The 72,089-nt window shown below is 46.4% G+C and overlaps 1 protein-coding gene across 2 annotated transcripts; it reads left to right on the top strand.

The window, feature by feature from the left end:
* The first annotated feature begins 16,891 nt into the window (after positions 1-16,891).
* On the top strand, positions 16,892-40,694 carry LOC125543876 (2-oxoglutarate and iron-dependent oxygenase domain-containing protein CP2-like). 2 transcript variants are annotated; one of them, XM_048707368.1, is made up of 9 exons: positions 16,892-17,370; positions 21,692-21,739; positions 34,982-35,158; positions 35,242-35,392; positions 35,506-35,592; positions 37,528-37,652; positions 37,992-38,110; positions 40,270-40,381; positions 40,476-40,694. In XM_048707368.1, the coding sequence occupies exons 1-9, from the start codon at positions 17,044-17,046 to the stop codon at positions 40,509-40,511; spliced, it is 1,182 nt and encodes a 393-aa protein (XP_048563325.1). In that variant the 5' UTR covers positions 16,892-17,043; the 3' UTR covers positions 40,512-40,694. The 2 variants fall into 2 exon arrangements, with proteins under 2 accessions (XP_048563325.1, XP_048563326.1); XM_048707369.1 differs by having other exon boundaries at positions 40,270-40,377.
* Positions 40,695-72,089: the final 31,395 nt, after the last annotated feature.

A 72,089-nucleotide genomic window follows, 5' to 3' on the forward strand; every position in this document is an offset into this window, starting at 1 on the left:
CTCGTCGTAAAGGGTTACGTCGATGCTAGCTTCGACACAGATCTGGATGACTCTAAGTCACAAACTGGATACGTGTATATTTTGAATGGTGGGGCAGTAAGCTGGTGCAGTTGCAAGCAGAGCGTCGTGGCGGGATCTACATGTGAAGCGGAGTACATGGCAGCCTCGGAGGCAGCACATGAAGCAATTTGGGTGAAGGAGTTCATCACCGACCTAGGAGTCATACCCAATGCGTCGGGGCCGATCAAACTCTTCTGTGACAACACTGGAGCTATTGCACTTGCCAAGGAGCCTAGGTTTCACAAGAAGACCAGGCACATCAAGCGTCGCTTCAACTCCATTCGTGAAAATGTTCAAGATGGAGACATGGATATTTGTAAAGTACATACGGACCTGAATGTAGCAGATCCGTTGACTAAACCTCTCCCTAGAGCAAAACATGATCAACACCAGAATTCCATGGGTGTTCGATTCATCACAATGTAACTAGATTATTGACTCTAGTGCAAGTGGGAGACTGTTGGAAATATGCCCTAGAGGCAATAATAAAAGGATTATTATTATATTTCCTTGTTCATGATAATTATCTTTTATTCATGCTATAATTGTGTTATCCGGAAATCGTAATACATGTGTGAATACATAGACACCAACATGCCCTAGTAAGCCTCTAGTTAACTAGCTCGTTGATCAACAGATAGTCATGGTTTCCTGGCTATGGACATGGGGATGTCATTGATAACGGGATCACATCATTAGGAGAATGATGTGATGGACATGACCCAATCCTAAACATAGCACAAGATCATACAGTTCGTTTGCTAGAGTTTTTACAATGTCAAGTATCTTTTCCTTAGACCATGAGATCGTGTAACTCCTGGATACCGTAGGAGTGCTCTGGGTATACCAAACGTCACAATGTAACTGGGTGACTATAAAGGTATACTACGGGTATCTTCGAAAGTGTCTGTTGGGTTGACACGGATCAAGACTGGGATTTGTCACTTCGTATGACGGAGAGGTATCTCTGGGCCCACTCGGTAATGCATCATCATAATGAGCTCAAAGTGACCAAGTGTCTGGTCACAGGATCATGCATTACGGTACGAGTAAAGTGACTTGCCGATAACGAGATTGAACGAGGTATTGGGATACCGAAGATCGAATCTCGGGCAAGTAACGTACCGATTGACAAAGGGAATTGTATACGGGGTTGCTTGAATCCTCGACATCGTGGTTCATCCGATGAGATCATCGAGGAGCATGTGGGAGCCAACATGGGTATCCAGATCCTGCTGTTGGTTATTGACCGGAGAGCCGTGTCGGTCATGTCTACATGTCTCCCGAACCCGTAGGGTCTACACACTTAAGGTTCGGTGACGCTAGGGTTGTAGAGATATGAATATGCAGTAACCCGAAAGTTGTTCGGAGTCCCGGATGAGATCCTGGACATCACGAGGAGTTCCGAAATGGTCCGTAGGTGAAGAATTATATATAGGAAATGCAGTTTCGGCCATCGGGAGAGTTTCGGGGTCATCGGTATTGTACCGGGACCACCGGAAGGGTCCCGGGGGTCCACCGGGTGGGGCCACCCATCCCGGAGGGCCCCATGGGCCAAAGTAGGGAGGGGAACCAGCCCATAGTGGGCTAGTGCGCCCCCTAGACCCACCCCATGCGCCTAGGGTTGAAACCCTAGGGGTGGGGGGGCGCCCCACCTGGCTTGGGGGGCACTCCACCCCTTGGCTGCCACCCCCCCTAGGAGATCCCATCTCCTAGGGCCGGCGCCCCCTCCCTAGGGGAGCCTATATAAAGGGGGGAGGGAGGGGGCAGCCACACCTTGAGTCTTGGCGCCTCCCTCTCCCCTGCTTCACCTCTCCCTCTCGTAGTACTACGGTGAAGCCCTGCTGCGGTGACGCCCTGCATCCACCACCACGCCGTCGTGCTGCTGGATCTTCATCAACCTCTCCTTCCCCCCTTACTGGATCAAGAAGGAGGAGACGTCATGCTGACCATACATGTGTTGAACACGGAGGTGTCGTCCGTTCAGCGCTAGGATCTCCGGTGATTTTGATCACGTCGAGTACGACTTCCTCATCCCCGTCCTTGAACGCTTCCGCGCGTGATCTACAAAGGTATGTAGATGCAATCCGATCACTCGTTGCTAGATGAACTCATAGATGGATCTTGGTGAAACCGTAGGAAAAGTTTTGTTTTCTGCAACGTTCCCCAACAAGAACAACCTACGGCAAACATTACTCCAACACCGTGTTCACTTCCCAGACTCCGCCGAGAAGAGACCATCACGGTAACACACACAGTTGATTCATTTTAATTAAGTTAAGGTTCTAGTTATCTACAACCGGACATTAACAAATTCCCATCTGCCCATAACCGTGGGCACGGCTTTCGAAAGTTCAAATCCCTGCAGGGGAGTCCCAACTTAGCCCATGACAAGCTCTCACGGTCAACGAAGGATATACCTTCTCCCGAGACATTCCGATCAGACTCGGTATCCCGGTTCTACAAGACATTTCGACAAAGACAAAACAAGTCCAGCAACACCGCCCGAATGTGCCGACAAATCCCGATAGGAGCTGCACATATCTCGTTCTCAGGGAACACTCAGATAGGTCAAGCTACGAGTAAAACCAACCCTTGAGTTTCCCCGAGGTGGCCCCACAGGCTGCCCAGTTCGGACCAACACTCAGAGGAGCACTGGCCCGGGGGGGTTTAAATAAGATGACCCTTGGGCTCCGGAAACCCAAGGGAAAAAAGAGGCTAGGTGGCAAATGGTAAAACCAAGGTTGGGCATTGCTGGAGGAGTTTTATTCAAGGCGAACTGTCAAGGGGTTCCCATTATTACCCAACCGCGTAAGGAACGCAAAATCCGGGAACATAACACCGATATGACGGAAACTAGGGCGGCAAGAGTGGAACAAAACACTAGGCAAGAGGCCGAGCCTTCCACCCTTTACCAAGTATATAGATGCATTAAGATAACAAGATAATATAATGATATCCCAACAAATAAACAATGTTCCAACAAGGAACGGTCTCCAGTCTTCACCTGCAACTAGCAACGCTATAAGAGGGGCTGAGCAAAGCGGTAACATAGCCAATCAACGGTTTGCTAGGACATGGTGGGTTAGAGGTTTGACATGGCAATTTGGGAGGCATGATAAGCAAGTGATAGGCATCGTAGCATAGGCATGGCAAAAGAGCGAACATCTAGCAAAGCAAAGATAGAAGTGATTTCGAGGGTATGATCATCTTGCCTGCAAAGTTGTCAGAGTTGACTGGATCCTTGAAAGCAAACTCAACGGGCTCCTCGTTAGCGAACTCGTCTCCCGGCTCTACCCAAACAAGACAAACAAGCACAAGGAACACAATCAACCACGTGCAAAGCTCAAACAACATGATGCAAACATGGTATGCTATGCGGGATGTGATATGTGATGCATATGCAAGATTTTACAAGGAAAGGAAGAACCTGGCCTCAACTTGGAAATCCAAGTGTGCCACTGGAAAGGTGAGGTGATTTCGGTTGAAATCGATATAAAGATCGCCGGAATCGGATGCACGGTTTGGAAATGGCAAGCAAAAGAAATATGGCACCGGTCTGTGATAAACAGCAAGTAGCCATCTAAATGCAACAAGATAAATATGCTACAGCACTCAAAAATGGCAACAAAATACATGGCAGGGATCCGCTCATGATGCTTGACAAAAGATGAACACTGAGCTACAGCCAATTCATCCATTAACAGGTTCAAACAAGCATGGCAAAAGTGCAAACGGTAAACAGATTTCAGACTTAGTGAAATTAACACAAGCCTGGAATTTCAGATCATGTAGCACACTTTGGAGCACGAAAACTACATGCTACAGTAACTTAACATGGCAAAGTAAAGCATGGCATGAAGCTACTCAAAGAGATTAACAAAAGTCCCTTAGTAACCTTGAGTCAAAAGGGATCACAAAATACAATTCCAAGCATGTGAACATGGCAAAAACATAATCAGATCTCAGACTTAGTGAAAAACTGGAGCATGCAAATATCTTAACGAGTAGGCATGTTCACGAGCTCGATGCACTCACTACAGAGCAAGGCATGACAAACAAAGCATACACCCATCACTAATACACATTGTATAAGCTAGACATGGCAAGAACAACAACATAGCATGCACGGATCAACTACAACATCCTCGGCAAAATCGCTAACAAGTAGACAATCTGCCCAGTTTCACGAAATAGCAAAAGTAGAGGTCCATTGACTCAATCTAGGGTGCTCCATAATTGCAAACAAAGACATGTATGGATAGAGCACCACAATATTAACAAAACATCCTTACTGATCATCCTCAAAAGAGGCACAGATCACTAGGAAACAACATGAACATATGGCATGTTGATAAGAACAGATCAAGGACTTAGTGGAATTTCTAAGTCCCTGAAATCAGCATTAACGAATGCACGACTTTGCAAGATTGTACTAGTCACCACACATATCACAAAAATACATGGATAGCACCTCTGGAAAGATGGCAAAGCATATAACAAAACTCATGTAGAGCTCAGGGGCATATCATGCACACATTAAACATGGCAAAAATGACAAATAGCTATTTGGTGCAGCAGATCTGACAATTAACTCAAATAGCACTCTTCCAACAGCATTTCGGGCATCAAGATGAGCTCAAATGAAAATTATGCAATGAGATGAAATGATGTACTCTCTGAGACGAACATTTTGATATGCTACACGCCCAAAACGGATCTACGGATGCAAAGTTATGGCACGATGAATAATGTTAAAATAAACTAGGACTTGGGGAAAAATGAAGTCAACCCTAGGGTTTTTTGAATCCAGATCTGAGATCCAGCGCGCTGATCGAGGTTTGTCGGTCGGAGCTTCGCCGGAGACGTCTCCGTGGAGGAGGTGGATACCGGGGCGGCGCGAATCCGGGCGAGGAGGCGACTCCGGCGGCGAGGAGGGCGCCGGGGCGGCGAGAGGAGGCGGCAGGACTTGAGGGCTCGCCGGCCGGACTTGAGAGACGGGGCGGCGCGGGACTCCGGCCACCGGAGTTGGAGAAGGAGGCGGCGGAGAATGGCGTCGGGCGAAACCGGGCGGCGGGGCGCGCGGCCGGGCGCGTGGGCCGGGGAGGGCCCCGCGCGGGCCTGGCAGGCCGGCGGCGGAGGGGCGGCGATGTGGGCGCACTGCCCACGTGGCGCTTCCCAATTGGCGGCGGCGGGTCGGGTGGACGTTGTCCGGCGCGGGCCGGACACGTCCGGTTACGCGGAGGAGAAATAGATCTAGGGTTTAGGGGGAGGAGAGACCCGTGAATTTCGAATGGGGTGATATTTATAGGCATCGAGGGAGCTAGGAGAGTCCAAATGAGGTGCAGTTTTCGGCCACGCGATCGTGATAGAACGCTCTAGATGATGGAGAGGGTTTAGGTGGGTTTTGGGCCAAATTGGAAGGGTGTTGGTCTGCAACACACACGAGGCCTTTTCCGTCCCTCGGTTAACCGTTGGAGTATCAAACGAAGTCCAAATGACACGAAACTTGACAGGCGGTCTATCGGTAGTGAACCAAGGCCGCATGACAAGTCTCGGTCCAATCCGGAAATGTTTAACCCCCCCACACAAAAAGAGGTAGAAAGGGACACCGGGTGACATAGGAGCGCCAGATTGCAAAACGGACAACGGGAAAAATGCTCGGATGCATGAGACGAACATGTATGCAAATGAAATGCACATGATGACATGATATGCAATGCATGACACACAAGAAATGACAAGACAACCACAGCGAATAACTGGAGGACACCTGGCACATCGGTCTCGGGGCGTTACACCTGCGCTCCAAGAAGGCCAGCGTCCTATCGTCCTCCTCTTGCATGTAGTAGTCCTTGTGGACGATTTGCGCATAGATGTGGGTGATTATGTCGATGGTGTCTTGCTACGCCAGGCGCTGTGCGGCGAGCGCGACCTCGAGGTGGACATTCTCCGGCGCGACGGCGGGCAGTCGAGGGCCACCAGTGCGTCGAAGAGGTTGTTACCATAGTGGCCGTTGAGGGTGGCGGGCATCGCAGAGCCTGGGCGCGTCGGCTGGAGGCTTACGTAAAAGTCGTCCGCAAGCTTCTTGACGACGGTGAACTTGTCGAGGAAACCGACGAGGACCTCGTCGAACAAGGAGACGAAGCTGTCGTCCAAGCGGCCCCTCGCCCTGGCGGCCTCAAGCAATACTACCTGAGACGTTCCTCGGTGCCGGGCCGTAGGCCGACGTCGTGGGCCATCTGGCACAGGCGGCTGATGCTCGCGCTCATCGCCTCCATGGGTCTAGCGTAGCTTCTAGTCAACTGATCTTACGATTCGAGTGATCACTCAGCCCTAGGTTAGCATGCATAGGTGCGTAGGATTTCGTACTACTCCTCGGCCCTCTACTGCACCTGCCTTTGACTGTATGATAGGTGGGCCAGTCACCCCCTGGGGCCACGTGTCATTCACCCAAAGGCAGTTCCTCACAGTGAATATCCGTTGGTCAAATTATTACGTGCTGCTCCTCACAGTGAAGTGACAAGACCCTGTGCCGGAGATGACACCTGAGTATAGGCGCCGTGTTCGGCATACCATAGTCAGCCTCACCGTCTGCAGTCACTATCATCATGGCTGTAGAGCTAACCTGCTTACAACTAGCCCTGTTCGACATAATTTCCCGTGCGTAGATGTCCGTGCATTGCACGGAACACCAAGATTGGGGGTGGACGGCTCCGGCAGCGGCCATCGTGCCAGATTTTTCCACGGCCTTCTACTCCTAGATGTGGTGGGGAGGAGATGAGGCTGATTGTGAGAGACAAGGAGTTGTTTGTAAATAGGGAACAAGTGTGGGGATCTTTTTTCAAAAAATGGAGAAGCTTGGTTTGTATGCGTCAGATCTAGATCCGGCGGCTATTGGTGAAAGATGGGAGGCACAACATCATCACCAACTCAAGACCTGTTTGATTTGCAGGATTTTGAAAACGCAGGAATAGGACACGGCAATATTACAAGTTTCAAACTGATATCACAAATGTTAGGAGTAATGCTGCACCTATGAAGAGGGAATTACTAGGAAGTTTACATAAGAACTTTCGTTACTTTAGGTGGATGCATCATTATCATACAAACTAAAATTCACCGCCCTGACAAGTCACTAATGGGCAAAAAAAAATTCGAGTCTCTGGCCACTTGATGTTTCAAAAACAAATTCAGCTTCTGCGGAGAAATGAGCACCACCGTGTACCCGCGCGGGTGTGGCTGGGCACGAAGAGTGAGTACGTGCACGGTGCACCTATTCTCTTCTTGTATACGTACACCACCTACGTGGGGTTGTTTGAGAGAGATACAAACCTAGAGAGATATAGTGTGTGGGTTCTTGAGAGTTTTTGTGTGTGGGGGGGGGGTCAATCGAAAAATTTAACATATGCAATGTGTGTGAAATAGAGTCCTGGATATAACATATATATAGAGGGGGCGATCCACGAGAAGAGAGTGGAGGTATCATCGGCTTGAGGTGTCCATAGAATCGAATAGAGGGGTGATGTGTGTGTGTGTGCGCGCGCGCGCGATCGATAAAGAGCGCCATCGAATTTATGTGTGCCCACGCCAAAGATATAGAGTGGCTAGCCTACTGGAACGTGAGATGGGACATGTGCAGTTTGTCTCTGTGGCATGGATACCTACCTGCAGCGCTCGACTATCGGTGTGTGGTGGGGGAAGAGGGAGGCCCAATTAATTATAGAGGTACAATGGCCGGTATATGTGTGGAGAAGGGGAGAGGCCTACCTCATGTATTAAGGAGATCGATCTGCCTCATGTATTAAGGGAGATCGATCGGCATCCATGCATATGTGCAGGAGATGAATAAGGTTGGGAGAGAGACAGAGCTAGAGTGTTGGAGGGGGTGGTGGTGGAGTTGCTTCAAACAAATGGTGGGATAGGATTGCTAGACAAACGGAGGGCACGCCCGCAATATCAATAAGAGAGGGCTGCTTGTTGTCTGTGCACGTGCGTGTGAGAGACAGGTCAGGAGGCATGCACAAATGATGAGGGGGGACGATGTGGCTGTGGTAAGCAGACGTAACTATATAGGAAGATCAATCGCCCTTTGTAAGAGAAAGGAGAGACATAACTTGTGAGGTACGTCGATCGATGGGGGTGTAGTTAAAGTCGATCTAGGTGTATGTTGGGAGATCGATCGGTATACATGCATGTGTGTGTTAGAAGCAAATGAGGCACGATGAGAAGGATAGAGAGAGAGAGGGATGCATGTAGGAGGTGGTACGAGAGGCATACTATATCGAGGGGGAGGAGTGTGCGAGTACGAGAACGATGAAAAGAGTGGTGGGAGTGAGGCATGGACGGTGACAAGAGAAGAGGGGAAGCTTGTGTTTGTGCTAGGCACACCTGGCTAGAGAGGCATATCGATCGATGTGTGCCGTAAAGAAGGAGCTGGGGGGCCTACACACACCGTGGGTGAACGACCTAAAGTGAAAAGACGAATTTGCGCGATGGAGCCAAAGAATGCTGAGGGAGGGTGAGAGGGATGCGGGCATGTGCATGCACAAGAGAAAGATAGCGCTAGCTACAAAGATAAGAGGGTTGTGTGGGTGTAAAATATGAATAGAGATCATATATACTTCATTATAAAAAGCGAATTCGGATATTTGAAGAATTTATCATAGTGTTTCAAACCGACGGATGTGTGAATATATATAACGGTGATACACATGGTGTGGTTATGAAAATGGTATACTACATTTAATATATTTTATCTTTACTCTTATAAAAAAATGGAGTTGTTGATGATGGTGTGCCTGCCATCCTGCATTATAGGCCGTCTGATTTATATCGGGCGGATAGCAAGGAAACTATGATGGTTGAAGTTGGCAACAATCAAGATTGTAAATTCTTATTGAAATAGAGAAACGAATTCAAATTTAGTTCGAATTGCAGCGGTAGTATAGATATTTGGAATGCACTAAAATGTTGGTATAAGTAGGTTACATGCATTATACAGCAAGCGAAAAAATTTAATCGGACATAACATGGATTCATACTCCCTCCTTCCATCTATATAGGGCGTAATGAGATTTTTAAGACCGCCTTTGACTATTGACAAGATTAATAGTACATGACATGCACAATGTGAAAAATATATAATTGAAAGAACCTTTCACGGACGAATTTAACGGTGTGCTTTGTGTAAGTTGCATGTCATATATCATTGCTCTAATATTTGGTCAAAGTTAGCATCGAAAAACGCATTAGGCCCTATATAGATGGAAGGAGAGAGTAGCTTTGAATAGCATTTGTATAGTAAAACGGGGCAAGACTCTCTCTTTGTGTGGTGTGAATAGTTTTATTTTTTTGTTTTCTTTTTGATTGAGGGAAGTGCGAATTGATTTGCTACGTACAAGTACAATATTACTACACATTAGGCTTCTCCCTAAAATTTAACCCGCGTCTTGTTATATCCTGAAAATTCAGATATCGTGCTCCCAAAACTGGCATCTTCACAACCCGCGCCTTGCTATCCCGAAATTACAACACGCGCGAAAACTCCCTCCAGCTGCCAAATCCCGACACACAAAATCCCCCTTCTAACCCTGAGCCAAAAGGGCCGTTAGTTCAAATCGATGGGGGGGTACTTTTGTAACACACCCTACATTTTGGACAAGCGCATTCCTAAGTCATGCTTCACCCCCTCCCATCGCCCTCTTTTCGCCATTCGAAATCCCAGGCCGCCATAACCTCTCCGCTCCAGCCGCGAAACCCCACCCTCCTCCGTCCGCCACGTCACTGCTGCCTAGTCAGAGCCTCTTCCCCGACGAGGTAGTCCACCCCAACAGCTCGACGTCCCTCGTCCACCTCCCCGGATAAGGATCCGTCGTCCATCTCACTGTCCCGCCGGTTCAGCCGCTCCGTTCTCCACCTCCAAGAAGCTGCTCTGACGATCGCCTCGTCTATCGCGGCTGCTCCATCCCCACAGCGTCGCCTTAACCTGCTCCACCGGAACCGCATCATCCTCACCGACTCCTCGGACGAAGCCGTGGCCTACTCGGCGCCACCAAAGAGGTTGTACACTCATCGCATCGCACCTTCTCCTTAACTCGACCTCCCGGCGTCGACGGTGCTCCATCCCGCACCCCCATGGAGCGGCTACCTTGAAGCCGGCGCCGCGGGCGACATCTCCACGGTGGCTCTCCCCCAGTGCGAGGCCCCTTCGGCGGCGGCGGCCATACCAGTCGGATCTGCTGCTGCCGCTCCGGCTCTCGCTCGATCGCTCGCTCGCCCAGCTGCTGCTGCTGCTCACCCCCTCGCTCGTGCTGCTGCTCTGCTCCGATTAAGCCACACTTCAGTCGACCGAATCAACTTTTGGGTCAGTCGATTTTCAAGGGTCGGGGGGGGGGGGCTCGCCGGAGTTAAGGAAGAACTACCCGCAGCGGGGACGGGGGCTCGCCGGAGAGGTACCCCACTATCTATCTTAGGGTTCAGGGTGGGGGCGGGGGGCCTAGAGGGCTGGCCGGGGCGGTGGTGGCGAGTTGTTTCGGGGCGGCGAGGCAGCGCTAGGGCCGGCGGTTTGGCCGGTGGTGGCTGGCGGCTCAAGGGGGTGCAGATTGAAGATGAACTGTAGGCCCTCCCTAAACTACATGTCAAGTGCCTCTCTGCTACCATTGCGTTCAATTTCGACAGTAGCATTCAGATTCCACAGTAAATTTCAGTTTCGACAGTTAAGTTCAGAGTCAACAGTTTTTTACCTCATCTGTTGTACTCAGGTGGTTTTTCGTGATGTTAATTTTACATCCATTTTACATCATCTATTGGAGATGCTATTAGAATCTCACTTGAGATTGACGATGTCTGTCTTGTGCTGCTTCAACCTTGATGTCTTACGGCTCACCGGAGCTACTCCAACGATAGAACGATCCATCACAACAAAGCAGTGCCCTGGACGCCGTCTACGGATTCCTCAGATCTTCCTCCACACCTCCGACAACCACCTCTGCCTCAACTGCTTCAGCGACCAACCCAATGATGCTGAGGTCGACACGGCTACGGCAAAGAGGTTGTACACTTGTTGCATCACTTATTACTATACATTCACGTCGATCCATTAGGGCTATTTTGGTTCAACGGAAAAACATCGATCCACTGGTTGTTACCATCACTCTAAATTTCTGCATGCTCTCCTTACATAATCTCACCATATTTTTTTCGTATGCATGTCAGATATTGTACACAGTCATGCTGAACATGTAGAGAAGAAGAGAAGAGTTTTGCGCGGCAATACAATGTCATGCAGACATCGCTCCATGGTGGGTTCAATGGCAAACCCTCCCCACCCCTCTCTAGATTGTAATCCATAGGAAGATATCTGTTCTGAGGCGGATTCGGACGCTGCTGACCACTCCTATTTACCCCCAAGGTGTTTGCTCTACCTTGGCATGATGATGTTAGTCATATCATGCATATGTTGCCTTGCAGTGCCTACTTTTGACATCATATATGTCATCTGCTTAGACATGTTCTGTAATGCCACCTGTTTAGTTTCTATATCATATATGGGAATTATGCAGTCTCATGTCTTTTAGCCAGCCATAATATATGTGAAATGTGCAATGCCATCCTGTTTAACTAGGCATCATATATTTGAATGATATCTTGCCCATCCTTTTCTTCATTACATTTCCATTTGTCGATAATGTTTGTACATTAAACTACTCTTCTTGTGAATCAGCCATTTGGGTGGGAGATGGAAAAATCTGGAGTGAAAACAAGGCCTTCAGAGCAGACAGTGCTACCTGTCGAAGCAGATCTCTTGTTGGGTCCCGATAGCTCCTCAGAGATGGATTCAGAGACAGATGACCAGTCCTATTCCCCCACTGAGGTGTATGCTCTAACTTGGCACGGTTATACTGCTCATATCATGCATACGGTGTCTTGCATTGCATAGTTTAGACATCATATACACAATATTCGACACCATGTTCTTAGTTTAGACATCATATCGAATGCCCTCTGTTTAGCATATAAATCACATATGTGAATTAAATGATGCGATCTTGATTACTTAGATAACATGTAGGTGAATTATGTCATGCGATCCTATTTAGTTATTCATCATATCTTTGAATTATGTTATGCTATGCTATCCAGTTTAGATAGACATCATATGTGTGAAATTATGTCATGTTATCCGTTTTAGTTAAACAATATACATGTCAACTATTTCATGTCCTCTTTTTTCCACACTATCTATTGCATATGTCTCTCATACAATGTCTGTATATTCAACTATGTTTCCTGTTTATCAGCCATTTGAATTGGAGCGGGTGATGCCAGTATCTAGCGGACTAAAAACACGGTCTTCAAATAAAATAGTGCTACCTCTTGGTGCAGATAACACCCCGGTTGTACATGCACAAGAACTAGCCCTACCACACATAACCCAAACTCTCGCAGATTGTACCCCTACTATGATGGATAGAGAACCAGCTTCACCCAATCTAACCCCAACCCTAGCCGATAGTAACCCAGTTCCTGTTGACACAACACCATCTCCACCACAGAGCTCCCAAACAAGAGCAGTTAGTAAGGCAGCTCCAATGCCCAAAGGGCCAGTACTATCACGGCAAACCCCAACTCCACCAGTTAGTACGCCTATTCCTGTGGAGGAAGCACAACCAGCTAGTCGTAGTTTAGCATCTATCGCATTTGATGTTGTTAAATCGTATGTATGTATCTTCCCATCTTGGAAATATTATACTGAAGATGAAGGAAAATGCCAGTTGCAGGTGTTTGTCCAGGAGTTATGTGTAAGTAATGTTATTCATGGCAATTACTTTGCTTCGTCCCATACATCCTACCTCCATGATGGTTATAATACAACAAATTTTCCTATTTTTCTCTATAGAGAAGGACTGATTTGGAAACTCAGGATGAGGTAACCTGTGCTAATACTTCTGCTATCTTCAAGAATGCTTGGTGGCAGTATCAGAATTACCTGAAGAAAACGTACTTCACCGGCAAAGAAACTCATCAAATTCCCTTACGTTCTCCTGAGACACATTTACTGGACGATGACTGGGAACGCCTTGTTCTGTACTGGTCCCAAACCAAGAATGTGGTAAGGTCTAGGAGCTCATTTTTTATTTTTAAGTATTATATTCTTGCGTCTTACTGTACTCTGTTCAGGTAGAACAAGTGCCTAAACCTGAAGAACAAATGTTCTAATTTAAGATTCCATTGCTACAATAGGACATGGATATATGTTTGTTTGATGCTTTTATTATGTACTAGTACTTGGCAATAGAAGACTTGGTAGTTTAATCCTGTCCACCTTACTAATGAACTGGTTCACCGAAATGAGTTTCATATACTAGTACATGCTAAACTTGTTATGTGTCTGCTTGTTTCTTCTTTTAGAATGCTGACAGAATATTGGGGAAGAGTGCCTTATTAAGCAACGGTAAAGGAAGTAATGCAGATAAGGCTTAAGATAGTGACACATCCTGTCTTGGTTTAGTGTTGGAGTTACTGGCCACTACCGCTTGCACAAGCTATTCAAACTCACTGTTTGAATCAGTTCGGTTTCTTAAGTCTCAACTACAAGCTAAAAGACATCGTTCAGCTGTGCTGCGACAAGAAGCAGAAGGACTGCGGAAGTCCCTGAAGCATTCAGATGCATACTTTCTGCTGCAACAGCAAGCGTTGGAGGATTTTAGCGCCAAATAGGACAAAGCTAATCAGCTTGCTAAGCTTATTGCCAGCATGGTGGATACCCAGGATAACGTTTCTTGAGCTCTTCTGAAGTTGTTTAAGTTATGCTCTTGTTTTGCTGCCGCGTTTATTTGCACTGGTGGCCAATTTTGACGGCCAGTGTATATGATATGCTGCTTTGTTTCCTATATTTGCACTGGTGGCGAACTTTGATGCCCAGTGGATGTAATATGTGTAATATCCGTGATAGCCTAGGTTAGTTACTTGCTTATTTATTTCCTTGTTGTCTTGTTTATTTGTTTGCTTGTAGTCATTGCAGTTCTTTTTTCGCGGTTAACTAGTGGCTGCAATAACCTATTTTTTAAAACTAGGCCACAATAACCATGGGCTAATATTTACTGTAGTGACACTGGGCCTCCTACGGGCCGTAGAAACAATGGGCCTTGTACGGGCCGTAGAAACAGTAGGCCTTGTACGGGCCGTAGAAACAATGGGCCTTCTACGGGCCGTATCATCAATGCGCCTTATACGGGCTGTATGATCGATTGGCCAGACATGGGCCAATAACAGGCCGCATTATGGCCATAAACATGCTAGAGTTGGAATCGTCCGTTCATGGGCCGACCATAAACGGGCCATCGTTAATAGGTCGTATTTGATGATGCTATGAAAACGGTCCAATGTATTAACGAACCACAAACGGGCCGACTGTAACCACGGGCTGAATTTGGCTCACAAGCAGAAAATGACAGTAACGGGCCGTAAGTAAACGAATGCTGGAAATGAGCCCAAGAATAAATGGGCTCTGAGAAGGCCGAAAGATAACATGGGCTGGAAACGGCCCTAACGGGCCGTTAATGGGTATAAAGTGATACACTGTTCATTACGGGCCAGTTTCACCACGAGCCGTTAATGGGTGTAAAGTGATACACTGTTCATTACGGGCCAGTTTCACCACGGGCCGTTAATAGGCCAAGAGTTACATAGGGCCTCATATGGGCCGAAAGACGTCATGGGCCATACATGGGCCATAAATGAAAACGGGCTGGAATCATATTGGATGGCCCAGATGACGCTACTAGGCCTAATTCGGATAGGGCGTAACGGGCCTTGGGTTAGCGGGCTGTAAATGGGCTATATGCGAACATGCCGTTAACAGCTTTACATGGGCCGACCCGCCACCTTTTGACCAAGTCAAACGGGCCGGCCTTTTCACAGGAATGGGCCTCTGTTGGGCCGTGCCACGTGTCGACATACCATAGGCGCCTATCTGACCCACTGACGAGCTGACACGTGTTTCGTCCGGCCAATAAGAATTTTACACGTGGAAATTTCCCATTGGTCGGGGCTGTTAACAGGTTATCAGATCCAAAACCCGACCCGATAGCTTAACGGCGTTCCGTTACGGTGGATGCCACGTGTCGGTCACCCTTGACGAAAGCATTTCTGTGACGCGCGATTTATCGCCATGGAAGTGGACACTTCCGTGATGATAATTTTGGTAATGTCATGGAACACTTCTACGACAGCACAGGTATGACTATCTTGATTCTGTCATAAATTTGTCATGGATGTACATGCATGACAAAAAACGCGACCTACTATGACAAACACGTATCATCACGGAAGTGTATTTTTTTTAGTGTAAATCCGATCTTCCAACCAATCCACTAAATCAAAAAACTCGTTCATATCCAAGAAGTAGAAGGGAAGGTGAGCCCCCACCTCAGGCGTAGGTAATGTTGCAGGAGGATGCTGACAATGGCAAGTGTGGAACTGTGGATCATCATGAGCCTGATTTGACGCCGAGATGTGGGGCTTGGCCCATCCGAGCCCCTCATGGTGGCTGCCACGGGGCCTGGATCAACAACAGTCCGCGTCTTTGGTGGCGAGGGCCCATGAAGGCTTGGTTGTCGATGGCGCAGTATTGAGAGCAAGAAACACGATCTTCTTCCTTTGATGCCATTAGCACCATCGGCACCATCAGTGAGGTGTTTTTTTTGCTATTCTTTGTAGCGGCTGATGCAATGGTAGTTCCGTCACATTGTCATGGCTTGATTGAGGGAAGATGAAGGAAACCATAGGAGGACGACACATGACTTCTGGCAGAAGGAAATCCATCGAATAATCAGAATTTCTTTACGTGAGCGGTACCAAGCAGATGAAAAGAGAGGACAATAGTGAAAGATTCATGGCCTGGATTTGTGGCGACGTGCTAAAGCAGGATGTCAACAACTACGAGCCTCGCCATCGGCCTTGTCTTTCTGCTGTGTATGTGGTGGATTGGCATGCTTGGGGGGTTGTCAACGAGGAGGCTACTGCAGCGGGGAGGCTGCCGGAGTGGCGTGAGATAGGATCCCAACCGTCGAGCCTGGCTGTACAGAGGGGAAAAGGGAATTTGATGAGTTCAGTTGAATCGAGTGAAAGAGACATCTGTCCTGTACGCTGGTCTCGTTGTGGTCGGTCCCTCTGTTGGTAACCGATCGCTGAGGTGGTTGTTCTTTGCGCTACTGAATTTTGGTTGGTCCCACCTATAAGCCGGTTGTAGAAAGATGATGTGGCTGACTTGCTGATGTGCATAGGTTGCATGCCAATAGAAATAAGATAGCGGAGACGAACTATTTAGGTATTATAGATTATACTCCCTATGTAGTCTATACTGAAATTTCCAGAATGACTTATACTCCCTCCGGTCCTTTTTAGTTCGCATATAAAATTTGTCTGAAGTCAAGTCTCGTAAAGTTTGACCAACTTCATAGAAAAAATATCAACATTCACAATGTGAAATCAATACCAGTTTATGCATCAGGACTTAAAGTTTCATATTGTATAACTTTAGCATGATAGATGTTAATATTTTTTTTCATATAAATATGGTCAAACTTCTTCATATAAATATAGTCAAATTTTGAGAAGTTTGACTTCAGACAATTCTTATATGTAGAGTAAAAAGGACCGGAGGGAGTACTTATGAACGGAGGGAATAGATGACTAATTTAAACAATTGAGGTTTGAATAAAAAACCCTGTTTCATTTCATCACGTGAAAAACCAAAATTAGTTTTCTATTTTTCGGGCACAAGACAGGCTGTACTTTTTCCGAGGCGTGGAGCCGGGCAGAGGACTCTACCCAAACTGCTGCTCTTTCTCCCCGGCCCTTGGGACTTGGGAGTGCGTGAGAGTGAGGGACTCAGCAAAACCCTAATTTTCACCCCAATTCGCCCCTTCCAAACCCTAACCCTAATACGCTCGATGTTGTAATCCCGCCGCGTTTGCCATGGCTCTAGAGGGGCCCGCGGAGCGACGGGACGAGGGCCAGCAGGGAGGGATGGCGAACGGGAATGGCGTGGCTCCGCCGCCGTCGCGCATGGCCGGCCGGCCGTTGGGGGCGGCTGCGTACTCTGACAGGCGGCTGCGCCTCAATCCGAACACGGAGCACAAGCCGCAGGACTACACCGACGTGCGCGGCGAGTACGCGCCAGCCGTGTACAGCGCCCTGGAGCGGCACCTCCCGCCTAGCCTCCTCGATGCCGACCGTGATGTCAAGCTACACTTCATGCGGGACATACTCGCGCGCTATTGGCCCCATGGCGAGCGAAACAAGGTCGAGCTCTCGATCCCTCTTTAGCTACTGATTTATGTGTATATGGGACATATGGACATACTCTTTGGTAGCGGTCGACAGTATCATTCGGCAGTGGGGCCTTGTGGAGGAGAGTTGGCCATGAGAGGAAGTCCGGGGTAATATTGGCACCACTGGTCGCTGGATGCGGTGGGCGAACTAAGGGTATCTCCAACACGGATCCTCGAAACGCCTGCATACATCCGGACTGAGCTGCCCGGACGCACTTTGCCATCCAACGCGGATCCGTATTTGTCCGTCCGCAAACCGGAAGCAAACCAGGGGCTTTGCGGGAGTCCAGACATTTGGCGGAAGCATTGCTAAAGAAGGTGATTAGTTAGCATGTAATCTACTCGTACGCATTAGAAAGTGACCATTACTCCACTCGAATCAACATTAGGCATATTCCTTTTTAAGTTAAGTGTCGGACATTTGAGGTATAGGGTTGGATGGCAGGCTCCCGTATCGTGTCCGTGGAAGCATCCGGACGCGGTCTGCAGACGGATAGTGTGTCCGTTTTGGGGGATAGTGTTCGAGGTGCCCTAACTGCTGCAACTTGCAGAGCAGAAAGCTAGCAGATGCGATGGAAGATAGCAGTCCCGCCAATGGCATCTTTGGGTGATGGGGCAGGTGGTACTTGGTGAGGAGAGAAGATTTGCGGTTGGTAGGAGTGTCAACTGATGAATTGGATGCATATTTGTCAAGGGGCACTCATGAATTTGAATAGGATGTTATAGCAAGTACAATAATACATATCTATTCAATTTGGTTGTATTCTATTCCTCTGTGAATAAATATAAGATGTTTTAGATCACCAAAGTAGTGATCTAAAATGTTTTATGCATATTTACAGAGGGAGTACTATTTAGATACCCCTATAACTTAGGTGATGACACGCAACACGCTCCTTATAGCTCACCTTGTTAGTACAATTTATTTCTATCACCTAAAGGAATATGACATAACATTGAGCTAAAAGATACCATCCAGATATGTATATTGCTTTATCAAATTTGAAGATGGACATGAATAGTTTTAAAAAGACAATTTAGATTAGGAATGTTCAGATCTTGCATCGTACTATATTTCCATTCATAATTTTATGCAATTTCAAACACAACTATAAATCTGGAAAAAATCATTAATCGGATGGGAAAATAACATCCATATTTGTATTCTCTCAAAAGGGTAGTTGAATATTACAGGTATTTTGTATCCATTTGGCAGCCCTATGAGTGGCTACTAACATGGAAGCAGTCTAGTGGCTAGAAAATTACATGACTTGTTTTGTAGAAAGGTTATATGTGATCCAGACAATCCTTTGTTTCCTTTTGCATGTTAAATTAAATTTTGCAAAATGTTTGTTTAGCTATTGGTTTTGCTTGATTTTAAGGGAGTGATAGTCTGTCATCTACCAGTGGCAACTGAATGTGATAAGGCTGTCTCTTATCTGAGTAACAGTCTCTCATCTACCAGTGGCAACTGAATTTGTTTAATGAGAGTTATTGCAAACGCCATTCTCATAAGCCATTAATTCTGGTGCACATATAATTTACATGCATCCATGAATAACTTGTGGTAATTTTTGTTTGAGTTGTGTAATCGAGTGCTTTATACTTTATTTATTGTTCCATCTGTCATAAATAAGTCACGATCATATGTGGATCTAGTATGACTACTGTTCAGTTTTTACCAGTCGATTGATACTCTTCAATGAGTCAACTACATGCATGTGAAGACATAATATTTTTCTCTCGAATGCATCTACCACATTCAAGCTTTTTAAGCTGAGTAATCTAGCTGTGTGGTGATGTGGTTTTATAACTGATTGATCAAACCTTATGAGAAATTATGTTCATGATATCAACAAGCTTTGGTAGATTTAAGATTATATACTGGTAAGCTCTTTTTAAAAGCAACATCACTAGGATTTATTGGGGTTAGTTTGACATGCTAACATTGTTTTGTCCCACACACATAATTAGCTACATTGTTTTTTCCAGGACATTTTAGCTACAACCGGGTGTAGTCCCCCTACCTATTTGCTTGCCATGTGACCTATATTCTTCCACCCAAACGGGTTAGAGGATAGGTGGAAAATCCAATAGATTTAGCACACATGCAACTGATATCTTATTTATTCTTTCAGAAAAAAAACTAAACAACCTGCCGGGTATCATATATAGGGCATGCTAGTGCGACAAGCTTATACTCTCTAAAAGTTCCAGTATATATACTCCACACTTCCGAATACTAAGGTTGTACTATATTATCTAAGCTCTCTGCAGAATCCTAATATCCTCCATACTTTAACTCAATTACCCAATCATGTCTACATACTCCATATTCTCCAGAACATATCTTGGTATATACTCCATACTTCAATTCTCCAAACACAATGGGAGTATATGTATTGTCGTCTGGGCCCAGAAAGCAAATTTTCAATGCTATTTCTTAACCTGGCCTGTGTTGGCCCGCCCAGAGAAGTGACTGTAGCTTCGCCACTGCACAGGTACAGCCTGATTCAACAAGAGCGATATAGAAAATCAATCTACATGTCATATAGATGCCTCTAAATGGAAGACCATGGTGCATACCTTTTTTCTGTTTATGTCGTTTTGATCTGGTTGGAAGAGAGGAGTTGTTTGGATTGCATGCGTCATCTAGATCCAATCTTCTTTAAATACTACATATAAGATAAGAGACAACCTAACCGGTTAGTTGAGCCAAGAAAATCAGAAGCTCAACAAACCACCAAAGAGGGTGCAAATAAATCGACCTTTTCTCCACCCATGGCCCGTTAAGGTAAGCTCTGATCTTGGTGCAATTGGATGGTGGCGGAAGTGAAGGTAACTACACCTGCTAGTAGTATATATTTTCCTTATATATATATATATACTCCCTCCGTTCCAAAATAAGTGAAGGTAACTTTAGTACAAAGTTGTACTAAACTTGAGACACTAATTTTGGGGCAGAGGGCGTATATATTATTCCTAAACAATGTATATTATGATGCGTGTGATATATACTTATCTAGCATAGCAATAAGCACAAGTACAAAAGAGAAGTAATTCAAGTTTTTACTACAGTTTTTAATTTTAGTTATCACGGACATACTACTATTTTCCTTCACTTGTAAGTTGTAACATCAGTTTTTTTTTTAAATCTAGGTTTTCTTAGATTTAGCGATTTGATTAGGTTGGGTACTTGGGAATATTTCTTTTGGGAATGAAACGTAATTCCGAGAAGGGGAGCCTTGGTGCAGCGGTAAAGCTGTTACCTTGTGACCATGCTGGAAACAACCTCTTGCAGAAATGAAGGGAAAGGCTGCGTACTATAGACCCAAAGTAGTCGGACCCTTCCCCGGACCCTGCGCAAGCGGGAGGTACGTGCATCGGGCTGCCCTTTAATGAAACATCATTCTGAACACTTGGGTAGTAGGAGTAGAAGTTGCAGGTAAAAATAACATCCTTTTAACTTGTGATATTACTTGCACCTGCAATATCGTATTGGACTGGCAAGTGGCAACACAGCTAGCCATACAGCGACGGTTTTGTTTGCCAGGTCCAATATTTAATCAACTAAGCTGTAGAAATGTGGGGCTATATTTATTACTTAGCCGCAGTAGGATTTGTTAGTACATATTTAGGCAATTTAGATGGAGTTGTTGCATAGAGATACTAGATTAGAACAACAATATTGCATCCTTCATACTCGAGCTCAGTTTTCATTACAAAGTCTGATTGTTACACTGGAAGTGAGCTTTGTTCTTTGTAATTGGTGTTGATTCCTTTGTTGCATGTTTAAACCTTCATCAGTGTATATTCACAACTGGATTATGAAAATGTCAAAGCAAAACAGTGTAGGGAGTGTTTGGTTCCATTGCTTAGTTGGACAATAGCTCGGCTAGCTCATCTAGCAGCTTTCACTTTGATAACCTTGCTTGGTCAAGTCATTTGGTTCTTTTACTTTACCAGCCTTATCGTGAAAACTATTGTCAGGAATGGGTCATAGACTTTTCCGCGAGAAGTTCGCCGTTGGAAGCGAGCCGATTTGGCTCTCCTGAGCAAGCAAGGTTTTCCTAGCCCACCTAAGTCAGCTGGCCCACAAAAGCTAAGATATTTAAATAGTCCCAAACACTTAACCTTGCCCGGCAAGGCTATAAGTACTCTTGCCAAGGATCTAAACGCTCCCAATGTAGTTGAATTTAGCTTTGGCTTGCTTCCAGCATTTCAACCTTGCTTCTTGTTGTGTCTTGTTACTTAAGTGAGCTTACTCATATGATGTATTATTTTTGGTGTAGGTTCATAGGCACAAAGAATACAGGCAGAAGATAGTCCACCTCTATAAGGTTTGCAATTTAGCATCGACTTACATTCTAAATATTTTGAGATGGATAACTGCCAATTTTATTCTCGCATGCACATATATTTGCAATTAGAAATATCCAACATGCATATTAGTATACCATTTGGTTTACAATTTTTGTTTTTTCAATGAATTGTGCGACAACAAATGTGTATGGCGCAATGTGTTTGTCTTGCACAACCTGCCGTATGTTAGAATCGACACGTGTTTTGCAAAGTTTGTTGTTTGTTCTGTGGGCTGGATTGGATAGAAGCCTGTCTAGTGCATAGGGTGTTTGAATTTTCATAGTTAAAAAGTTACAATCCATCATGTGAATTCCATACTTATAAATGTTCTTATCGAGCATGCCATACATGTGGAGATCCTTTTAGTTAGGCACATGAATATGGAAGTAAAGATGAGTTGAATTACATGCAACTTAGTCATAGATGTAAGTATTTTAGTGTAAGCATTAAGTTGACAATATTATTTATCTCAGCACAATATCTCGACAAGGCGTAGCTATTAGAACCCCCATGCATGTAGATGGGCACAAACACTTTCTAATTGTAGTTAAGGCCTCAATTTGCTAACTAAGTAGAAGAGAACTATCGAACGTGGAGTATCTGCTCCTGAGCTCAAAAGCTCCTTGATGAACAGTAAAATTGAAAAAAATAGTAAAAATTCAAAAAATTATGAGTTTTTTTGGTAAACTTCGACAAATGTTTTGTATGCTTGCAAAATTTCAGCACGAAATGACATTCGTGGAAGTCGTGGAAAAAAATTGATGCTCCAATAAATGCTAGTTTTGAGAACATTTTGCAGTGCTGATTTTGTTTTTCATAGATAATGTTGTGTCGAGTGTTAGAACAAGTGACAGCGACACTGATGACTTCTCGATTAAAATAGGACTGCACCAGGGGTCAGCTTTGAGCCCTTAACTTTTTTGCTTCGGTGATGGATGATGTCACAAGGGATATACAAGGAGATATCCCATGGTGTATGCTCTTTGCGGATGATGTGGTGCTAGTCTACAATAGTCGGACGGAGGTCAATAGGAAGTTAGAGACAAACATTGGAATCGAAAGGTTTAGGCTTAGTAGAACTAAAACCAAGTACATGAGGTGCGGTTTCAGTACTACTAGGCACGAGGAGGAGGTTAGCCTTGATGGCAAGTGGTGCCTCATGACACCTTTCGATATTTGGGGTCAATGCTGTAGAAGGATGGGGTATTGAAGATGTGAACCATCAAATCAAAGCCGGATGGATGAAGTGGCGGCAAGCTTCTGGTATTCTCTGTGACAAGAGAGTGCCACAAAAGCTAAAAGGCAAGTTCTATAGGACGGCGGTTCGACCCGCAATGTTGTATGGCGCCGAGTGTTGGCCGACTAGGTGTGGCGGAGATGCGTTTGTTGAGATGGATGTGTGGCCACACGAGGAAGGACCTAGTTCGGAATGATGATATCAGAGATAGAGTTGGGGTAGCACCGATTGAAGAGAAGCTTGTCCAACATTGTTTGAGATGGTTTGGGCATATTTGGCGCACAAAAGCTCTAGTGCACAACGGACGGCTAACGCGTGCTGATAATTCAAGAGAGGTCGGGGTAGACCCAACTTGACATAGGAGGAGTCCGTAAAGAGAGATATGAAGGATTGGAATATCACCAAAGAACTAGCCATGGACAGGGGTGCGTGGAAGCTTGCTATCCATGTGTCAGAACCATGAGTTGGTCGCGAGATCTTATGGGTTTTTCACCTCTAGCCTACCCCAACTTGTTTTGGACTAAAGGCTTTGTTGTTGTCGACTTCACGAATTTCATTCCATGCTGAAATTTGGTAAGCATGCAGAACATTTGTCAAAGTTTACCACAAAAAAATTTCAGATTTGTTTTACTATTTTTTGGATTTTACTGTTGATCAGGGTGCATTTGAGCTCGGGAGAACAGAACTTTCGAGAACTACCCAGTTAATTTGAGGAAAATTGTCTGAAAACCGAGATTGCAACATGGCCAAAGATAGGGCAACCTTGGCCCACCTGGCCACCAATGCAGAGTTGACATACACTACGAAGGAACCAACCGGTTGAGGCTGTCCGCATTCATTGCCATTACCTATCACTCTTGATTTGGCCATTTTGACTTTGCGATGGACAACCATCAACACACCAATCATCATGGGAAACTATCAATGTTTCGGGGAGAAGTCCTTCGGAACGAACAATGCATAATTATGGCTCCCCCAACACAAGTATCATCATAGGCATGTACTACCTCCGTCCAGGTTTAAAAGACCCCGAAGCCAAATCATCATACCAAGACACGCCGTACCCGAGATTCCTCAAAACTCGCTCTTGGTCCAACCAACCAGAGCGCTTCGCTTCCCATTAATTCCCCGCTTGCTAACCTCCCACCCTTAACAACAGTGCGTACCTCACCGCTGCATGGAAGGTTACCCATGCATTGACTGCCTTTTGACCGTGGCTGCTTGATGTGGCTTGAAAGTAGGAATGGCCGCTGCATGTCTCGGTTGGAATTAACTGCCCAAGGCATGGAACAATGCGAACGAGCGAGACTAACATAAGCGGCCTAGTAATTACGAACGGGGCTTTGTGGCTTTCGGGCCCAATAAACCCGGACGGAGGTAGTAATAAACATGGAACATGGCAATAATAAATATCTCCACCAATCTTGCAAGCATACATAGAAGAAATATAAGGATGGGTCATGTATAATGCAAAGCATGGGTCACAAGTGCATGTCCGTATGATATAGGAATGACCATGACATGCAAAATGAATATGGTAAGCTGGGCACGAAGTGTGAAATGAACAATACCCCGTAACCATGTGAGTGCCATGTAGAATAAGGTCCCGAAGTCGTGTTGCCAAAAGGAATGGAGGATAAATACTCCGTGGTAGAGCACATCTTGGTTGCTCTCAAGAGCTCGTTTCGTCTCTCGTGTGCTTGCGAGGTTGACGAATAAGCGTGGGTGCCTACACAACATTGAAAAAGAAACAATGTGTGCGTGTGATATATGTACGCATCATCTATCATGGTGTGTATGTGTATGTTGGGTGTTAGCACAAGATATGCAATGCTCAAATAAGTTTGATGCATGATATAGAAATACGACATCCATCATGAAATGATTGTTGTTATGCATAAGCACAATGGGGATTCAAAGTGTAGCAACCATAGTGCATCAATATCAACTCGGGTATTCGTATTCATGATAAGCATATCGTGCACACAATGATGGGAATCATGGAACACATAAGATCAGTCAAATTCTCCTAACATGTATGAGGAAACTATGGGGGCTTCTTCATGAGTAAGTGTAAGCATGTTGCAAGCAAGACAAGTAAGCAAACACGTGGAGAAATTGGATTGACATATAAAGTAATGCATGTTCAAAGTGAAGTGGTCATGGCATGGCATATGACAAATAGTATTTGTAGGATGCAAAGCATGCAGTATGTTCACACTTCAGAAGTCAGGCAAATGGCATTAACCACAAATTTGTCATCCATGCCATATTTGCAAATTAAATTGCATTTTATGGGATAGGCATAGTTACGACGATAAGATGTCAATGATGTAAGTCACAATCTTATCCATAGCATATGACAAAGCAAGAGGATTATCAAATATGATGTGACCTAATGAATTCTCATAAGATATCCTATGCAACATTGGATAGCAACTAATAGACTCCACATGAAATTATCATACTGATCATAAATGGATAACAAGTCATCACATGAGAAAGTCAAACTAGCATGAGGCATGACAATAGGGAGACCATCATAATGCGAGCAATCAATATCATGATAGTCCACTAGTGGGACAAGAGCATCACCATTACCTGTAGTGTTACCTTTGAAGGTCCACTCATGTGGTGTATGTGTGGTGGAAAGGGCCATCTTGTGGTCATCTACATCATCTTGATGGAACCATGTGTGTGTGTGTGTTGGGGGGGGGGGGTCTTCTTTCACCATGGCCATTGTCTTGTCCAAAGGAGGAGCGAAGTTGTTGAGGATCAGGGCGTCATCGTCCACGAGACCTAGCATTAGAAGACACAATAAAGGTAGAGGCTAAGTTGTTAGAATGATGGATGACCTCACTTGACCTATCAACTACTTCACTCTCTCAATATGGTGGCTCACTCCCTCCCTCAAGGTTGGTGCACTCAGTCAAATATAGTGGAGTCACACATCTAACTAATGTGATGGTGGTAGCTCTCACATGGAAACTGGAGCATCTAATCAAACATAGGGTAGTAGTGAACTCTATCGCTCTCTCAAAGTGGAATGCACTCAATCTCACATATGGTGGAATGGCTCTCATCCTCACATGGGATTTGGTCCATCTTGTAGAACTTGGAGCTTGGAGTAGCATCGGTTCACACGTCTCCATAGTCATCATACACCGTCGTGGTTGAAGGGAAATTCTGATGCTCAACCATCTCATCACCTTCACCATAGATGAAGGCCATGTGGTGGGGCTCATCATCATTTGCCTCCATGACCGAAGGGAATATCCCATGGGCGGCCAGCTGGGCACTTCCGAAGATGGAATGGTCACCCTTGTAGTTGGTGGTCGACGTGCTGTAGTCGTCGGAGCTTCTTGTAGGTGATTATGTCGATGTCGGTGTGATCTTGAAGAAGATGGTAGCTCAGAAGCATGCGCACTTGAGCATCGTCATGAAGATGATGTTGAAGATGTGGACGACTTGCATTTGTTGAGCATGTTTTTGATGAGCTCAATGTGTGCGTCCATCTTGGCGCCGATGTAGTCCCACATGGCATCGAAGTGGTTCTTGTTGGTGTAGATTGGAGGTGATGTGCCTTCCCTATCCATATTAACACTCTAGCTAGGTATGAATGAAAGAAATGAACAATACCAAAGTTACCTCTTTTCGATGTTGTATATGGATCAAGGGATCTCACAATTGACAATATGAAATGAGTGCACTTGGTAATGGACCTTGTCCAATCTCACGCTTACACAATAGGCTTATAGTGGAGCTTGGTAGGGATTAGTGGCACGAAATCAAGCAATTTGAAGTCCAAGATATGTAAAAGTTGGAAGAAAACCACAATGAACTCAAAATGCTATGCAAGTTTTCACAAAAGATATAGAGGCAAAAGGAAACTCACACGCCAAGATAATGGGGCTTGTGTAGCCAAAGAAATGAGCATACAAGTTTTACCTAACAAAGATTAAGCTCGTGTTGGACAAACACAAGGAGACGATAGCTTGGTTGTGTGATAGAACTTGGCACCAATCCTACAAGACAAGTGTAATGTTTTCCTATCAAATGTATCCTTAGTACAAGTATCTTTGTCGCACAACTCCTTTGCTTATAAGCTCTTTTGTGACTCTTGCTCTTTTTTTTTTGCCCCTTTTCTTCCTTCCACCACTTCCATTGGGCCTTCACCAAATATGCACGACAAGTATCACAATATGATGCATGAGAGTCACTAAGGTGCTCAAGTTCACCAGGCCCGACAACACTTGGATAGCTAGTCTCAATGGGTGTAAAGGTATGCTCAACTAATGGTGGGGCTATCAAGGGTAATGGCAGGGGAAGATAAGTGTGTGTTAAGATGGATACCTTTGTCAGCGCAATACCTTCATCAAGGTTTGAGGTTAACCGACCTTGCTTCCATTGTTGGTGTCGAAAGTATGGATGGTTGAAGTCGTTGGTGAGCTTGTTGGTTCCTTTACTCGATGGAGAGGTACCAGCTTTCCTTGGTGAGGATCCCCAAGGTCGAAAACGACGAAGATGCACGATTTTGAGTCATCATGGTCGAAGGCCTAGGTGAAGATGCCAATCTGCCAACAATTGGTTCGAAGCAAATGATGTGGAAGCCTAAATGATGACCTTGGGCACATGGATAGCTTCAAAACGAGCCCAAGAACGCTCAAATCAAAGTCCAGAATCAACACTGGCAAGTCAAGTGTGACCGCACAATGCCACACTGGCAAGAACCACAACCAGTAGTGCAAAGAGAGTCAAGCTGGGGCCAGATAGCAAAGCTTTGTGTGTAGAACTCATCAATAGTGGAGTCACCCCGCTGAGGAGCATGCTCTTGGCGAACCACAAACATGTATATGGCATCACCAAAAGGCTTATAGCGCTGGCGAAGAGAGTCCACATTTCAAAGACGTAATAAGGCCCATAAAATCAGAGGCAAACTTAGGCAACACACTAGATGTGAGAACATCCGCAGTACGAGCATCATCATCTTGAGTGTAACTCTGTAAGAAGACAGAGCATCCTACTAAGTGGGAAGAGCCTCCTCATAGGCCAAGACTTGCTGTTCATAAGCATGAATTGCAGCATCATTAACAATCTTAGCTGCATCCTTATTAGTAGCCTGAGAATCTGCAACAAGAGCCGGTGGTGTCAACGGGGTAGCAGCAACAGGAGGAACCGGTTGTGGCGACTAGGGGACCTCGCCGGACAGAATGCCCCGAAGACGAATGCCACGCATATGAATGTGCATAAAGGCAATGGACTCGGTGTAATTAGTACCATAAAAAAATCACCGTGCATCGAGGAACGGCGACATAGCCCGATGACGAAGACATTGGATCTTTTTTTATCTTATTTCTTCTTTTCACGGAGAACCGACACCCAAGTCAATATAGGCAACCAAAGCGTGTCCCAAATCAACCGCTCGATCCGGCGACGGACCAACTCGGGTAGGGTCCATACCAGCGGGTCAGCGCAGGATGCTGGCAGGCGGGCGGACCAATCGGGCGGCAATGCGATCGAGTTGAGCAGGACGGGTGCCTGCGTCAACGAATCGAGGTAGGGAAGGGAGCCGGGTGGCTGATCTAGCAGGCGTTGGCGTGCTTCAGCTGATCCAGCAAGAAGACGTGGGCGAGCTAAGCAAGTTGAGCGGGTGTTCGCCGCAAGCCTATCTAGTGGGTGCCATGCGGCAGTCGTGTTGATGGGCGGCAGTTGAAGATCGAGATACGACGGCCTTCACGGGAAACGGCGGTGGGGAGACGTGGTGGGTGAAGTGGGCAACAAGGTGGGGAAGTGGAAGGAGCGACGATCGGCAAGAGATGAGGATGGCGTGATGGAAGATTCAAGCATGAGTTGCGCGTGCACAAAAATTAACATAGGCTCTAATACCATGTTAGAAAATACGTAACTTGTATTTCCTGGGGGTCAACAACTTTCATCGTACTCTGCTCTCCAAAGAGCAACTCTTCTCAAAATCTCAAGAAAAAAGGTGCTGACTTGGATTCCCATTCTAAGGATTCTTGTGGTTCCGGGAATCCGGCTACAGTAGAACCAGGAACGGGAAGCTCTCCCCTTTTTCCGCCAAAATTAAAATTTGCTCCTGCTACTCAGCCTAGAGCCTTGAGCATTATACAAGGACGTGCTGTAGGAGGAATTGCCACGACATGGGCATTCTTCTTAGAGAGAATTATTGCAGTAGGATAGTGGTTAGGTATATTTCTAGGTTTTCACAGTTTTGGCCTGTACTTTCATAATGATACCATGAGTGCTTTAGACCGTCCACAAGATATGTTTTCTATATATATATCTATACACACACATCCTACCACCCGGTGGTAGTTACCCCACATGTCTCATATACTATCATGTAGTAGTATATATACTACTTTATCATTCTACATATATTAATATACTATATCTATGATATTTCAAAGCAAGTTACACGAAAAAATTGCATATGAGCCCATAGGTTTTGTTATATTTGTGAAATACGTACACATTTGTACGTGAAAAAGAGTATGCTCAAAATATGGTACATACTACCTAAAAAGTAGTATATATACTACCTAAACATTGTTATATACATACTACACGTATATACTCTCGGTTTTGACAGATACTACATACACGGGCGTAGGCAGGCCCCGGGCTGCCCTGGCCGTGGCCTAGGGCGTAGAGTGACAGCCCTTCGTTGACTGTAGCAAACAGTGCCATACTGTAGCTACAGTGTTCACTGTACCGACGAAGCTGAGCCTGGGTCGTGGGGAAATCCTAGCTACAGCACTGACTACATAGAACATACAAAACACAAGTGGTGGTAACTACCACTGGTGGTAGGAAACATTTGTCATATATATATATATATATAGTGTTACTATTCATCACCCAGGGTGCAGAATAAATTATTCCTCACCCGAGGTAATCTTACGATCATTTTATAATTTCGTTTGGAATTCAAATAGTTACATTCCTATTGATTCACTACGTAAAATTTGACATAAGAAAATAAAAGTATAGGTCATAAGACAAGAAAATTTATAGTTTATGTGTATTTTAGACTATGTTTTTACGTTTGTAATTTTACATAACATAAAATATTTTTTACGGCGATTATATATTTTCTTACGGTCTCTTTTTGCGTTGGAAATAAGACAACACTTACGGAACGTAAAATTACGGTGCATTGATGGTAAAATAGAGGGGGGTGAAGAATAACTATCCTCACCCAGGGTGACGAATAGCGCGACTAGGCAAAATTGTGAATATCAAAACTGACCATGGTCACAACTATCACTGCCGATAGGGTCTGCCCAGGGTGACGAATAGCGTGACCATATATATATATATATATATATATAGGCAAAATTGTGAATATCAAAACTGACCATGGTCACAACTATCACTGCCGAGAGGGTCTGCTCCGTGATCCGTGCGTATGAGGGAGAGGTAGAAATATGCACGCCTTTTTCTCAATTTCGACGGCACTTCACCCACTGATTCCCTGACACTTTCTGCAGCGGGCAAAGTCTTTTCGCAAGTGTCGGAGTTGGTGGTCCAGCAAGAGGCACATGGATTTTGTGTGGTCCGTGGCCTGCCACTGTTTCCTGCATCCCATACTTCGCTCACGGGTCGACACTTTTGAGATTTTTGCATTCGTGACTTGAGACGAGGTGGACCACCAACCCCTTTGATTTTTTTACTTAACCATAAGGACTTGTCAATGTACTCGATCCTCTTCACCGCCGCTCGCCATATCCAGCCATGAGGACCCCTGTTTTTCTCCTTCCTCCTCCGTGACACCACAGTTGTTTTGCACTTCTGCCCTCGCGTCACGCCCCCTTCACTCCCCCAATCTGGAGCACCAGAAGCAAGGCCCAGCTGGGTCTCCTACTCACATCACTCCTCGCCACGGCGTCGCCCAACCTGCTCGTCTCCTTCCCTCTGGTCGCCCGAGCCGAGGTCGACGGCGAGCTGCAGGACGTCCACGAGCCCATGGAGCAGGCGCTCGAGGGAGTAGTTCCCCTGCTCCCATTCCTCTTCCTCGCCTCGTTGCCATGGTCACTGGCCGCCACGCGCTCCAGGTGATCTCCTCCCTTTACCTGCATGATGCTTGTGCGTGGCCGTCTATGTGGTGATTTTCCCCACAGATCCACATGGGTTCATCTTGCTGGGAAAAAGAATTCACCTTTGTTTGTTTCTTCCCCTACCCATCTCAGATCTGTTGTCATGAAGCTACATCGAGGCCGTCAACATGCGTGATGTGAACGATGACCCACCCCCGCTGTTTCCCCTCTCATCAGGTGTGATGCTTGCGCGTGAGTAATGCTTGTGCCTTTGTGCTGATTTTTAATCACCTGGGAGTTGACTAGTTAGTTCGCGGTGATGGACATATTGATCGAGCTCATTTTGTGGTCATGGCCGAAGCACTTTTTTTACACAAGTAGTCTGATCATGGCGGAAGCACTTCTTTTTTGCACAAACAGTTTGATAACGGCTGAAGCACTTAAGTGAGACATTGAAGAAAATGTTATCTGAATCAACGCATGTTGACTTTGTCCTCTATGACCATATTATTATCTGAATGAAGGCACACACATTTAGTTTCTCTGAAATATTACAAGTTACGGAGGGAGTACAACTTATCTGAACATGATGTTCATTTCATGCTTTATAAACCATTGGTATTAAATTTAATCAACAACATTTCGACTTTTCGGGTAATAGTTTCAGTCTTGGATTCAGAAATTTAACTGTGTGCCATGGCTGGGCCTGGGTTCAGAATTTTTTAATGCGACTATATGCCCTGGTCCTGCAACCAGACGACGCAGGGGAGAGAGCGCCACATGCGAAACGCCATGTTCAGAAAGGCTGAGACTGCATTTTCCTCTTCTGTAAGAACTCACGAGCATTGATGAACACCATTTGTCTGACTCGGGGTGCCCTTGAATCGGAGAAAACAACACAACTGACCAGTGTTTCAGCTTGGCGAACACAAAGATATTGATGACTTGCTGCTGGTCATATTTTGAATGGCACGTAGAGATACATAATTTATTATGCCTCGGCTGGGCTACTACCAAATTGGAATGTTATGTGCATCCATTGAACGCTACCTATACCTGCATGATGCTTAAGTACAAAAGTCTAGGCGTAGCCAGTTATGTTGAACACACATGCAGCTCAACTGGTCAGATTTTAGTGGAGATAATAACCGGACTGGATTTGATCCACTATACTCAACTTTTAAAATAAATATTCTAAACTTTGGGAGGAGTAGTTTTTCATTTATATAATAAGTTTTTCTATTTGCAGTAAATTTTGATATAATATGCACAAAAATGATTTTTTTGGAATGAAGAACTGTATTAGCAATGTTTAGATCCTGACTGACCACTCTTAACATTGGTCCCAAATAGTCTTTCACGAAAAGTCGGCGTACCACCAAAGTGGAATTGTTGTGATAATGGAACAAAAAATAGACTTTGTGAAGAACCGGTGCCCCACATTCATGGAACTGTTGTTCAACTCACTCAAAAACGTACGACGCGATAATGGGTTGACAGGTCGCCATGAAGAACCGCTAAAACTATGAGGGGGAGACCCGTGTACGAAGGAAAGGAAAGGGAACCGAAAATAGACTTTGTGAAGAACCGTTGTCCCTCATTCATGGAACCTTTGTTCAGCCCGCTCAGAAATGTACGTCGCGATAATGGTTTCGCGAGTTACCATTAAGAATCGCCAAAACTACGAGGGGAGAACCGTCTACGAAAGAAAGGGAACCGAAAATAAACTTTGTGAAGAACTGTTGACCCTCATTCATGGAACCGTTGTTCAACTCGCTCAGAAACGTACGACACGATCATGGTTTCATGGGTCACTATGAAGAACCGTCAAAACTACCAAGGGTGAGCCATCTATGCTGGAGTGGTGGCGAATGAACGCGCGAGAGTAGACCGGGGCACCCGCACGAGAATTGCACTGCGGCCGCGCCCTTGAGCGAGACGGAGGATGGCCCTGTCGCCGCCATCATGTACTGCTAGCCTTTTTCTAGCGGTGGCAAGGAGATTAGAGCCGTGAAAAGTTAATGAATGCAACCACACGTACAGAATATCTTGTATGGTGGTGCATGTCACGAGTCTTTGGTTTTGATACTTCCAGAGTTTGTGTCGTGAAGGATTGGATCTTCCGCGAGCAGTATAAACATATAAATTGAAGATTACAAGGGGACGTATTCATCGTCCCGTCCTCACGTGACAGTGTCACTTATGAAACTCCACCCACCTTGCATTCACTTATCTTTGGTCCAACTTACTAGTATGCGTCAACATACTAGTATCACCTTACGTGGTCAGCAAATACGGGAGCGGCCATTACGGCTCTTAAATTAGCATGCGTTAGACTTAAAAGAGCTGCAAAAAAACTAATGCCAAATTTTTTAAAAGAACAGCACTATACGAGAGTGAGAACAGGCAACACGTGGTCTATAGAGCAATAAAACAGAATGAAGAAGAGTGGACGGAGTCCGTTGCGGTGTGTAAGCATGGCTAGAAAAATCCAAACAGTTGGAACCATAAGATGATGGGCTCCCGTGGGATAGCCCGTGTCAGGAGACATTGCCGGGCCCAGTAGTGGCAGGGTTGGATCAGAACCTTAACAGAGGGTGGCAGGTGTGTACAGTAAATAGGACGTGCGAAAAATCAAGCTGTCAGAGAGAAAAGGAACCGCTGACAAGGAAAAGTTCTAATCTCAATGCACTCACGTAAGGTTCTGATAGTTGTGACCCTGGTAAGTTCGGATAGGGAATCTCATTCCTATATATATACTAACCGAGAGCGCAGATTAAGCTATCGTACGCTCCGGCCGCTAATTCCTCGCTCGGCGCACTGCTCGGCCAATGAAGCCCCACCTCCGCCTTTTTGTAGCAAATGATGGTAAATAGAAATGAAACATATGGTAACAGATTAATTTTCCTTACCATTGCCACGCGCCTCACTTCGTCTCGTGTCCTTTTGTTAACGACAGTAAACATGCTAGCATATGTGGTAATAGATGCGATACTTTTACCAAGTTACAGCACCACGATACGCTATGGCTCCACCACTAATGGTGGTAAAAATAGGAACATATATGGTAACCGAATAATTGTATTACTACTATCGTGAACCTCTTGCTATGTGGTAATTGCATTACCATATATGGACCCCATGGCTCCTACCACTAACCATGGTAAGGTATGAACATATATGGTAATGGAATAAATCATATTACTGCTGCCGTGAACCACTGCTTGCTATGTGGTAACTGCATTACCATATATGGATATGGGTCAGTAAAGAGATCTGCTTTGGTTACTATAGGAAGGGTGATGTTTTACTGTTAGATTAAGAGGGTATATTACAACGCCGTAAAAATATGTATTACTACCGATTGCCACTACTTTACGATCAAAATATAGTTGGCCCAGGTGGGCATTCGGGGCATTCTGTGCGGGGGATCCACTCGTAAAATCCAACAACTAATTACGATTGAATTTATAACTGCACGAGGCGGGAGGCGGGGGCTGGGGACTAGGATACTGGGCTGATTAGCATGCGCGCTGCGGGAGTTGATCCGATCGGTCGCACCCTGCTGGCCGGAGCGTATGCTTAGTTATAATACGCTCAGGCTGATTTTAGCAGACCTATATATATATATATATATATATATATATATATATATAGAAAGAGAGAGAGACACACACGGATAGGTGGTAAATATGCAGGAAACCCCTTACAATGGGGAAAATATACAGGCTGAGCATGATATAACTCTAAAAGTATTGGCTATCATGTGCCACAGGAGTCAGGACTCAACGTCACCATTTTGTCGGATCTTTTAAAATATTTTAGATAGAAGTGTGGCTAGTAATTGGCCATGGTTTTATTTTTTGGAGGACTATTTCTTTCCTGTTTGCTTGCTTGTAATTCACTTTTTTGCCAACTTACAGCCACTTCATCAAGAATTATACAGCATGCACCCTTCGGCTTTCTTCTTACCAACATTCCTTGAAGCAGTAAGAACCAATACAGAAGAAAGCATTGCAAGTATAATGACTGAACCAATTCCTGGTGTTTTTTCATTTGCTATGTTACAGCCCAACTTTTGTGACATGCTATTGGAGGAGGTATGGCAAAGTAATTAACACCCAATTTAGCTCTTATGAAGGCTTTTGCTACAATGTGAAAGCAATTATTTACACCTTTGTAGGTAGAGAACTTTGAAAAGTGGGTTCATGCAATGAAATTTAAGATAATGAGGCCAAATACAATGAATAAGTATGGTGCTGTCCTTGATGATTTTGGCCTGGAATCTATGCTGAATCAGTTCATGGAGGAGTTCATAGCTCCAATTTCTAAAGGTTATTTGATTTATTGCTGTACTGTTGTAGATAGGAAGAATCACTATTGGTTTAATTGTTTCAGCATACCTTTCCTTCCACATTAATATTATGTTCTTTGTGTCAACCTTCAGTTTTTTACCCTGAGGTTGGTGGAGGAACATTGGACTCTCATCATGCTTTTGTTGTTGAATATGGGAAAGACAGAGATGTTGAACTAGGTAAAGTTACCATTGTTTTTTTTCCCAGGGATGCCGCCAGAAATTTTTGAGGTTCTCTGTTCTTGAATTGTGCATGTCTGGATGGCTGCCTTTTAGAGGGATACTCATGCTGTAAAATCTGTGCCCACCCCCGCCCCCCGCCCTTTATATTGAGGATAGCACATGAAGCAACCTCTTGGGCCTTCTTTCAACTCATATATCTGTTTGAACAAAGTAAAGCCACATATTAGATCTATATGTGGAAGATACTCGTAATGGCTCTTTCTACCAAACGTGAAGGACATAGCTTATTTTGTTAATGTGGACTGATACAATCTTGCTGTGGTACTATTGATTTTTAGTTTTTCCATCGTGATGATCATGGTCTGCAAGAAGTGTATATATCCACTATCCAAACTGGTGCTCTTAAACTGGCCATAGCTGTCTTGTGATTTTCTGTTTCCTGCCTAGTGTATCAGTGACTCTCATTTGTCTCAGAATAGAAGCTCGTTTTCATGTCAACTCCATATTCCACACCCTAGGTGTGTCTTTTTTTCATCTCCCTCTCTTATATTATAGTGGTGATGTTCTAGTATTTGTTTCATATTTTTTGAGAACTTTTGAACTGTCGAATCCAGACAACATTGATACACACAATTGTACCTATATAGGAGGATTTTCTATCAATAGTTACCACATAACCTGTTTAAGATTTCAACATTGTAGAAGTTCCCAAAATCATGACAAAAATACTATGACACTAGGACTATAATGTAAGATGATCTAATGGATTGATTGAAAAAACACGACTTCCTGTGACCTGGACAGAAAAAGAAAAACAAATAGTTGAGTTCATATATATGTCGAACTGAGCTGAAATGATTGTAATTTTTGCCGAGGGCACATAAAGTCATATTTTCCCAATCACTCCGTTGGATCTTCTTATATCATAATGGTGATGTTCTAGCCTTAACGGGTTCTGCAGACAACATTGATACACACAATTTTACCTTGTAGTATGCCTTGTATGATCCAACATTATGGCAAGGTGACCTTTTTTGTTTGATAATTTTCAAATCAATTAGTATGCTCTGTTATTCTGTGCTCGTTTCTTTGAAAATAGGGATAATTAATTTGGTGCCCTTAGTTGTGTCCCCCTCGGCAGGTTTGCCCCTAGTTTCCGAAAGCCCTCGTTCTTGCCCAACTCACTTTGGTTTCTTTGTGCTTTTGCCCTCCCGTCACGGTTCCGTCCAGTCAGCGCCGTTTGACCGCTACCGGCGCTAGATTTAGGACACGGCTTGCCCGCCGTGCTCACTCGCTTGTTCCCCCCCTCACTCTTTCGTTCCCCATTCCTCCCGTCACTCTCTCTCCCTATCCAAACCCTAGTTCGTCGGCGCCTCAACACCAAATCCAGAAACCCTAGGGGCACCACCACCAGAACGTCGTCTGCAGCACCAGCACATCCATTTCCAGGCGATGGGGGAGAATGGAGAAACCCTAGGCGGCGGCCGCCGCCACAAGAAGGGAATCGCATCGGCGCGGGAGGGCGATGGCTGCGCGCACAAGCATAGCTGCCTGCATAATTGCATAGGGCGTATCTGATATTCTAGCACAAAATAAGTGCGTTGGTCCTTCTATACCCCACTATATTTCCTACATGCATCATCGAATACAACACTTAAGATGTAATAATTAGGGGTATTGGGTCACTTTCAATGTTCTCTTGGTTTATGCGCAAGAGAAAATATGCCCTGATTTTTGGAAAGGAGAGCTGTAATTACCAGAACTTTCATTCCTTCTATTTTTCTTTACTTACATTTTTTTGTCACTTCTCGTGTGACACTTTCTGCAAGACAAGTCCATCTGCTTTGCCACCTCTTTAGTGCCTAGAGATACCATCTAAGCAAGTCAAATATTTTTTTCTCTGTTGTAAGCTATTAATACTCGGACTTGCAGGTTTCCATGTTGATGATTCTGAGGTCACATTAAATGTTTGCCTTGGCAAGCAATTCTCAGGCGGTGAATTATACTTTCGCGGCATTCGTTGCGAGAATCATGTGAACTCAGAAACACAGCATGAGGTACATGGTGTTTGGTAACTACTGTGAACTAACATAGATTATTGTATTTCTTCTTTTAAGATTTATATGGTTCTCATTTGTTTGTCCATGTGCCCATGCATGCTGGGTTTTGCCATCTTTGTTGATACTGATTAACTTGAATGCATTACTTCTAAAATTCTCGCGCATGGAATTTGACATCAGCTGTTGGCAAGATAGGGATGTTGAGCTGTTCACATCAGTTATACAGTACCTGCAAATCAATATAGTTCATACTTTACCTTTTTTCAAAGAAATAATTATCAAGTATAGGAGGAAGCAATTTCAACCAAGTATTCCCATGCCTGATCTTGGCTGCAGGAAATGTATGATTACTCTCATGTTCCTGGACGAGCTGTACTTCACCGTGGCCGTCATAGACATGGTGCTAGACCGACATCATCAGGGCTCAGAATGAATCTGCTTTTGTGGTGCAGAAGGTACTCAGATCTCTCCTTGCAATTTCAATTTTGTCCCAAGATTTCTCAGTGGCCTATTTTTGCATCCGGACATGTCCACTCTCTCTAGCCTTCATCGCCATAGTTAAATAATTTGCCATACATGCATTTATATACTGTGTTATTATCATACTTCCCTACTATGATATTTTTTTAATGTTCATATCTTAATGGTTTTGTGGGTTACTTATATTTTTGATTCCTTTTTGTATTTATGTTGCTTGTATTTGAGTTATGCAACTTTCCGTTGTTGCCAAGAGTTCATAGCCGTAAGACTTGAGCATTTATTTGGTTAAAGCAATTTCATTATTAGGATTTGTGCGCTAATCTCTTTAACAAGCCTAATATTGAAGTAGCAACTTAACATATTCCATGGGCTCTAGCCAATATAGCAGTACATGAGAAGTAGTAAGATAGGAATCCGTATTGAATAGGAAATACATAAGAGAGCATACAAGACTACAGCTATCTCTCTAACACCTTCAACTGAAATTAATGTTGAAAAAGTGGATAGACAAAAAAATCTGGAGAAGCTCCAGGGAAAGACCGAGCATAGAAGGGACATGGTTCATCAAAAAGAATATACCCTCAGAAACCGACATCTATAGGCCAACATGACAATAACAATGATATTCCTTATGCTGAGTACTGTAGCGTATACAAACACTCTCAACAGACTGAGTGGTCAGCGTAGTGTGCTCACAGGGTGCTACAATCACATGCATAGCACACACAATCAAAGAGCTGAAGCCTAGACTAAACAGGTACGCTGCTACAAAGATTCTTAGAGCAGGAAAAGGCTGAATATTAGTTAAGTTGGCAGTAGAAATGGCCCAAGCCCCAGTCTGAAAATGAGGTGGAACAGCAGAAGCAACCATTAGAGCAAGAAGATGACGCGTACCTGAGCATGAGGACCAGGGCAAGGAACTGAGAAAGGGTGTCCTGCACAGAATGACAGCGACAAAGTGGTCTACGTAAATTGCATCCTCCAGAATCAACAAGAAAAGCAGGAATAGTGGCAATTTTTAATCGTGTATGGATCATTGTGGCGGAACTCCTGTAGATAGATAATATCTCACTAGGGAAGACACGAACACACACACACATACATGGTGAGAAAAATCGTCTGAGTATATACAAAGCAGAAGTGAAGTAGCACCAAATTTGGATAATAAGGGACGCAGATGCTTTTAGGTCAGTAATAAGATGTAAAACAAAATTGGTTCCATTTGACCCCGTGGCATGTCGTATAACTGTTGCATGTCTACTGCGTGCTCAGATGGTTGTTGAAATGAGAACCCAGCAGCTTTCCGTGTATGCATGAAGTATTTTAACATTGCTGTTACTTTTAGGACGTGTTTCGGAGTTTTTCATCCGTCATCTGATTACAGTGTCAATGCATACCCATACATCTGTTTGGTAAACATTGTCTTGTAAACAATACCCCGTAAACTGATCAGGTACTATTCACGGGCTATTCTGCCCGAGCCCCCCCCCCACCCTATCGGTTCCCGTTACCGCAACGAAGCTCTCTCTCTCTCTCTCTCTCTCCCCCTGCAGATTTCCAGCGAGTGCTCCCTCCCCCGTCCCATCTGCCCCGATCTTCTCCGTCGACCCTCCTACTCTCCTGTGGCGAGCAGCAGCGTCTTCTTCTACCCGAATCTCCTCTGCAATCTCCTTACTCCATGGATCCCCTTTGCCGCCGATCTTCTCCGTCGACCCTCCTCCGACTAGGAGCAGCATGAGCACATGCACTGTTCTCCATTTTTGTCACTCGAAGTGCTTGTTGCGAGCAGCCCAGCCATGCGAGGACCAACCAGTGGCCGCCTGATCCCCGCAGCCCCATGGGCCTTCCATGCGCCGTTAGCGATACATGTGTTGAACCAAACATATTTCAGTTTTTACCAATACAGTTAACAGTGCCGCTGTAATCTGATTACCTTTATGTTTACATTACCTTTTCCCAACCAAACACATCCTTAGTTATTACTCCCTCCGTCCCAAAATAAGTGTCTTAAGCTTAGTACAAATTTGTATTAGAGCTAGCACAAAGTTGAGACACTTATTTTGGAACGGAGGGAGTGCAATTTAATGTTACTAACAGGAGTCTGGACAGCTGAATTATTGCATCTTTTGTTCAGCTCCGTGTTCAGGGAGATGAAGAAATACCAGATGGATTTTTCTAGCTGGTGCGGTGAGTGCCAGCGTGAAAAGACAGAGAGGCAGATTCAGTGCGTCAAAGCGACCAAGTTGGTAAACTACTCTTTAGAACACTCGTACGCTGTCCATTTGGCAGCTAACATTCTGTTATTAGCTTCTAACACATTTCTGCTTTACTTCCGAACAGGCATTTCTTAGGGGTGCTGGAGGGGCAATGATTTAAGTCATATTTACTGCATGTATTTTATGCAATCCTGTATTATATTAAACATCCTTTGATCATTGGGAAACATCTAGTATAATTGTTGTCAAATTTCCAGCTCGTATGTTTGTCAGTGTCATTGCATCTTATGTAAATCTGAACTTCCCTTCTGCATTGCCACATAAGCCATGGTTTTTACTTTTATAGTGTTTCAGTTGTACTGGTGTATAAAGCATGAGTAATGCTAGAGTTACTGAACCCCCTTCTATGTATTCTGCGGATTATAGTTAGGTGTCTGTTTCATATTTGGAGATTAAAGGGGAGCCCCCCCCCCCCCCCCCCCCCCCTAATATCCTCATATATACGTCTAGGATTATTGGTAAATCATCTATTTTGAAGAACAGGGAGGCCTCTCCCCGGTTTCATTAACCAGAATGAGTCTTACTCTTACAAAACTAAAGTTCAGAGTTGCAACCTAAGGCTATATTACAGCCCTGCTCAACAAGGAGCCAAAGGACAGAACGAAAACACATGGGAAACTAAAAACAACAGCCCTGAAAGGCAAGGCGGTTGAAGACAGACACATCGCACTCGCACTTGCATGACGGCCGAATCACATCGCGATCTCGCCCCCTCCTCTCCTGAACTTGTGCCAAGGCCGCCTGGGGCGACCAACATATTACAAGGGTGGACATAGGGCTGTGCATCATGGTCTTGTCGTCATATTCTTGCTTCTTGGCAGGAGAAAGGAAGCCATCATCTTCAGAGATTTTAAGGTTGTCCCAGCTTGCACCAACATCCAACCCTGTATTCCTCGCTTTCAGCCACACGCAAGGGTTGTTGGAGTAGTTTTGCCAGCACACTCAAGAACACCTCCACCTGGGTTTTGCTTGTGTCTGGGGTCAGAGTTACCTAGAGTTTGAGCATTCTGTGAATCAGTCTCCACACTTGAATAATAGATGTCCAGATGGTGTTATTAAAAATCATAGAATTCTTATATTTCTATAAACACCAAAGGACAGTAGAACTAACTATATTCAAAGCCAAATTCTTTTTATTAGAAATCCAAAAGCGGGCCATAGATTCAAAGTTTGTGCCCAAATTCTTTTGGAAGAAGAGGTTGACAAACGACCAAATATTCCTAGCTACTATGCAGTCAAAAAATAAATGGTGGTTTGTCTCCTGCTCAGCACAGAAAACACAATCTAGCGGTTTGATAATGTGTCTTTTCCTCAAGTTGTCTCTAGTCATAAGCTTATTCTGGGAAAACAAAGATATGTATCTTTGGCGGTACTACCAGTTTCCAAACGGCTGGTAGGAACAGAGGTTGCACCCCTCTAAAGTTAATCACATGGTATAAAGAACTAGAAAAATAGACACCCTTCTTCTCAAGTTGCCATATCAGAGCATCAGAGTCACTATCGAAGTTGATCTCTTTAGCAATCTCTACCAGCTGATACCATTGTTCCATCATTTTATTATCAAAATTCCTCCTAATAGTTAGCTTCACTGTTTCACCATCCCAGATCTCTCTGACACTTTTGTTTTGCTCATTGCAAACCATGTAAATATGCCAGAATTGTACTGCTAGGGGGGAGGTATCAAACCAAGTATCCTCCCAAAACCTAACCTTATCTTTGGTAAATCATCTATAGCAACAAGATAAAAAATATCTATTGGTTGGATACAAAGCAAGGTGTGTACTCGTGTGAGAAATTGTTTGTTTCCACTATAGCTGTGACAAAATGACTTCTGTGATGAAGGTTGGTTATTTGGTAACGTAAGGTATGGGAGTGTCGAGATCGTCGTAAAATGAGAGCAAATTGACTTTGTAGTCATATCTTCAGTCCATATAATTAGAGTGTTGGTACGATCTAAAGAGACATATAACTAAATAAAGAGAACAAAAGGATTTGGTAGTACTCCCTCCGTTCCTAAATATAAGTCTTTTTAAACATTTCAAATGGACTACAACATACAGATGTATGTAGACATATTTTACAATGTAGTTCACTTATTTTGCTCCATATGTAGTCACTTGTTGGAATCTCTAAAAAAATTATATTTGGGAACGGAGGGAGCAGTATTCTGTACGTATAATTAAATTTTTATACATATACTCTTTTTTTATATATACATATACAATTCTATCTAGTTTGCCGTGAGGTCATATAAGAGCATCTTCGACCACTTTAACTCAGAATGCAAATCAAATATCAATGGCGATCATAGCCCTCACATCCAACTTTGTAAATGCATCATCTCCAAAGTCGTCCATGAAAAAGGGGGCTGGTATCAATGGCGATCATAGCCCTCACATCCAACTTTGTAAATGCATCATCTCCAAAGTCGTCCATGAAAAGGGGGGCTGGTACTGTCCTCCTAGGGGTTTTGTGAAACTTAATGTTGATGCCTCCTTTGATCATGACATGTTGAAGGGTATGGTGGGGGCAGTCTTGAGAGACGACAAAGGTAGGTTTATTGCAGGAGGAAATGGAAAGATTGACTATTATGCAGATGTTCTGATGGCTGAAGCCTTAGCGCTCAAATTTGGCCTAAAACTGGCGCAAAGGGCGGGGTGTAATCGCATAATAATCAACTCGGACAATCTGGAGGTGATAGAGACCATGCAGGACGGAGGACAATCAGCGGGTGCGGCGGCGGCAATTTTCGAGGACCGCTTTCACTATGCCTGTGATTTTGTCATGACTAGATTCGAACATTGTAATAGAGAGGGAAATAAAGTAGCTCACGAACTAGCTAGATTAGCTAGATTTTCTTTGACTTCATACTGGTTTGAGGAGCCTCTAAGTGAAATTGTAATGATACTCATAGACGATGTAATGGTCATCTCTAATGAATAAAGTTTCGTCTTGTTTAAAAAAAGAGCATCTTTAATCACTTCCCTATTTTAGGGCATAATCGTTGTTTAGTGATCCTATCATGTGTAATGCTTTTCTCCAAAAATTGCATGACGTGTGCCAAATCAAATAGTGGAAAAACTTATTGGTCCAAAAACTCTATGACATGTCCCAAATCACATCCCGCGTTGAATAGCATAGATGTGATTATGAAACAACATATTTGTCCAAAACCTCCATGACATGTCCTAAATCACATAGTCTGCGCTAAATAGCATAGACATGATGCTTTCATCCAAAAAATACGTGTAGTGTTTTTGTCCAAGACCATGACATGTCCCAGATGTCTTTTAGAAAAGGAGGATCACCTCGTCCCCTCTTCATCATGACATGTCCCACTCCTAGATAACATGGCTCATTAAATAGCTTAAAGTTGTTATGAAACAGCGTATTCTTCAAATAGTTTTGATGCTTTTCAGCGAAGAAGACATCTTCCATGCACGCATGTGGTAGTAGCTTTAAGAGGAGGCCTTGAATGCAAGACACAAGCCCCTTCTCTATTTAGGCTCTCAAACTCTTAGACTAGTCATAGTGGAAAGTAACTTAGACTAGTAATATGCATATGTTATTAGTCTATATTACTATCTTCATAGTGGACAGTGTCATATGTGTAATAACACGGAAAGCTTGATTTATTACTTTGTAGAGCCATTTTACATTGCGAACCACTTTGTGATGGTAACTATTATGTTAATTGATCTACATCTCTCATTAATTACTTGTCACATCATATTTTTTGCCTACGTGGCATACATTTTCCTACTTGTGTTGCTCCTACTATGAGGAGACTTATTCTCCTCTTAGAGAGGTGCAATCATGAATAAAGTTACAAGAATCATCATTCAAATCAACATGAGGGACGGAAGTAAGAGCCTTAACGGTAGTAGTTTTAAGTTGGGCGAAGTAGTAGATGAGTTCCGGCAGCACGACTGTGTGGTGACGGTGTTGGTGAAGAACAATCTCCGCAGGGCTTCGCCTAAGCACTACGAAAACTATTACGGAGGATAAACTAGAGGGGACGGGGTAGCCGGCACACGGCTTGGTGTTTATTGATGTGTCTTGGGTGCTAGCCCTACCCCTCTATTTATATGTTGAGCCTTGGGGTAGAAACTTGGAGTAAAAGCCTCCACAAAGTCGGTTTCACCCGAAAGGCAAGAGTCCTTCTCGGACTCCAGGGCCAGACGCCAGGGTTCCTGGCGTCTGGCCCCTAGACTCCGCAAAACTTCCTTTTGCGCTTTCCAAAAACCTTGTGGGCTTTCCCCTTTGGCCCAAATAAAGTGTTCTCGTACCCAAACATTTCGGGAAACATCCGGAACTCCTTTCGGTGAATTCCGGAACCCTTCCGGAGACCAAACACTATTATCCCATATATCAAACTGTATATCCAGACCATTCCGGAGTTCCTCGTCATGTCCGTGATCTTATCCGGAACTCCGAACAACATTCGGTTACCAACATACATCACTCATAAATACTATATCGTCAACGAACGTTAAGCGTGCGGACCCTACGGGTTCGAGAACTATGTAGACATGACCGAGACACTTCTCTGGTTAATAACCAATAGCGGAATCTGGATGCCCATATTGGCTCCTACATATTCTACGAAGATCTTTATCGGTCGAACCGCATAACAACATACGTTGTTCCCTTTGTCATCGTATGTTACTTCCCCGAGATTCGATCATCGGTATCTCAATACCTAGTTCAATCTCGTTACCGGCAAGTCTCTTTACTCATTCCGTAATACATCATCCCGCAACTAACTCATTAGTTACATTGCTTGCAAGGCTTATAGTGATGTGCATTACCGAGAGGGCCTAGAGATACCTCTCCGATAATCGGAGTGACAAATCCTAATCTCGATCTATGCCAACTCAACAAGTAGCATCAGAGAATCCTGTAGAGCACCTTTATAATCACCCAGTTACGTTGTGACGTTTGGTAGCACACAAAGTGTTCCTCCGGTAATCGGGAGTTGCATAATTTCATAGTCATAGGAACATGTATAAGTCATGAAGAAAGCAATAGCAGTAAACTAAAACGATCAAGTGCTAAGCTAACGGAATGGGTCAAGGCAATCACATCATTCTCCTAATGATGTGATCCCGTTTATCAAATGACAACTCATGCCTATGGTTAGGAAACATAACCATCTTTGATCAACGAGCTAGTCAAGTAGAGGCATACTAGTGACACTATGTTTGTCTATGTATTCACACATGTACTAAGTTTCCGGTTAATACAATTCTAGCATGAATAATAAACATTTATCATGATATAAGGAAATAAATAATAACTTTATTATTGCCTCTAGGGCATATTTCCTTCAGGCGCGTTATACGTCCATTTTGCATCATGCTTTTATATCGATATTTATTGCATTATGGGCATTTTTAAACATTATGTCACAATACTTATGCCTATTCTCTCTTATTTTACAAGGTTTACAGGAAGAGGGAGAACGCCGGCAGCTGGAATTCTGGGCTGGAAAAGGAGCAAATATTAGAGACCTATTCTGTACAACTCCAAAAGTCCTAAAACTCCACGGGAGTCATTTTTAGAATATTAAAAAATATTGGGCGAAGGAAGCACCAGAGGGGGGCCACCTACCATCCACGAGGGTGGGGGCGCGCCCTACCCCCTGGGAGCACCCCCTGTCTTGTGGGCCCCCTGGCAGGCCTCCGGTACCCATCTTTGGCTATATGAAGTCTTTCACCCTGAAAAAAAATCATAAGCAAGCTCTCGGGACGAAACTCCGCCGCCATGAGGCGGAACCAATCTAGGGCTCCGGCGGAGCTGTTCCGCCGGGGAAACATCCCTCCGGGAGGGGGACATCATCACCATCGTCATCACCAGCGATCCTCTCATCGGGAGGGGGTCAATCTCCATCAACATCTTCACCAGCACTATCTCATCTCAAACCCTATGTAACACCCCGATAATCATGCTACAGTAAACTCCTGCTAATGACTGCCAAGTCATCACAATTATTTTGCTAATCATCACTTTGTTCCAAATCAAATTCATATTCATATTTAAATTCCTTGTCAAATTATTTTCTTCAAAAATAAAACAAAAATGTTGGTTGGGTTGCAAATATTCACTAGCTAATTATAAGGTGGCAACCAACATCATTTGGCTCTCCCTTTAATCCCTAGGAAAATATAAGTGGCCCAATAACATATTAATTGACCTATTCAATTTCTAAAAGTGCTTGAACAATTACTTTGGCTCTAAAACATTTTATGCAACACCACAATGTTGTTCTCGAATTGTGTGCCAAGTTTCAAGTTTGGCTAAGTTCATTTTTGTCACTCAAATAAATACAAACAGTGACTAACTGAAATACATAAAAGGGAAAATAGAAAATGGCCCAACTAAACTGCACTGTGCACTTAACCGGCCCAGTGAATAGTGGAGCCCAGCCCGACTCCCCTATTTTCTTCCTCCCCTGTTCACCAGAGACTCGGTGGACGCCGCGCACTCGTCCGTGGCCATGGATGGCCACGTGCCGAGCATCCAACCCTCCCCGGCGCCTACTTGACTCGCCCTCGACCCCTGTGAAACCCTAGTTTCCTTTTTCCCCTTCCCCTCGCGCTGCTTCTCCTTCCCCGCCATGGCCGCCCCTGCCGTCGCCATTGCTTCGCAGCCCGTGTAGCCACTAGCCTCCCCACGTCAAGCCGGCATGTCCACGGGCTCCGTCGCCTTCGTCTTCTTCACCATCACCACTGGATCGAGGGTGAGGAGCTGCATCGGCATCGCCTCACGTCATCGTCTTCGTCTACGGTCGCCGCGCGCCCCCACCGTCGATCTGCACCACCTCGGCCTCTCTCGCATCACGGAGACCTCCATGATACCCGCTGTGAGGCCGCCTTCTTTTCCCGCTCCTTTCCCATGCCGATTCCCATCGTAGGTCGCCTCACCACCACGCCCAAGCTCTAGGGGAGCTCGCGGTCACCGCGCCGTTGCCTGCGCTCCTGCGCAAGTCATGGCTACCCTCTGGATGCCTCCCCTTCCCCTCCTGCGTGCACGCTGCTGCGTGCTACTGCTAACTGTCGCCGCTCGCCGATGCCCGCGACCACTGCGCCCACTACTCGCCCGCATCGCCCCGCTGCTGCCGCCTCTTCCTGCCGCCTGTTGCTGCCCGCTTCGCCGAGCCCCGCACTGCTCGCCGCCCCTACTGCAGTCGCCGGCGCCCACCGCTGCCGCTGCGCCCACCGCTCGCCGGCTCCCGTCCGCAACGCCTGGAGCTCCGCTCCCTGGCCCCGCCTGCAACCCCGCGCGGCGCCGCCTGGCAGCGCCCACCTCCGGCCGCCGCTGGCCGCACCCGCTGATGCCCCGCCTACCGCGGCTACTGGCCTTAGCCGATGGCGCCGTCGGCTCCCTACGCGTGTGTGCGTGCGTTATGTGTGCGTGTGTGTGATTACTGTGCTTTGGTGATTAGGTTAGGATTAGATTAGGAATTTAATTAGCCTAATATGCCACTGACAGTAGGCCTCACCTAGCTAATTAGATTAACGCTGGACCCAGTTGACCAGTCAATGCTGACTGGGTTTGTCTCTGCCAATGACATGTGGCCCCCTGACTTTGTTGACTAGTCAAACTGGACTAGTTGACTATTGACTCAGCACACTCCTGCCCCCACCTGTCATACTTTGAGGCTAGCTGCTGCTAAGTATAAAAGTATTTCCAGTTTGCTTTCTAATCAAATGAATTTCACTAATTTCAGAAAATACCTTAAACTTTAGAAATTCATAGAAATTAAACCGTAACTAGGATGAAAATGTTTTCTACATGAAAGTTGCTCGGAACGACAAGACGAATCCGAATACGCGATCCGTTTACCTGTCGGATGCCTCTAACTATCTGAACCTGGAACATTCCCCCTCCGGTCATCTGTCTGCCGGAACCGGGAAAACATTCCCGGTTGAATTCCCCCTTCACCTATACCGTGTAGCCATACGTTAGGTCACACCCGGCACAACATATTGCCACGTTATGCTTTGTGATGCTATGTTTGCTTTATATTTACTGTTTCTTCCCCCTCTTCTCTCCGGTAGACCCCGAGACCGATGCTGCCCCTGTGATCGACTACGTCGACGACGACCCCTCCTTGCCAGAGCAACCAGGCAAGCCCCCCTTTGATCATCCCGATATCGCCCATTCCATTCTCGCATGCTTGCATTAGATTTTGCTACTGTTATTGTTTGCTCCTATTATGCTGCATAGCCTGTTTATTGTAACCTGCTATTGTTACCTACCCGTTTATCCGAAACTGCTTAGTATAGGTTGGTTAGAGACCCATCAGTGACACCCCACTTGACCCGACTACCCCGCTGGATTATCAGAAGACCCGATCAACGGGATCGAAGACCAGGCCCCGACACCTCATGTCACATCACACCCTTTTGTTCTCGACTCTGCAGAGTTACCATCGAGTGCCGAGGGTGGAACCTCATACATCACTCCTGATGAGATCTCTGTAGAGTGGCTATTCGGTCGTGGTCATCGAGGGTGATTTCCTCCTTAACCACTTCCGATATGACTCTGTCGTGCAACCCCTCAAGTGTGAACCTCGAGGGTGGTTCCTCTTACGTTCACCTTGATGTTTACATCGAGTGGGAATCCGACAAGGGTGATTCCTTAGGTTTTCCCCCTTGGTGTTAGACACACGGTTACTATGGTTACTATGACTTTGCACTGGACCCTGTTACTAAAGACGGGTTGGCCCTGAGGGGTCCCCGCGCGAGCTTAATTGCGAGTGATGTGGAGTCGGGCGGACCTGGAAGGTGCCCGCAAGATAATTACGAGGCATGGCCGGGCATTCTAGCCCTTGCCGCAAGTCCTCAAGACGGGGCAACGGGGCCACATCTTTCATGAGTCTCTGCTTGTTACCGCGCGTTCCTAATCCACTACGATTTGGATATTTGATCCGAGGGGCCTCTGGCCTGATAGCACTAACCATCACGTGGGCATAGTATGGGCGTTCTACGTCGTATGCATCAGCCGAAGTTTAATAGACGTCAGTGATTGAGCGGCACGCGCCGGGTTGGACTGCGTAAGCGCCTGCCTTGTTGAAGGAGGTAGTTAGGTCTGCTCACCGGCCGCCCTCGCAACGTGCATGAGTTCCCGGGGAGATGGCCCATGACCCCTGGGGGCATAGGTTTAGTCCGACGTGCTGGCCTCTCTATTAAGCCTAGGTCGGGTTGCGGCGTATTGTTTGGCCGAGGCCGGGCATGACCCAGGAAAGTGTGTCTGGTCGGAGTTAATCGAGCGTGGTGGGTAAGTTGATGCACCCCTGCAGGGAAGAAAACATCTATCGATAGCCTGTCCTATGGTAACGGACACTTGGAGTTATATCCCGATCGATACAACTAGAACTGGATACTTGTGATGAGAACTGGATGGCGATGAGAATTGGATTGTGATGATAACTGGATAGTATGGCTATGGGATTGCTTTCTCGTAGGGTGACGAGAAGGGATCTCTGGCCGAGGTTGGTAACTCTTCTACTACTTTACTTTATGCTACGCTACTCCCTCATGTTGCTGCAAGATGGTGATTTTCCAAAAGATGCTAGTCTCCGATAGGACTAGGCCTTCTCTCTATTCTGGCATTTCTGCAGCCCAGTCCACATATACAGCCTTCATTTGATAATGTTGCATATGTAGTGTAGATCCTTGCTTGTGAGTACTTTGGATGAGTACTCACGGTTGCTTTGCTCCCCCTTTTCCCCCTTTCTTATTCTTTCCGGTTGATGCAACCAGATGTTGGAGCCCAGGAGCCAGATGCCACCGCCCATGCTTACTACTACATGGAGGCCGACGACGACTATGAGTAGTTAGGAGGCTCCTAGGCAGGAGGCCATGCCTTTTCGATCAATGTTGCTTTTGTGCTAGCCTTCTTAAGGTAAACTTGTCTAACTCATGTCGGTACTCAGATATTGTTGCTTCCGCTGACTCTGGTGTATTCAAGCTGATGTATTCGAGCCGTCGAGGCCCCGACTTGTAATATAAAGCTTGCATTATTTTATTTTGTGTCTAGAGTTGTGTTGTGATATCTTCCCGTGAGTCCTTGATCTTGATCGTACACATTTGCGTCTATGATTAGTGTACGATTGAATCGAGGGCGTCACACCCTAGTTCATCTCTTGTATCCAATCTTTGTTCCAAAACCTCAGATTGGTACCTGTGGGTTGCTAGTAGTGTTGATTACTCCTTGTAGTTGATGCTAGTTGGTTTATTTGGTGGAAGATCATATGTTCAGATCCTTTATGCATATTAATACCCCTCTGATTATGAACATGAACATGATTTGTGAGTAGTTACGTTTGTTCCAGAGGACATGGGAGAAGTCTTGCTATAAGTAGTCATGTGAATTTGGTATCCGTTTGATATTTTGATGAGATGTATGTTGTCTTCACTCTAGTGGTGTCATGTGAACGTCGACTACATGACACTTCACCATTGTTTGGGCGTAGGGGAAGGCATTGGGAAGTAATAAGTAGATGATGGGTTGCTAGAGTGACAAAGTCTTAAACCCTAGTTTATGCGTTGCTTCGTAAGGGGCTGATTTGGATCCATATGTTTCATGCTATGGTTAGGTTTACCTTAATACTTCTTTTGTAGTTGCGGATGCTTGCAAGAGGGGTTAATCATAAGTGGGATGCTTGTCCAAGGAAGGGCAGTACCCAAGCACCGGTCCACCCACATATCAAATTATCAAAGTACCGAACGCGAATCATATGAGCGTGATGAAAACTAGCTTGACGATAATTCCCATGTGTCCTCGGGAGAACTTTCCTTTATATAAGAGTTTGTCCAGGCTTGTCCTTTGCTACAAAAAGGATTGGGCCATCTTGCTGCACCTTATTTACTTTTATTACTTGTTACGCGTTATAAATTACCTTATCACAAAACTATCTGTTGCCGATAATTTCAGTGCTTGCAGAGAATACCTTACTGAAAACTACTTATCATTTCCTTCTGCTCCTCGTTGGGTTAGACACTCTTACTTATCGAAAGGACTACGATAGATCCCCTATACTTGTGGGTCATCAAGACTCTTTTCTGGCGCCGTTGCCGGGGAGTGAAGTGCCTTTGGTAGGTGGAATTTGGTAAGGAAAAATTCATATAGTGTGCTGAAATTTACTGTCACTTGTTACTATGGAAAGTAATATTTTGAGGGGCTTGTTCGGGGTATCTTTGAAGGAAATATGCCCTAGAGGCAATAATAAAGTTATTATTTTATTTCCTTATATCATGATAAATGTTTATTATTCATGCTAGAATTGTATTATCCGGAAACATAATACTTGTGTGAATACATAGACAAACTAAACGTCACTAGTATGCCTCTACTTGACTAGCTCGTTAATCAAAGATGGTCAAGTTTCCTAACCATAGACATGTATTGTCATTTGATTAACGGGATCACATTATTAGGAGAATGATGTGATTGACATGACCCATTCCATTAGCTTAGCACCCGATCGTTTAGTATGTTGCTATTGCTTTCTTCATGACTTATACATGTTCCTATGACTATGAGGTTATGCAACTCCCGTTTACCGGAGGAACACTTTGTGTGCTACCAAACGTCACAACGTAACTGGGTGATTATAAAGGAGCTCTACAGGTGTCTCCAAAGGTAAATGTTGGGTTGGCGTATTTCGAGATTAGGATTTGTCACTCCGATTATCGGAGAGGTATCTCTGGGCCCTCTCGGTAATGCACATCACATAAGCCTTGCAAGCATTGTAACTAATGAGTTAGTTGCGAGATGATGTATTATGAAATGAGTAAAGAGACTTGCCGGTAACGAGATTGAACTAGGTATTAAGATACCGACGATCGAATCTCGGGCAAGTAACATACCGATGACAAAGGGAACAACGTATGTTGTTATGCGGTCAGACCGATAAAGATCTTCGTAGAATATGTGGGAGCCAATATGAGCATCCAGGTTCCGCTATTGGTTATTGACCGGAGACGTGTCTCGGTCATGTCTACATTGTTCTCGAACCCGTAGGGTCCGCACGCTTAAGGTTTCGATGACAGTTATATTATGAGTTTATGAGTTTTGATGTACCGAAGTTAGTTCGGACTCCCGGATGTGATCACGGACATGACGAGGAGTCTCGAAATGGTCGAGACATAAAGATTGATATATTGGAAGCCTATGTTTGGACATCGGAAGTGTTCCGGGTGAAATCGGCATTTTACCGGAGTACCGGGAGGTTACCGGAACCCCTGGTAACCTAATGGGCCTTAATGGTCCTAGTGGAGGAAGAGGAGAGGAGGCCTAGGGGCTGCCGCGCGCCCTCCCCCCCAAGTACGAATTGGACAAGGAGGGGGGGGGGCGCCCCCCCTTTCCTTTCTTCCCTCTCTTCCTTCTTCCCCAAGTCCTAATCCAACTAGGGAAAGGGGGGAAGTCCTACTCCCGGTAGGAGTAGGACTCCTCCTGTGCGCCTCCTCCTAGGGCCGGCCGCACCCTCCCTTGGCTCCTTTATATACGGGGGCAGGGGGCACCCGTAGACACAGAAGTTGATCTCTAAGATCGTTCTCTTAGCCGTGTGCGGTGCCCCCTTCCACCATAGTCCTCGATAATATTGTAGTGGTGCTTAGGCGAAGCCCTGCGATAGTTGAACATCAAGATCGTCACCACGCCATCGTGCTGACGGAACTCTTCCCCGACACTTTGCTGGATCGGAGTCCGGGGATCGTCATTGAGCTGAACGTGTGCTAGAACTCGGAGGTGCCGTAGTTTCGGTGCTTGATCGGTCGGGCCGTGAAGACGTACGACTACATCAACCGCGTTGTCATAATGCTTCCGCTATCAGTCTATGAGGGTACGTAGATCACACTCTCCCCTCTCGTTGCTATGCATCACCATGATCTTGTGTGTGCGTAGGAAAATTTTGAAATTACTACGTTCCCCAACAGTGGTATCAGAGCCTAGGTTTTATACGTTGATGTTATATGCACAAGTAGAACACAAGTGAGTTGTGGGCGATATAAGTCATACTTCTTACCAGCATGTCATACTTTGGTTCGGCGGTATTGTTGGACGAAGCGGCCCGGACCGACATTACGCGTACGCTTACGCGAGACCGGTTCTCCCGACGTGCTTTGCACAAAGGTGTCTAGCGGGTGTCAGTTTCTCCAACTTTAGTTGAACCAAGTGTGGCTACGCCCGGTCCTTGCGAAGGTTAAAATAGCACCAACTTGAAAAACTATCGTTGTGGTTTTGATGTGTAGGTGAGAACGGTTCTTGCTAAGCCCGTAGCAGCCACGTAAAACTTGCAACAACAAATTAGAGGACGTCTAACTTGTTTTTGCAGGGCATGTTGTGATGTGATATGGTCAAGACATGATGCTAAATTTTATTGTATGAGATGATCATGTTTTGTAACTGAGTTATCGGCAACTGGCAGGAGCCATATGGTTGTCGCTTTATTGTATGCAATGCAATTGCGCTGTAATGCTTTACTTTATCACTAAGCGGTAGCGATAGTCGTGGAAGCATTAGATTGGCAAGACGACAACGATGCTACGATGATGATCAAGGTGTCGCGCCGGTGACGATGGTGATCATGATGGTGCTTCGAAGATGGAGATCACAAGCGCAAGATGATGATGGCCATATCATATCACTTATATTGATTGCATGTGATGTTTATCTTTTATACATCTTATCTTGCTTTGATTGACGGTAGCATTTTAAGATGATCTCTCACTAATTATCAAGAAGTGTTCTCCCTGAGTATGCACCGTTGTGAAAGTTCTTCGTGCTGAGACACCACGTGATGATCGGGTGTGATAGGCTCTACGTTCAAATACAACGGGTGCAAAACAGTTGCACACGCGGAATACTCAGGTTATACTTGACGAGCCAAGCATATACAGATATGGCCTCGGAACACGGAGACAGAAAGGTCAAGCGTGAATCATATAGTAGATATGATCAACATAGTGATGTTCACCAATGAAACTACTCCATCTCACGTGATGATCGGACATGGTTTAGTTGATTTGGATCACGTGATCACTTAGAGGATTAGAGGGATGTCTATCTAAGTGGGAGTTCTTTAGTAATATGATTAATCGAACTTAAATTTATCATGAACTTAGTACCTGATAGTATCTTGCTTGTTTATGTTTGATTGTAGATAGATGGCCCGTGCTGTTGTTCCGTTGAATTTTAATGCGTTCCTTGAGAAAGCAAAGTTGAAAGATGATGGTAGCAATTACACGGACTGGGTCCGTAACTTGAGGATTATCCTCATTGCTGCATAGAAGAATTACGTCCTGGAAGCACCGCTGGGTGCCAGGCCTGCTTCTGGAGAAACACCAGATGTTATGAACGTCTGGCAGAGCAAAGTTGATGACTACTCGATAGTTCAGTGTGCCATGCTTTACGGCTTAGAATCGGGACTTCAATGACATTTTGAACATCATGGAGCATATGAGATGTTCCAGGAGTTGAAGTTAATATTTCAAGCAAATGCCCGGATTGAGAGATATGAAGTCTCCAATAAGTTCTATAGCTGCAAGATGGAGGAGAATAGTTCTGTCAGTGAGCATATACTCAAAATGTCTGGGTATAATAATCACTTGATTCAATTGGGAGTTAATCTTCCAGATGATTGCGTCATTGACAGAATTCTCCAATCACTGCCACCTAGCTACAAGAGCTTCGTGATGAACTATAATATGCAAGGGATGAATAAGACTATTCCCGAGCTCTTCGCAATGCTGAAAGCTGCGGAGGTAGAAATCAAGAAGGAGCATCAAGTGTTGATGGTCAACAAGACCACTAGTTTCAAGAAAAAGGGCAAAGGGAATAAGAAGGGGAACTTCAAAAAGAACAGCAAGCAAGTTGCTGCTCAAGAGAAGAAACCCAAATCTGGACCTAAGCCTGAAACTGAGTGCTTCTACTGCAAGCAGATTGGTTACTGGAAGCGGAAATGCCCCAAGTATTTGGCGGATAAGAAGGATGGCAAGGTGAACAAAGGTATATGCGATATACATGTTATTGATGTGTACCTTACTAATGCTCGTAGTAGCACCTGGGTATTTGATACTGGTTCTGTTGCTAACATTTGCAACTCGAAACAGGGACTACGGATTAAGCGAAGATTGGCTAAGGACGAGGTGACGATGCGCGTGGGAAATGGTTCCAAAGTTGATGTGATCGCGGTCGGAACGCTACCTCTACATCTACCTTCGGGATTAGTATTAGACCTAAATAATTGTTATTTGGTGCCAGCGTTGAGCATGAACATTATATCTGGATCTTGTTTGATGCGAGACGGTTATTCATTTAAATCAGAGAATCATGGTTGTTCTATTTATATGAGTAAAATCTTTTATGGTCATGCACCCATGAAGAATGGTCTATTATTATTAAATCTCGATAGTGGTGACACACACATTCATAATGTTGAAGCCAAAAGATGCAGAGTTGATAATGATAGTGCAACTTATTTGTGGCACTGCCATTTAGGTCATATCGGTGTAAAGCGCATGAAGAAACTCCATACTGATGGACTTTTGGAACCACTTGATTATGAATCACTTGGTACTTGCAAACTGTGCCTTATGGGTAAGATGACAAAAACACCATTCTCTGGTACTATGGAGAGAGCAACAGATTTGTTGGAAATCATACATACAGATGTATGTGGTCCGATGAATGTTGAGGCTCGTGGCGGATATCGTTATTTTCTCACCTTCACAGATGACTTAAGCAGATATGAGTATATCTACTTAATGAAACATAAGTCTGAAACATGTGAAAAGTTTAAAGAATTTCAGAGTGAAGTTGAAAATCATCGTAACAAGAAAATAAAATTCCTACGATCTGATCGTGGAGGAGAATATTTGAGTTACGAGTTTGGTGTACATTTGAAACAATGCGGAATAGTTTCGCAACTCACGCCACTCGGAACACCACAGCGTAATGGTGTGTCCGAACATCGTAATCGTACTTTACTAGATATGTTGCGATCTATGATGTCTCTTACTGATTTACCGCTATCATTTTGGGGTTATGCTTTAGAGACAGCCGCATTCACGTTAAATAGGGCACCATCAAAATCCGTTGAGACGATGCCTTATGAACTGTGGTTTGGCAAGAAACCAAAGTTGTCGTTTCTGAAAGTTTGGGGCTGCGATGCTTATGTGAGAAAGCTTCAACCTAATAAGCTCGAACCCAAATCGGAGAAATGTGTCTTCATAGGATATCCAAAGGAAACTATTGGATACACCTTCTATCACAGATCCGAAGGCAAGACTTTTGTTGCTAAATTCGGAAACTTTCTAGAGAAGGAGTTTCTCTCGAAAGAAGTGAGTGGGAGGAAAGTAGAACTTGATGAGGTAACTGTACCTGCTCCCTTATTGGAAAGTAGTACATCACAGAAACCGGTTTCTGTGACACCTACACCAATTAGTGAGGAAGCTAATGATGAAGATCATGAAACTTCAGAACAAGATACTACTGAACCTCGTAGATCAAGCAGAGTAAGATCCGCACCAGAGTGGTACGGTAATCCTGTTCTGGAAGTCATGCTACTAGATCATGATGAACCTACGAACTATGGAGAAGCGATGGTGAGCCCAGATTCCGCAAAATGGCTTGAAGCCAAGAAATCTGAGATGGGATCCATGTATGAGAACAAAGTGTGGACTTTGGTTGACTTGCCTAAAGATCGGCAAGAAATTGAGAATAAATGGATCTTCAAGAAGAAGACTGACGCTGACGGTAATGTTCCTGTCTACAAAGCTCGACTTGTCGCAAAAGGTTTTCGACAAGTTCAAGGGATTGACTACGATGAGACCTCACCCGTAGCGATGCTTAAGTCTGTCCGAATCATGTTAGTAATTGCCGCATTTTATGATTACGAAATTTGGCAGATGGATGTCAAAACTTGTAACATCCCAAATTTGCAATTTGGAATGTTTTACAATTATTAGCTAAGCATCTATGCATTTTGTTTGAATTGAGTGGCATTTGGAAATTTTCAGAGGCTTTTGAGTTTTGGTTTAATTTGGATTCAACTTGGCATTTGAAAATCTACCTCAATATCCCTGACAAATACTTGAGAAAAAGTATGAGAGAAGCTAACATGACACTCCAAAAATGTCAGAAGAAAATATTGACAAAAGGTTTGAATTCAAATTCAAATTTTATTTGGAGTTTGCAGAAAATATTTTTTAGTTTCTGTTTTGCCTCTATAAAAATGTCCACGCTATAGGATTAATTCCCCTGAGAATTTTGATATATATATATGTCCTATATAAAAATATTATAGATTTCTCTTATATTATTTTTCTCTCTCTTTGCCTTAATTCAAAAAAAGGGGGAAAAGGCCCAGGCGCGAGCCAGGCCAATCGGCCCTGCCGACGCCCAGGACAACCGGCCCAACAACGCTGAGCCGCAGCCCACCAGCAACCGAGCCGGCCTGCCCCAGCGCGGCGCACGCCCGAACCCCTCTCCCCTCGGTCGCCCGCTCGCCCCCTTCTCTCTCTATCCCACTGACCCGCGGGGCCCGCCCTATCCCTAACCCCTCGCCCATGACACGCCGCGCCGGAGAACGCGCAGAGCGCGCCCGACACCACGATCCTCTCGGGATCATGATCCCGAGTCGCCCCCTGCTCCACGAAGGTGCCCTATAAATACCCCTCGGCCTCCACTTTCGACCCCCCTAAAAACCCTACTCCAAAACCCACCACAGCCACCGCCGTCGCCAGACTCATCTCGCCGCCGCCGCCTCGGTTCGCCGCCACACTCGACATCGGTGAGCCCTCTCTGCCCCTCCCAGCACCTTCACCCGAACCTCCACTACCTCCCGGACCTCTTTGACACCTTTTCATCACCCAGGAACCGCCGAAGCCGTCGCCCCCGAGCTCGACCGCCGCTCGCCGGAGCTGCAGCTCACCAGGGAGCAGTCGACGTCCCCCCGACCACCTCCGTCGTCCCCGAGCTCCCCCGACTCCATCCCCGACCTCCACTCGAGCTGCCGCACCCGCCCGAAAACTCCGCCGCCGCGCCGGACCATCGGAGCACCCCCGCCACCGTCGCCCGAGCCGCCGTCGTTCATCGTCGCTGTTGTAAGCCACCGGACCCCCTCCACCGTACGATCTGCAAGGCACAACTTAGATTAGAGTAGCGAAGGGTTAGGTTATTTTTATTAGACCGGTTTTAGTTCACGGTTTGTTTCCGGTTTATTTACCTGGTTTAGTTAGATCGAACCAGTCGGTTTTCTATTATTAAGCGCGTGCACGGTTTAGTCTATTTATCGCCCGAGCGCTATTTAGTTTCCGATCGCTCACCTCTTGGCCCATTAGCGTGTTAGCTTTGTTTAGTTTTATTTTAGTTTCTATTTTTAAAACAGAATTGTTCCAGTCTTGAAAAATCTATATCTTTTAAGTTATTTAATATTTTTAGTTGATTCTTTTTGCTCTAGTTTGCAAATTTCCTATAGTTGCTGTAGAAATTAGATTCGGCCATGTTTAGGTTTTTAAAATTTTTTTTGTATTAGTTTTAGTCAGATTAGTTTTTCTGCTATAAATTGAGTTAGGATTAGTTTTTTTAGTATTTCTTTTTGTCACTGCTTTGTTTTGACTTTGTCTAGCAGTAGAAATTTATTTGGGCATTTATAGTCTTTATTAAAAATAATTTTTATGCGAAGACAAGCTTTTCTAGTTTTTTTAGCTTGCTGCTATTTTCTGCTATTCTAGCTTTTTTTAAATTTTATTTTTCCTATGTTATAATTTATTTTAGATTAGTTTCTATAGTTACAAAGGGTGAACATTTATTTACAGCAAAATAAAAAGTTTTATTTTATTTTCTTAATAGTTTTGTTTTAGGTATAACAGGAGTTCTATAATAGATATTGGTTTGAATCTTTTTGCACCTAGTTTGTATGCTGTTTTCCTTTATGTTAGTTAGTAAAACCATTGTTTTGGATATGTAAAGAAAAGTGTTAGTAGGTTAAAACTATTTCCTTGTTGCTGCTTGATGTGATGGAAACCTTGATTTTGTTTTCCTTGAGTTTTCTTTGATTTTGGTTTGAGTGCTTGTGTGTTTTCCTTTAGTTTGCTGATATGTCAATAGTGAAATACTTATTTGTGCTATTGTTTGACTCGATAGAATTTCCGGAGTGCGAAGCTTGCTATCTCGAGTCACTAGCGTTTGAAGACCGTCAGCCAGGCAAGTTATTTGATCATGTTTTACAATACCTATGATTTTGTTGCATTAGAATTATTCCTCCCCACCATGCATGAAGTAGGAGAATTTTAAGTTATGTTCTTGAGTAGTATCATGAGGTAGGATGAATCCACTTCCCCTTGTTACCATTGCCCGGGACGATGTAGTTTATTTTGCTATGCTCGTAGACGGGGTTGGTTGAGTGTTTCATAAGGGAGATGTGAGAGTCAAGATGATGACAACCCCATGACTTCAAGCTCAAGATGGACTTCAAATTCACTACTAGGTGGTGGACGGTTGACGGGCACCCTGGAGGAACCAGCGGATGGCCGGGATGCATGGAGGAGCGCCATGACATCTTACGGAAAGCTTCACCCAGCCACGAAGAGACGGATGGATACCCTTTGACTGGAAGCTTACCTGTGCAGCCGCAAGCCATTATGGGCTCTGGCTGGGTTGACCCTAGGCGTGACTCTGGACGGACGGTGCCAGCAGATGTAGAAGAACGGTAGGACATGGATGGGTACCGGCAGTGCTCAGAGAAACTCTACGGAAGACCCTGTTTCGTTCATCCCGTCTTCAAACACCAGGCAGTGTGAGGACATAAAGGAGGGAACGATTCTTGCGGGTAAAGTGCACAAGACTCTGCAGAGTAACAACCTAATCGATTAGCCGTGTCCCCGGTTAGGACAAATGAGCCTCTGGAAATTGGAGTATTTCGGAAATCTCAACACCGAACTAAATTAAATGAGGGGTTATTTAATAATTGGGAATGAGACATTGGTTGGCGGAACCATCTCAATAACAACCAACATTTTGTAGTAATTGCAAGCAAGTCCTTTGTTATAGGAAAAAATTGGCTTTTTCGCAAAAAACATAAAACTTAAAGCCCCACAGCCAAATTGCATATAGTGTTAGATATTTTATTGTTGTTCTCTCTATGACTTGCCGGCATATTCAAAATGATGACCTACACGGCTGCAACGTCTTATGTTGCAGAGGAGTTTTCCAACCAGGAGTGAGGCTCCGATCTACGCTTGGCGATTGCCCTATGGAGTTGGATGGACTGGCTATTCGTCTACTGTCGGGGGACTAATCCATGAACACCTATGGGACCGGCGGACCGAGCCCCTTTCGGTTCGGTAGGGGGGCGGAGAGCGCACGAAGAGCAGATCGAGGCGAAACACACGAGCAGTTTACCCAGGTTCGGGCTGCACGGATGCGTAAAACCCTACTCCTGCTTTGTGGTTTGTATTGAGTTCTTGCTCGGGAGCGCTGAGTGCTACAGTACACACCAGCAGCTAACGAGACCGAGCGTGAATGTTCTCTCCTTCCTTTTTCCCTCCCTCCTCTACGTTGCGCATGGGCCTCCTTTTATATGCTCAAGGGGTCACCGACAGGTGGCAACGTAGACAAGGGTAAAAATGGAAAGGTTGCGGTTGGTACAGCTACCTGCTATAGTGTATCATACCTAACCCTGACGGCAGGGGACAAGGGCATTAAATGCCCGTCTGCGTCGCCCAAATAGTGCAAAAGGGACCGTCAGGGATGCCACCGCTCGCCACGATGGCAATCTTGTCAGCGCCGCTTGCCACCGTGCACCGCTGGTTGCACAGCCTCCCGCCACGTACGCCTGGAAGGGTCCCAGAGCGACACGTTGGTGGATGTGCTGGAGCGCGGGTACAGAGTGGTGGCTTGCCGCGGCAAGTGCCTTGCCGCGGTCGTTGTCTTGTCGCGTCCGGGAGCTTGTCGCTCGCCGGGCCTTGCCGGGACGCGTGGCGCGTCGCGGCAAGTTCCTTGAGATGCCTTGGTTGGCCTTCCCGGCAAGCTCCTCTTGCCGGGGTCTTGTCTCCTTGGCTTGGATACTTTGTCCTTGAATGGCTCCAAAGGAACCACGGAGGTCCTTGGCGGTGACCCGGCAAGCCTTGCCGCGGGATGCTGCGACTGCCCGTGCACAAGTTCGGGATACTAGGGTACCCCTACTCTAGTACACCGACAGGAGCCCCCGGGCCTGGGCCATACACGGTGCCGAGCGCTGTTGGGCCAGGCCCAAAACAGGGCACGGGCACGCGCGGCCTGGGTTACGCCGTATCTCTCCCCGTATCCACCGCGCCCTCCCCGAACGGCAAGCGTTGAATGCGGAGTCGTGGGAGAGATCGTGGGTGGTTTCTTTATTCGGAAAGGCGGAACGTCCGCCCCCTCCCTCTTTATAAGCAGGGGAAACAGGGGTAGTTCGCCCATTCGCCGGTTGCTACTCCAATCTCGGAAACCTCCGCCGCTCCCTCGTCTTCTGAAAGAGAGCAGCGCCCCGCCCCCATCGCCACCAGCACCACCAACGCCGTCGACCTCCTCCACCACTTCCGCCATGGCTCCAAGAGCTAACAAAGGGAAGGTTGTGAAGTCGACCGAGGCGCAGCGGCTTGCGGCGCTGCGAAAGGAGCGGGCAATCTCCCCCCCAAGCTCGTCGCGAGGGAGCTGAGGGAGAATTACTACCTCTTCTGGTCGACGGGGACGCGAGCGCATCCGCGCACGAAGGTACTTCCAGCCGCCGCTTGGAAAACGGCTCCAAATGGATATCCCTTCTTCGCCTTATTCTTCTATTGCGGGCTCTGCCCGCCTTTCTCTGAGTTCTTCTGCGATATTATGAACACCTACGGGTTCCGCCTCCTTGACTTCACCCCCAATGCCGTTCTAACCATGGCAGTTTTCGCACATCTCTGCGAAAACTTTGTCGGAGTCTATCCAAATGTAGCCCTTTTTCGCCACTTCTTTATGCCCCGAGTAGAGAGAGGAGAGCCTTTATCCGGCGGAATCGCCTGGATCTCGAGGGCCGGCAGGAAGGACACTTATCTGGAGGGAGAGTTCCGCGGCAAGTGGGAGGAATGGAGAGTAGACTGGTGCTGGATTGTCGAGGAGAACCCGTCGCCGTTTACCGCCCTGCGCCAAGCCCCAGTAGCACGCGGCAGCGATTGGAGTGACGTGGCCCCGGAAGACGCTAGGCTGAAGATTGCCGTCACCCGGATCCAACGCCTCAGGCATGCCAGGCTCACTGTAGGCGCTGTTGGCGCAGATTTTCTTCGCCGCCGCTTCGCCCCCCTGCAGGAACGGGGGAGACCCGCCTGGGAATTCAAGAATGCGGCGGATATCATGAGGCTGCGTCCGGGCCTCAACTTCAACTTCACTACTCTGGAGCTCAACGCAATGCTCCAGGAGCTGTTCAAGTACGACCCTCAACATCCCGAAGTGTTCAGGTTGCCGACGGGTGTCGTTCCGCTGTGCAACAACTCCGCGCTCGACCGCATCTGTGCAATGATGCCGCTGTGCGATTCGCATGGAATTGTCTCAACTTGGCAAGAGCCTGTAGACGACGTCGTGCAGGAGTTCTTTGACGGCCTGGTAGAAGTGCCGGTCCGCTCCGACGAAAAGAATAGCCTCACCCGCGACACCACCGATGCGGAGATGCAACGCATCGCCACCAGGCTGGAAGAGGCGGCGGCAGCCGCAGCCGCGGGCGAGTTTGGATTCACCGTGGAGGAGGCTGATGCAGCAGAGGCGGCAAGCCGTACCGAGCGAGAGGGGCTTGCCAGCGGGGGAGAGCTTGCCGGGCGTGACGTCGAGTCGAGCGAGCCCGCCGAGGATACGAGCGGCTCGTTGGAGATCAACTCCTCTTCCTCCTCATCCTCAGACAGCTCGCCGCAAGCAGAGCCCCCAGCTCCACCAAGAAGGCGTCTCCGCAAGGCCGGGGACGTAGCGAGGCGGCAGGCGAGTCAACAGTCGCCGCGCCGCGCGACACGCTCTACCGCGGCAAGCATTGTTGTCGCGGGAGCGCCTCACGCTGCTGCGGAAACTGGAGCGGGGTCCAGCCGGACCACCGCTTCTGCTCCTGCCGCTTCTCAGGCCGCGGCGGCAGCCGGAGCGGGGTCGTCTCAGACCACCGCCACTGTTCCCGCCAAGCGGCCAAGGGAACCTACTCCTCCGCCTCCTCGTGTCGGACGTGAGCCGGACTTCGACTTCTCCGCGTTCAGCTCCGACGAGGAAGAAGAGGAGTAAGATTCTCTTGTTGTACTTGCAGTTCTTCAATTCTTGCTGTTTTGTCTTGTATCTCATCTGCTTTACTCTGAACTTATTCCTTTTTAGGACTCTGGCCCAGAGAGCAGCGAAGAGAGCCAAGATCCCGGTGATTGTCATCGAGGACAAACCCACCGCGACAGCAGGAGGTGCGTCCGAGACAACCTTGCCGGACCCGGCAACTGTTCTCCAGAGCAGCCCCCAGCGTAAGTATATGGTTCGCTTTCCGCTGTTATGCGCGCATGGATACTCTTTCTTTGATGACATCTGACTGTTGGTTTGTGTAGGAGCAGAGCAGCCCCACCAGGAGCACCCGGAGACCGCCCCCGATATGCCAAGGGAGAGTCCTCCGGCAAGGGAGAGTTCTCCGGCAAGGGAGAAGTCTCCGGCAAGGGACAGCACCAGCGTCAGCCTAGCGGAGGCGAGAACCTCTCCGTCGAAGCTCTCTCCTTCGACCGGCGCCCTGGAGCTTGACGCCCAGGGGAGGTTGATGAAGACACCATCGCCGGCCTTCAAGTAGACGCCTGGCTGGGGCTCTTCGGAGCCTGACGCTGCGGCAGCGGCAGAGGGATCGGCGGTCGGCGTAGCGCCTGGCGCTCCTGCGGCCTCAGGGCCGTCAGTGCGATCGCCAGACCCCCCGCCTGCTTCTGCGGCGGCAGCTTTGGCGGCCTCTACGCCGGCGGGATCGTCAGCACCGACTGCTTCTTCGGTGGCAGCAGCGTCGTCGGCGGCAACCTCGGTCTCCATCGGCTCCGCAGCAGATGGGTCTGACGGCCGGAAAAGGGAGAAGAGTCAAGCAAATATCCAAAAGAAGATCAAAAGAAGAAGAACCCAAGGGAAGTTTAGCAGCAAGAGGATTACCTGTACCGGGTTCTGCAGTCGTGGTCTCCGCCGCCGGGGGGCCGCTGGTGCAAAGATGTCGGGGGACTAATCCACGAACACCTATGGGACCGGCGGACCGAGCCCCTTTCGGTTCGGCAGGGGGGCGGAGAGCGCACGAAGAGCAGATCGAGGCGAAACACACGAGCAGTTTACCCAGGTTCGGGCCGCACAGATGCGTAAAATCCTACTCCTGCTTTGTGGTTTGTATTGAGTTCTTGCTCGGGAGCGCTGAGTGCTACAGTACACACCAGCAGCTAACGAGACCGAGCGTGAATGTTCTCTCCTTCCTTTTTCCCTCCCTTCCTCAGCATGTGCACACTTGTCGGCCAGGGCATACAGCTCACTGACGTCTCTGATCTTGCACATCGCCATCTCCTCCCGCATCCTGCGGTTACGCACGTTCTGATGGAACGCGCTGATGACCGCGGCAGGGTGGACATCTGGGATGCTGCGCTGTACACGGCTGAATCTCTGAATGTACTTGCGCAGGGGCTCTCCTTCCTTCTGGGCGAGCAGGTGAAGGTCACTCTCTTGGCCATGAGGTTTGTGGCCGCCTGTAAAGGCGCCGACAAACTGATGGCACATGTCTGCCCAGGAGGATATGGAGTTGTCCGGCAAATGCATGAGCCAGGACCTGACGTTGGGCTTGAGCACCAGCGGGAAGTAGTTGGCAAGGATCTTGTCGTCCCACCCCCCGGCAGCTTGCACCGCGATGGTGTAGATGCTGAGGAACTCCGACGGATGCGACTTGCCGTCGTACTTCTCTGGTACGTCTGGCTTGAAATTCTTCTTGCTGGGCCACTGGACTTGCCGCAGCTCACGAGTAAACGCAGGGCAACCTACCGCGTACGGCAAGTCGCCTGGTTCCCCTGGCGCATGCATGTCGACAGAGGGCCCAGCGCGCTGGTCTGATTGACGCCGTGCTTCTCTTCAGCGCTCGATGCGAGTACGAGCGTCTTCTTGCTGTCGTTCATGAAGAACTTGGCGCTGATCGCGACGAGCTCGTGGATCTGATGACGCGGTGGAGTCGCTGTCAAGGTGGATCCGGCGAGTCAGCGATCTTGGCCTTCGGGGCGGAGAGTGCACAGTGGTTGCACCCCACCGGTCTTGTCGCCACCGGCTCGTGCCTGGCTGCCTTGCCGCGGCTGCGATGTACTCGGCTGCCATGGAGCGTCGCCGTTGGCGAAGCCGATGAGAGTTTGAATGGTGGCCCTCCAGTCGTCGATCTTGTCTGGCGCTGGAGGGTAGTCTAGGAGCAGTTGAGCTCGCGCCAAAGCTTCTGCTGAAGTGACGGGTGGCGGCGGCGAACGGTGTGAGGAGCGGGATATGCTCGGACTTCTAACTATGTTAGAAGGAGCAGTATCTCGTCCAGGCGACCGTGCCCCGCTCATGCCAGCATGTTGGCGTGCATGCTGGTCTTGAGCACTCCGAGATCCACCAGCTCGATCTTGGTCCAGCAAACGTATGGCACCGTGAGTACCATGACGCTGCCGGTCCCGCGCCTCCTGGGATGGGCGCGGTGCATGTACGGACGCCGAGGTCTTGGAGTGCGCCCGGTCGTTGTGGGAGCCGACTGCGCTGCCGATGGGCAGCGCAGCCTTGTCCTTGGACCTGGCAGCACCGTAAGCTCCCTCATCGATGCCCGTTCTTCCGCCAGCGTCTACCCCACCAGCCGTTTGCTCCGGCGGTGGTGGGTTTGGCGCGGACGGAGCAGCCGCCTCCGAAGCCTTCTTCTTCGGCGGCATGTCGATGAAGACGATGAAGATTTAGCTCGTGTGAACGCCGGATCAGGTTCACACAACCTCGACGCACCCCCTACCTGGCGCGCCAAAGATGTCGGGGGACTAATCCACGAACACCTATGGGACCGGCGGACCGAGCCCCTTTCGGTTCGGCAGGGGGCGGAGAGCGCACGAAGAGCAGATCGAGGCGAAACACACGAGCAGTTTACCCAGGTTCGGGCCGCACGGATGCGTAAAACCCTACTCCTGCTTTGTGGTTTGTATTGAGTTCTTGCTCGGGAGCGCTGAGTGCTACAGTACACACCAGCAGCTAACGAGACCGAGCGTGAATGTTCTCTCCTTCCTTTTTCCCTCCCTCCTCTACGTTGCGCATGGGCCTCCTTTTATATGCTCAAGGGGTCACCGATAGGTGGCAACGTAGACAAGGGTAAAAATGGAAAGGTTGCGGTTGGTACAACTACCTGCTACAGTGTATCATACCTAACCCTGACGGCAGGGGACAAGGGCATTAAATGCCCGTCTGCGTCGCCCAAATAGTGCAAAAGGGACCGTCAGGGACGCCACCGCTCGCCACGATGGCAATCTTGTCAGCGCCGCTTGCCACCGCGCACCGCTGGCTGCACAGCCTCCCGCCACGTATGCCTGGAAGGGTCGCAGAGCGACATGTTGGTGGATGTGCTGGAGCGCGGGTACAGAGTGGTGGCTTGCCGCGGCAAGCGCCTTGCCGCGGTCGTTGTCTTGTCGCGTCCGGGAGCTTGTCGCTCGCCGGGCCTTGCCGGGACGCGTGGCGCGTCGCGGCAAGTTCCTTGAGATGCCTTGGTTGGCCTTCCCGTCAAGCTCCTCTTGCCGGGGTCTTGTCTCCTTGGCTTGGATACTTTGTCCTTGAATGGCTCCAAAGGAACCACGGAGGTCCTTGGCGGTCACCCGGCAAGCCTTGCCGCGGGATGCTGCGACTGCCCGTGCACAAGTTTGGGATACTAGGGTACCCCTACTCTAGTACACCGACATCTACGCTTCCGCAGCTTTATTTAGTTTATTTCTCATGAGTTGGCCTTCGGCCGAATTTATTATATTGTAATAAAGACTCGATATGAGAATCGTGTAATAAATTCAGGTGTGATTGAACTTTGAATCTTTTCATCAATGTACTGTGTGTGACAGCATGATCTTGGGATGGTACAGCTACACAGAGACTTGACTGATTTTGGGTCGGGTCGCTACAGAGATGGTATTCAGAGCACACGCTGACCGTAGGACGTAACCCCTAGGATCGGAAAGCCATAGGAAGATACTATTTTATTTTATGTCCTTATCATTCTGTAATTGTCCCCTGTTCATTTCTGACTTCTCTCCGATTTCAACATTCTAGATGGCCGTCAAGTTCATCCCAGTTCTGCTCCCAGAATTTTGCCAGCCAGATGAGACAATGCTTTTCCGGCAGGAGGCTGGTCCAGATCACCAAGGAATTGAAGATTGCTCTGCCGTCTATCACCGGGACCCCTATCATGGCATTTCCAGAAGACCGTCGTTATAGGATTAAGGTGCACATACCAGGGAGAACTTTTGGAAGCCTCTCAGCGCCCGTTGACTTCAAGTTCACTGCTCCCACTTGGATACTCGGGAGAAACATAGCAGTTCATAGTGCACTTGGACGCATCCAGGAGGAATACAGGACCGAGCTTGTTGGATCAGACCACACCATGATTTCTTGCAGGACTGCAAATGGAGAGATTATCCGCACCATAGATGACGACTCCGTCCGCTCATATGTCCAAGACTTGGAGGCTCACATCAGGGCTCTAGAGATTCAGATGCGCAGGAGCTTGAAGACGGTCCAAAAGTTGCATCTTCGTGAAATTGAACTAGAGCATGCAGCACGTGAAGCCCACTATGAGCATGAGGATGAAGTCAAGGATTTTATGGAAAGACTCGAGGACTGGAAGAAATATATTGCCACACTGGAGGAGAAGACGGATCTGGGAGAAGACCTTTTTCCGAGTGGAGATGATGGACCTCTCGTGAGCAATGACCAGGATTATGAAGAGAGCTCCACCGAAGGAAGCCGCAAGAGGAGACGCCGCACCAGAGGACGACGCACTAGAGGATGCAGGGATAATTGATGAAGACATTTAGTCGACCGCCATGTTAATTTTATTTTTATTTTTCGTCGATCAGTTAGGCCGTTATTTTCGATTAGTCGTGAGATCTTGTAATCCGAGTTTGAACCTTGCTTGAGTTGAATGAATAAATGATTGGTGTGATTGTGTTTGTGCATTCATTTGGGTAGTGCTATTTTCTCATTAGACCCTTGTTCTATTCTAATTTCTCATCCACTCCATAACAGCAGATGCCTCCGAGACATGACCCCGGTTTCACTTTCCCGTGAGAGCTCACCCAGCTGATTCAACAGCAGAATGCCTTAATGCAAATGCTCATCCAAAACCAAGGCAACAACAACAACAATCCACCGCCACCACCCCCTGTCAATAACCTGACCCGGTTCCTAAGGCTGAATCCGCCGGTGTTCTCTAGTAGCACCGAGCCGATTGTAGCTGATGATTGGCTCCGCAAGATCGGAAGGGATCTAACAACTGCTGGATGCACAGATGCTGAGAAGGTGCGTTTTGTCGCACATCACCTGAATGGACCTGCAGCCTCTTGGTGGGAAAACTACCCCGCCACTTATCCGGTCGCCACCATGACATGGGATCAGTTCCAGCGGGCTTTCCGCACCGCGCATGTCTCAGCTGGAGCCATGAGTCTGAAGAAGCGTGAGTTCCGCAACTTACGCCAGGGGAATCGTACTGTGGGGCAGTATGTGGATGAGTTCAACAAGTTATCTCGATATGCCCCAGATGACGTGGCCATAGATGCCGCAAAACAGGAGAAGTTTCTTGAGGGACTCAATGATGAGCTGGGAATGCAGCTAATGGTGGCTACCTTCAACAACTACCAAGAGCTGGTAGACAAGGCCACTATACTTGAAGGCAAGCAACAACAGATTGAAAGCCGCAAGCGGAAATATAGCCAGGGAAAGTACAACTCCGGAGCTCAGCAGAAGCCCCGCTATGCCCCATTCTCGGGAGGACATAACCATCACACCCATGGAGGACACAATCATGGAGGACATAACCATGGAGGGAATGGGAACAATCGCAACCACGACAACAACCCCAAGTCAGGCAATGGAGGCAACGGCAACCAGCACCGTCCTGCTCCGACTCAGAAGGATCTGAGTCATATCACCTGTTTCAAGTGCTAGAAGACAGGACACTACGCCACCGATTGTCCAGAGGCCAAGCAGAGGAATGGGAACGACAACGGCAATGGAAGCTCAGCAAAGAAGCCCAACCCTTTTCCTCATGCTCAGGTGAATCACATTGACGTGGAGGACGTCTATGATCAGCCAGAAACTGTGGTTGGTAAGTTTTTATTAAATTCACGTCCAGTATTGGTACTCTTTGATTCCGGTGCAACGCATTCATTCATATCGAGGGTAGTTGTGGAAAAATACGGGTTGCCCACTAGGACCCTTAGAACCCTGATCCAAGTCACTTCTCCAGGAGGAGAGATGATGGCAGGCTTAGGCTGTCATTCAACCCTCAGCATCGGAAATCATGATTTTCCCGTAGACCTCATAGTCTTAGAATCCCAGGGATTGGACGTGATCCTAGGCATGGACTGGTTGACGAAGTTTGAAGGGAACATCGACTGTGCCCACAAGACGATTTTGCTCACCACCCCGGAGCAGAAGAGGATCAAGTATGTATCCAAGCGCACACGGATAAAGAAGCGGGTGAATTCCCTCACGGGAGTGGTTCAGGAGGAAGTTCCTGTAGTACAAGATTTTTCGGATGTATTTCCGGAAGAATTACCAGGAATGCCACCGGATAGAGAAATAGAATTTATGATCGAATTATTACCTGACACAGCCCCAATATCCAAGAGACCTTATCGGATGCCCTCGAATGATTTGGAAGAGATCAAGCAGCAGATCAAGGAATTATTGGAGAAAGGATATATTCGCCCAAGTTCGTCACCTTGGGGAGCCCCAGTTCTTTTGGTAGAGAAGAAGGATGGAACCCTGAGAATGGTTGTAGATTATCGTTCATTGAACGACGTGACCATCAAGAATAAGTACCCTCTACCGATGATTAATGATTTATTTGATCAGCTAGTCGGAGCCAAAGTATTTTCCAAGATCGATCTTCGATCAGGGTATCATTAGCTAAAGATTCGTGAACAGGATATACCCAAAACCGCCTTCACCACCAGGTATGGTTTATATGAGTATACCGTCATGTCATTCGAATTGACTAATGCCCCTGCATATTTCATGAGCATGATGAACAAGGTATTTATGGAATATCTGGACAAGTTTGTCGTGGTGTTCATCGATGACATCTTGGTTTTCTCCAAGAGCGAGGAAGAGCACAAGGAACATCTGCGTCTAGTCCTGGAGAAACTCCGAGAACATCAGTTATATGCCAAGTTCAGCAAATGAGAATTTTGGTTGAAGGAGGTCGGATTCCTCGGACATGTTATTTCAGGAGAAGGAATAGCAGTCGACCCCACCAAGGTTGAATCGGTCACCAACTGGCAATCCCCCACCTTAGTCAAGGAGATCCGCAGTTTTCTCGGACTCGCAGGATACTATCAGAGATTTATTGAGAATTTCTCCAAGATTGCTAAACCCATGACCGAGCTGTTGAAGAAGGAAACAAAGTACATTTGGACCGAGGATTGTGAAGCCAGTTTTCAGGAGTTGAAGAAACGTCTGGTTACAGCCCCAGTACTCATTTTGCCGGACATACACAAGGACTACCAGGTGTATTGTGACGCTTCTCGTCAAGGACTCAGAGGAGTGCTCATGCAGGAAGGAAAAGTTTTAGCTTATACCTCCAGACAGCTACAACCTCATGAGATGAATTATGCGACACATGATTTGGAGTTAGCAGCCGTAGTGCACACACTCAAGACGTGGAGAAATTTCCTTGTCGGAAATAGTTGTGATGTTTACACGGATCATAAGAGCTTGAAGTACATCTTCACGCAGAAGGAGTTGAACCTCAGACAAAGGAGATGGCTTGAATTGATCAAGGACTATGATATGAGATTGCATTACCACCTAGGGAAAGCAAATGTTGTAGCAGATGCCTTGAGCCGTAAAAGCCATGTGAACACCCTCATAGCTGGAGGATTACCTCAGAATTTAGTCGACAGTCTCAGAGATCTCCGATTGGAAATAGTACCAAGAGGATTTGTCACCACCTTGGATATTCAGTCCACTCTGACCGAAAGGATCCGTGATGCCCAGAAGATGGACAAGGAAATTGCAGAGATAAAAGAAAAGATGAGTAACAGAAAGGCTAAAGGTTTCCATGAGGATGAACATGGAACTTTATGGTTTGAGGATCGCATATATGTGCCCAATGACCCAGAGGTCAGGAAGTTAATTCTTCAGGAGGCCCATGATTCACTATACTCGATTCACCCAGGCAACACCAAGATGTATCTGGATTTGAAGGAAAGTTTCTGGTGGACAGGTATGAAGAAGGATATTGCCGAGTACGTAGTAGTATGCGATGTTTGTCAGCGAGTAAAGGCTGAGCATCAGAAGCCGGCAGGGTTAGTTCAACCACTGCCGATTCCCGAGTGGAAATGGGAAAAACTTGGAATGGATTTTATCACAGGATTACCCACGACCCGTTCAGGTTATGATTCTATCTGGGTAGTGGTTGATCGCTTGACCAAGATAGCTCATTTCATTC

The sequence above is a fragment of the Triticum urartu genome, chromosome 3, assembly GCF_003073215.2.
Source record: "Triticum urartu cultivar G1812 chromosome 3, Tu2.1, whole genome shotgun sequence".
NCBI lineage: Eukaryota > Viridiplantae > Streptophyta > Magnoliopsida > Poales > Poaceae > Triticum > Triticum urartu.

What these genes read in the sequence shown, in the direction of transcription:
- LOC125543876 (XM_048707368.1), top strand. Translation starts at nt 17,044, where the DNA reads ATGGCTCTAGAGGGGCCCGCGGAGCGACGGGACGAGGGCCAGCAGGGA. An exon ending in CCCATGGCGAGCGAAACAAG is followed by an intron (nt 17,371 to 21,691) that starts GTCGAGCTCTCG and finishes TTTTTGGTGTAG; the next exon opens with GTTCATAGGCACAAAGAATA. An exon ending in ACTCAGAAACACAGCATGAG is followed by an intron (nt 37,653 to 37,991) that starts GTACATGGTGTT and finishes TCTTGGCTGCAG; the next exon opens with GAAATGTATGATTACTCTCA.